We start from the raw sequence: 72,089 nt of genomic DNA, 5'->3' as shown, positions 1-72,089 counted from the left end.
CTTTGTTTTGTTCTTTATTTTTGATTGAAAAATGACCGATCAACTTTTGGCGCCGTTGCCGGGGACTTTGGCGTGGTTGTTTAATTTGATAGTAGTTTTTATTTTAATTTATAATTTAGGATTTTAGTTTATTTTTATTCTTGGTTTACTACTCTCTCTTGCTGGTGTCTACTTGTGCAGGGTTTTCTCATGTCTTCACAGCCAGTAAATAGCTCCAAGCGCTATAGAAAAAAATTGCAAAAGGCAACCTGCTAAAAAAATCTAACAAGCCCATCTCGACTGCTTGCGCAATATTGTCCACCACCTAATAAGTAAAGCATTGTCGTTATCGCTCTATGAGTTTTTCTATTGCATTTTTGCAATATATTGTCTCTCTTGTGCACAAGTACCACTTTAACTTATTTGGTGTCAGTTTATGTTTAGGCGTTGGTCTTGTCTTCCTGATTTAACTCTACTACCTTGAGATTAAGCACGCAGTTCGGATCCTCTAACAAAGTTATGAGTCCAATAGAATTGTTGACCTTGCTCCACTAATGGATCCAATGGAGGATCAGGCTCAAACCGTACAAGTAAGGGAGCACTTCCCTCCCACAGCATATGCTTCACCAACTTGCATTACGCCGCCCATTATGAAATCAAGCCCAGCACCATTAAGATGCTCCCACCTTTTCACGAACTTGGTCATGATGACCCATACCGCCATTTAGATGAGTTTCTGGAGATTTGCTCCATTGTGAAACTCTAACAATTCATAGACGAGGCCCTTAAGGTTGAGGTTATTCCCTTTTTCATTTAAGGATAAGACCAAATATTGGTTGAATTCGTTAGAACCAAATTCCATCACAACCTGGGCCCAACTACAATAGAAATTTCTAAAGAAATATTTTCCCACAGGTAAGACTAATCAAATCAGGCAAGCCATCACTAATATTTCCTAACTTGATGGTGAGCAATTTCATGAGACATGGGAACGATTTAAAGACCTACTTAGGGAATGTGCCCATCATCAAGTATCCAAGTGGCAATTAGTCCAGACTTTCTATGATGGTTTAACTGATCACAACCGCCAAACAATAGATGCCTCTTGTGGTGGGACATTCATGTCCAAGAGTGATGATAATGCATGGACATTATTTACAAACCTTTTTGAGAATTCTCTCCAACATGCATTTATATCTAGATTTGAGAGACAACCCTCTTCTAGCACCCCAAAGCGAGGGGGTGTCTATGAAGTCGGGCACACTATTGATGTCTCTAAACAAGTAGTCGCCCTATCCCATAAACTTGACCAACTTCTTTCAGTAGGGTAATTTTCTGCACAACCCTCACAACCTCAATATTAGGAGGCTTTGTTCTCACACCACTCACCATGTTACTGAATGTCCTATGGCTTCACAGTTTCCTGAGTTAGTTGAAGACCACGTTCTTGTAACTCAAGGTTTCACCAAACTGCGTAATCATCCATATTCTAATACCTATAACCCTGGGTGGCATAATCATTCCAACTTCTCTTGGAGACCACCAACTCAGGGCAATTTTTTTGTCTCACCACCACCCCCTAGGCAGAATTTCAATAATTTTGCTAACCCACCTCCTTACCGACCACCTCCACAACAACCATCTTACCAACAACCACCTCTCCGACCTCCACGATAGTCTTCTTTTGAGGAGAAGGTACTGCAAGTCCTCTAAGGACTTGAGGGTGTGCCTTCACTCTCATTCACAGTCCATCTCCAAGCTCGAGACCCAACTTGGTTAATTAGCTAACACACTCACACAGAGGGAGGAAGGTAAGCTCCCTAGCCAACTAGTAACTAATCCCAAGGGTTAGTATAGGGTAGAGAGTTCCAATACGAGTGGTCCATACCACGAGCAAGTTTAGGCTGTGATAACTCTTAGGAATAGGAGCAAGTTAGATACTCGTTGTAGCTTGCTTTTCATGCTCCTTTCGGATACGACTAGCCCTACAGTTCAGACTCTTGTGGTTCTGAATTTGATTTCTCTAGCGCAATGTGAAACAGTGAAAACACAAAAAGAGTCCAAATCCAGCAATTTTTTTAGAAAATCGATGTTTGAATCAAATGCCAAAAATGGACTGCTTTTCCAGATTTTAGAGTCGCAACTTAAATATTTTTGAGAAATTTAGGAAACCCGAGACTCATGCCAAAGGCCACTTATCCGTCATCACCAAAGTGTCTCAGCTCGAGAACTTAGGTATGAGAGGGGAAGGTCATAAATTGAGCACCGTACTCACCTGATCAAAGATCGGCCTCTACTAATCATGATGTAGTTTTTATTTACATTATATGTTCTTGTTCTGATTTATTAGGCTATCTTACTATGTGACGCACACAAGTATAAACTAATTTGCAAAAATTGGACTATTTGATTTTGTGTTTGTTTGAAAATTGTTTTGAATATGTATCACTTGAAAAGTGATCTCATATGTATAGTCATCAAATATCTCAATTTAAGCAATTAGCCTTCATCTACAGGCAATCAAAATAGGTATATCACTCAAACACTTAGTCTCATGGAAAATATGCTTGATATAACAACAATCACACACATGCGGTATGCTAAAGCAATAATTGCTCACCTCGTACTCCAAGGCAAGCCAAAGAAACAAAAGAGTTTGGAAAAATGCATGATCCTAACTAATGCAATATGACTAATGCAACACAAACATTTATGACTAATGGGCTCGGCTACTAACATGATATTTGAAGCAATTTGATAGCATGAGGTTGTGGCTTGACTTTTCGTGCTCCTTTCGAATACGACTAACCCCATAATTCGGACTCTCGTGGTTCTGAATCTGATATCACAAAGTGCAACGTGAAAAAGTGAAAACACAAAAGAGTCCAAATCCGGTAATTCTTTTGAAAAATCAATGTTTGAATCAAATGCCAAAAAATGGACTGCTTTGCCAAAATTCAGAGTCACCACCTAAATATTTTTGGAAAATTTAGGAAACCTGAGACTCGTTCCAAAGGCCATTAGTCTGTCATCACCAAAGTGTCTTGGCTTGAGAACTTAGGTACGAGAGAGGAAGGTCATGAATTGAGCACCCCACTCGACTGATCAAAGATTGACTTCTACTAATCATGATGTGATTCTTATTTACATTATATACTCTTGTTCTGATTATTAGACTAACATTGCTATGTGTTGCACACAAGTATAGACTAATTTGCAAAAGTTGGAACGCTTTGATTTCATGTTTGTTTGAAAAGTGTTTTTAAATACGTGTCAGTTAAAAAAAGTGAGTTTGTATGTACACTAATCAATTTATTCCAATTCAAGCAATTTGCCTTCATCCACAGGCATTCAAGCGGATATATCAATTAAGCACTTAGCCTCATAATATTGACGCTTATCATGGCAACAATCACACGCATGCGATATGCTAAAGATAAAAAATTGCTCACCTAATACTTCGAATCAAAACAAAGCAAAATGATTAGAAAATATGCATGCTCCCAACTAATGTAGTATGACTAAATGCAATGCACGCATTATGTAATTTATAGGCTCGACTATGAGCATGACATATGATTCCATTCAAGACATGCGATAAAACACGTATTCAAGCAATGAATTTGAACATTGATATTGAGTTAGTATGATGAGCCGAACCTTGGATGCATGCAAGACAATGGATGCGAATCATAAGAATGCTAACTTGAAAAATGATGTTCTATACTAATCATCGTAAGAAAATAAGTAAAAGGGAGAAAGACGTGGGATTGGAAGACATACAAGTTATTATATGATGGCCCTCACATAAGAAGGTCCGAATCAAAGTCCGAAAGTCCGAATTAAACTAATTATTACAAAACTGAATGAATAAATAAACAAAGAATTAACTAGCTAGCTACTCTATTATAACAAGGATAATAATGAGAAATAAACTAGCTATCTAAGTTAATTAGCTATAACAATTACAAATAAACAATAATAATAATTAAAACAATAATTACAAAAAGACTAATTGTAACAATAATAATAAATTAATTACAACAGTACTCGGAGCATTAATTTACAACATTGATGTAAGCAAGGATGCATAAGGGTTGCATGTACAGTGTCCAAGAACTTCTCTGTCTGCCTAGGCCTGCTCTATTTCACCTTTAGCCACTGCCCTCTATTTCTGCAAAACACACTGCTGACCAAACATTGATGTATAGCTGGGCCCCAATGAAGCCTGGCTGGGCCTAAATAAGGCCGGTCGTGTCTTAATTTTAAGCAAAATCATATGTTGTGCTCTGAAGTGAAAACAGTGTAGACAGAGTTATTCTGAACTCAATTTGTCCCTCTCACACTTCTCTGTCATGGGAAAGCCTCAAGAAAAGGTTGGAATCATTTCCAAAACCATCAATGAGAAATTTGTTTGCTTGATGATTTCGGCCACAATTTGGATTAAATTCAATGAATGCAATGAATAACAACCATTCCTTCCTTTTATCGTGGGATAAGCTCAAAAGGGAGTAAAGACGCTTCAAGAGTCATCAAAACACCATGATTTGACGTGTGACGACTCTCGACACAATAGACTCGGCATAAAGTTCGGCCGAGTCCAAGCAATATAACTCATTTTCTTTATGTGGGTTGGTTCATTTTAAGCCAAATTCATTAGTCTTTGCCATTCTTTAACCCATTTATCGAAGATGATTGTTACGTCCACTAAAGATAATGTCCACTAAATGAGAAACATGCCAAACGGGAAGTGATTCTCAACATGAAAAAGAGACTATGCCGTTGACAATGAACCTCCGTAAAATTAAGCCATTAAACATAGATCTCTAGTTCATGTTTTGAATAACTATTAACCGATTGAAATAACTCTCAAATGAAAGACACGAATGGTAAGTTGATTATTAAAATGAGGCTCTTAAACAAGGAAATTAGACAAGGGAAAGCTAAGAACTATATGCAACAAGCTATGTATAAGGACTTATGAGACAACAAGCAAACTAATCAAAGCATGAATTAATTAAAGTACCTAGGACAGCCCTAAAACAGCCTCTAATAGGTGAAAAATAGTGGCTCAAAGTGCATGAAAAGAGCCTAAAAAGCTAAACAACAATGCAAGAAAATAAGGCTAGTAAGCAAGAATAAGGAGGGGTGGCTAACCCCTCATTAGCCTCTTTTAAACTCTGAAAATCAATTTAGAAAGGAAATGAAAAGGCTGTAAAACAAGGATTTGAGCTATAGGTGAAGATGTAAGAAAGAATGTTAACTCTCTCTACCCTTTGGCAGCTCTCCAAACCCACGCTTAGACACTTGAAGGAAGATCAAAATAATACAAAAACACAAGAACTTGATAGTAAATGATAGAAAAGAGGGTGAGAGAAGAGATAGTAAGATTATACCTCTCAAGAAAGGTAAGCTCTTTGTTGTGAATCAAACCAAGTCCAAACACACTTTCAAACTTGAATTGTGATGCTCAAGGCTCAACCAAGCTAAGGTGTGAAGGTTTATATGGTGTATGGATATAGGTTCAGGTGGTAAGCTTGCTTAAAGTTTGATTGCACAAGAAGAAGGAGCTCTCAAGAAGGTGTATAAGGTTTTTAAAAATTCTTCAACACTCAAAACAGAGATACAACTTCGTTTTTATAGAACTTGAGCAAGAGGGATCATAAATATCTTCAAAAATGGACAGCTGGCGGGCTCCCGCCTAGAACAGTGTTTCTCGCTACTAAGGCACGGCCGGTCATCAATAGCCACGGTTGGGCCTCAAAGGGATCCCTTGTCTCTCTACTTCAGACTTAGGACAGGGTAACACAATGTGTAAAAATGGATTTTTAGCGTATAATCAATGGGAATATGGAAGGTTTGGGATTGTTTCGGAGCTTAAACATAGCCCCTTGGTTAAGACCTCGAACTATGCACAACACCACTTTCTTCATGGAGTGTACTGGACAAAGTGCTCGAGCCTCACGGGCGGTCAAAAATGGGGTGTCTACAGTTGTCCCTCTTTCACAGAACTCGAAGTCATAAAGTGACGTGAGTGAATGTCAAAGCCCACAGACGACCCATTTGATGATGCTGCAAGGCTTGGGCAAGAAATCAAGATATAAATGCAAAGATTGAACTCAAGAGTAAAGCACAAATGAAATGCAACAAATAACTCATGATCATGCAATGAAACAATGCAATAAAACATTTGAATGTAAATGAAGCAATGAAACAACGCTATAATCTAAATAAGAACACAATATTTGAATGAAAATGCAAATCAAAGTAAAACAACCTTCCTGTGTCTCACACAGAAAAGAAAGCACAAACCAAATTACGCCTCACGTAGAAAGAATATAAGAAAATGCAGACCTAACTATGCCTCACGTAGGAAAAGTGAAGGGCGATGTAACCATCAAGCGCACTCGAGGTTTCAACCGAGATCCTAACATGTCTCACGCAATAGGAGAAAGGGTGGTGTGAACAAACAGGCGCACCTAATGTTTTTTTACCCGAGTGAAACAATCCTAACGTATCGCACGCGAGAGGGGAAAGATTGGTGTGAACGAACAGGAGCACTTGTCATTTTTAATCGAGCACTCCTAATGCGTCACACGTGAGAGAAGGAAAGATTGGTGTGAACGAACATGCGCGCTGTAGACACCCCAGTTTTGACCGTCCTCAAGACTTGGACGTCACCGTTTGAACACTCGGTGATCATCCATGTTTGTGTTCGTCTTGAGTTCCCGGAGGTCTCGGCTACGTGCCTTGCCTCAAGATCTCTCGACTCGACTATTTTGTGTGTGGTTTTGCACCAAACACTTTTGTCTTTGCTTTGGAGGGCAGGGAATGGCTTGTTGGCCATCCCCACACCTCACTGGCCATGGCTTGAGGCCACCGGCCATTGTTTTGTTGCCATCGGCCAAATGTTTGGCCGGTCGGCACTCTTTATGGTCGGTCGACCATTTATTTGGTCAATTTGTCATTTTTGGCTAGTCGATCACTGTGCATCTGCTTTTGGCAGATTTTGTGCCAGCTGTGCTAGCTGGCACCCACTTTGCACCCCCTCCATAAACGTGTATGGAGGGATTTCACTCTTGCTTAGCTTGTTTTGTAAGCTTTGCAAGAGTGAATCTCTATAAAGGGAGGCCTCCTCCTCCCTCCTCAAGGGTTACAAAAAAGTTCCAGAGAGCTCTGAGATTAGGGTTTGCATAGTGTATCTATCTATCTCTATATCTCCCTCTCTTTTTGCCTTTGTGTGTGTATAAGTGTGTTTGTGTCTTACTTTTGTGCATAAACACCTAGTGCTACACCTTGTCTAGGTTTCTAAGGTGCCAAAGGTTTGTTTTTCAAAGTTTTGAGCTGGTTTTGGCCTAAGGAAAGTAGCTGGAGTGCTGTTCTTGAAGGGGTCTACAAGGGTAAGAACTTTACCTTTAAATACCCCATTTTTGCATAGTCTTCTTGCCTACCTTGCATCTATTTTTGAGCTTAGTATATAACATATAAAAGTCTTGTTTTTACTTGCTTAAAATAGTTGTTTAAGGTTGCTTTGAGCTTTGGGGTTGTTTCACCCCTCTTAGGCCTTGTTTGCCCCGCATTTTGTGCTATTTTGGTGAGCTCCGGGACCACCTTGTTTGGGCCTCCTCACCATTGAAATCTTGAGGGATTTCAGTGGTGGGGATGGTGCTTTAAGGTCCTAAGAAGGAGAGGGCCATCCCCTCTCCTTGTTGTCTTCAAAAGTTGTCATTTTAGCCTCATGTGTGAGCACCATTGTTAAGTTCATGTTGGCCATGTCTTAGCTAGTATTTGTGCCTATTTTGCCATGATATAGCACTGTTTTAAGTTGGTTTAGACACACCATGCATGCTTAGCATACTTGTCTTGTAATGCCATGAATTTGCCGTAACATGCTTTGTACTTTGAGCCTTGTTCTAGCATGATTTTGGCCAAGCCTTGTGAAGCTTTTATGCATGTTTTAGTATGCTTTAGCTCTGTTTTTAATTGCTTTGGCCATGCTTGACATGCTTTGTATAGCCACCTTGCATTTTGGCTTGCTAGCCTCGGGTGTGTGAGTGTTGAGCATACATTGCTTGGCTCGTTTCAGTGGTTTGGCACCACTTATAGCATCATTTCTGTCCCCGTGGTATGCTTGTATGCTTGCATTTGATACTCCTTTAATGCTTTAAAAGGTTGTAGTCTTGTGCTCCATGTTTGGCCTCTTTTGTATGCCTCCATGTGTAAGCCACTTAGATGCTATCTAGGTGTGTCCTTAGCTTTGTTTAGGTCTGCCTTGGGACTATTCTAAGTCCTCTCAGCCTTGTGAGGCTTGGTTGGCATGGCCATGGTTTAAGCCCCTTGGCTTACCTTGAGTTTTGGACATCGTTGAATGCTTAGCTTGTCTTGTTTACTTGGTTTGGCACCTTTTATAACATGATTTCAAAGCTTATCAAGCATGCTATTTTTCCATGTTAAGCGTGCTTAAAGGTCCCCTCTTTGTGCCTAAGTGTTGGGCCATGTTTACATGCATGTTTGTATGTGCATTTGCCCTTCATTACCTTGGCATTTGGCCACTATTTTGGACCTAGTAGAGAGCTGTCCATCTTGGTGTAAGTCTCTCCCTTGCATGTTGTCGCATGCATGCCTTATGTGTTGTTGCATGTTTGGCCTATCGCATGTTATGGCATGCTTGAAACACTTTGCATTTGGCACGCATTTCTTTGGTCAAGTCGCTTAACATGTTATACGTCTTGCATACTTGCATGTTTTAATTGCATCTTGTATGCTTGTCATTAGCATAGTTGTTCCATGCCTTGCATGCTTGTTTGCTTAGGTTGAGTGCCTAGTGCACATTGCTTGCTTGCATGCTCATGTTGCATACTTAGCTAACATGCTTAGGTTGCATTTGGCATGCATGCCTTGCCTCATGATTGAGTGATAGAGGTTGGGCATTATGTGTTTATTTGGTTTACATTTCATTTGAAATCAAAATGCACAACTTGGCATCTTGGGCCATCACGCATTGAAATGCGCGATTGGTGGTCCGAGGGCCGAAGACCATCCTCCTTTGAGTCATGAACATGATAAGGAGGGTGTTGGTGCAACATTTGCTTGAAATGCATTGCCATACCATGTTTGCCCTCTACTGCTATCAAAACAGGATTATGCAGGCATACATGGTCGGCTGACCATCTCAATTGCCGACCGACCAAATATTTATGGCCGAGAACTCAATAGATGGTCGATGACCACTTCTCCATGGCCGGTGGTGTTCCCCCTTGGTCGGTGATGCTCCACAGTGTTCAGAGAGTGTTGCTTGGGACTTGTGCAGTTTTCAGAAGAGCAGAGCAGGGTAAACAGAGGCAACTTGTGCATGGCGGTGGGCTTCCGAGCGAAGCCAATCCGAGCATGCATGCATCCCTCTTCCCGAGGCCCTTTACTGCTTTTAGTAGCTTAATTGATTCATTAATTAGTTAAGTGCTGTATAATTTAATTAATTAGCTTGTAGGTTAATTAATTTGTATATTCTTTTGGACCCTCCGAGCGAGGGCGAATGTGTAATAAGTGTGGGTGCGTGTGTGCATGTCTTCCAACCCCCATTTCTTTCTCCCTTTTACTTACCTGCTTTTGATGGTTAGTATTAGGTCATATTTAATTTAGCATACCTTATGCTATGCATGCGTGCATCCATTCATTTGTCTTGCATGCACCGGGCTCGGCGCATCATGCTAACTGCATAATATTTCAAATCTAACTTGAATACATGTTACTTGTTGCATTCCATACGCCATCCTAGGATTGGCCGAGCCTATTCTAGATTGCATTTTGTATGCGATGCATTAGCCACTTAACATGGACTTGGATCATACATTCGATTGGTAACGAGTTTCCTATTTTGGCTCGGAGTACGCTATAAGTATTTATGCTTTAGCATCTCGCATGAGTGTGAATGTTAACATGACAGCATACTTACCATGTGTATATGTGCTTATGTGATATATCTGCTTGAATGCCTGTGGGTGAAGGTTGGATTGCTTGAATTGGAACAATTCATTTAAGTCCGTGTTTTAGCCTACTCGTGAGTAGCAAATTTCAAACCATTTTCCAAACAAACGGATATGCGATGCTTTGTTCCAAATTAGGCGATTTAGCCTATAGTTTTGTGTTGTGCACACCACATAGTAAGATTAGCTAATTAGTCGGAATAAGAATGCATAATGTTTTCAAAATAAGATATCATGGTTAGTAGAGGCCGATCTTCGGATCGGGCAAGAGGGGGTGCTCATAGCTGACCTTCCCCAATCGTACCTAAGTTCCCGAGCCGAGGCAACTCTGGTGATGATGGACACATGGCCTTAGGCAAACAAGTCAGGGTTTCCTAAATTCCTCCAAAATAAATATTTAGGTGGCGACTCTATATCTGGCAAAGCAGTCCATGTTTGGCACTTCTTTACAAAAATCTGTTTTCCAAAACGATTTGCCGGATTTGGACTCTTTGGTTCAGATTAAGAACCGTGACAATTTGAGTCCGAACTGTAGTAAGCCCAAATGAACAAATCAGGATTTCCCTCCCGAGACGTTCGGGGACGTCTACAGTTTCTGGCGACTCTGCTGGGGAGTTTAGAGAGCTTGACCCGAACTCATGATATCTTGTTTTGATTACACTCATGTGTTTCTTTGCGTTGCATGTGCATTGGTGCGCCTAGGACACCGTGTTTGCCGTCTGCTATTCCTGAACGGTTTGTCGGAGGCTTACTTTGTTAAAGCGTGCCATAAGGCTGACCGGTTATGGGCTCTGCCACGATGGGAAAACAAACCCCGGTTGTTGCCGGGCACCCTTTTTTAACCATTCGACCTAGTGCATATCGGAATCCATAGTGACTATTCCAAACTAGGACAAGTTGCTTACCCGATTATAGGTTGTTTGAAACCGCTGCGTGCGTAGTGAAACCCTAGCTCCTGACAAAATAGGACAGGGAAACCCTACCCCAATATAGGGGTGTTTTGGCTCTACTTTACTTGCTATGTGCTTTTAGAGTGTATCTCTACAGGAATGCACATGTCAGTTTGCAAGTTTAAATACCAGGCTTGAGGGCATCAGTATCAGTGTTTTGGGGAATCAGTTATATCTGCGGGTATCAGATTCAGTTTTTTGGGCAGTGATTTTTGGGGAACAATGATCAGTAGTAGAGTACAGTTATTCAGCTACACCTGTGTCTGTTCCGTTTGGGGCTAAAATGCTGCATGTTTTCCCTTTTAGTTCAGAGATTTGGGGTCAGAGATTTGGTGTTCTTCTTTGCTGAGGCAAGACAGACGTCTAATCCATCAGTCACCGTTCAGTCCAGCAGACTAATGATGACGCAAAGTTCAGAAGAAATTGTGCTTATGGCGGCCGCATTAGACCAAGGAATCATCTTGCTGGAGGAGACCAATGTCGATGTACCGCATCCGCCCAAGTCGCTTGTTGCGCACCCGATCTGGACACCCCAGTTATATCAAGCTCATGAGCCCACCACGTTTGAGTTGATGGGAATGATTGGTGACCTTCAGAGGTCTGTGGCTGACCTCACCTATGGAATGTCGGCTCCGCCACCAAATGCACCATATGCCGGGAATTTCATACCACAAGAGCCCCCGCTACTGGGACGAATTGTGATCGAGCTCAGCCAGCCTGAGGCCGTCCCAAGCTATGGCAATGACATGTCAACAACAACCGGGTTCCGCTCTGATATAGTAACCCAAACCCTCGATCAGGCTGAGGCTAAAGGTAAGAATAAAGTGGGAACAGATGCTGATCCCGTTGAACAACTATTGTGGGCAGTCGAGGCTTTGAAAGCTGGGGGGATGAATAAGCAGCAAGTATTCGCAGTCATGACTAAAGCTGTGGACGTTCCTTTCCCCACTCCAACCGAGGGCAGTTCAAGCCAGGCAGAAAATCGGGATAGGCCCCGTCATGCCAGAACAGTTCCTTCCGCTCCCAACCCTGCATCGGGAAAAGATCAGAAAGCCAAGGCAGTGCCTGCCGACCCTTTCGCTAGTGCGTCTAGCAAGAACCCTCAGACTTCGAAGTATCTGCCCCGAGGGCACAGAGTCTTTCATGCCCTCTACATGCCTTTGTCTAGGGCGTTTCAAATTTTAGCTAAAAAGGGGCATCTTAAGCCCCTCGAACCTCGACCTCTCCTGAAGAATCTCCCTCTTACACATGATGCTATCTTGTACTGCGCAGACCACCAGCAAACTGGTCACAACACCGACGGTTGTTTCCGCCTTCGCCATGAAGTGCACGATTTGATCGACAATAAGGTCATCCTCCCACCTACCTCGGCAAAGTCTGTCACCACTGAGTTGTTGGACTTCGAGGATACTGCAAGTATGTGATCAGGGGTTGGACCACCTGCGGGCGGCGCTCGGTGTATTTCAGATGTGGCGTTTGGCACGCACTGTCGGGAGCATTGCGAATGCAATTTTGTAATTTCTGGCTTGGGTGTTGAGTCAGTTCTTTGTTTTGTTTTATCAAGAACGTCCACATACTTTGTCAACTTTAAAACGCTAACTCGGTCAAACACATCTAGGTCAACTCCTTCTTCAATTTTTTTAGCCTTTTTGTAGTTAGTGTCTACCATGTGTGGTGCATATCGGGCTAGTTTAGTAAATTTTGCCTCATATTCTGCCACAGTCATCTCACCTTGTTTTAGCTATACCAATTCGAATACCTTTCTATCTCGAATGCATTAGGGAAAATATTTTTCAAAGAAAAGTTCTTTAAATCTATCCCATATCATACCCTCATTATCATTTCATACTAACATCCACCATCTCCTAGCTTCTTCTGTAAGTGTGAATGTTTCCAACAAAACTTATTGTGCCTCAGTACACGGAAATACTTCAAATATTTTCTCAGTTTCTAAAACCCAAGCCTCGACTTTTAACAGTTCAATACCCCCCACAAATTCCAGTAGCTTCATCTTATTATATTTTTGTGTCAGTGTTATCATATCATAATTAGCTGATTCAGGTACATGTATTTGCCTTTTCTATTGTTGTTGTCTCATAGATTCGGTTAAGGCTTCGACCATTCTTTCTAGCCGGTTAATTCTAGCATCAACAGATTCAGATTCGTCTACATTCCTTGTCCTTTCCATTTGTCTATACATAAATAGGGAAATAATTAGCATAGGGAAAGTCCTCATTGATTTCATTTTTCATTTCATATTAGACACATTTATACTTTCATTTCAATTCAGATACGGTCACATAGGTCACATGATCTTTTACTTTCATACGTTCATGTTCACATAGATTTCACATTCGATATTGAAGTCAAATTTTCCATTCTCACTCATAGTTTCTATTTTTGTTTTCCATAGGTAACAGAGTACTAATCAACATAGGCACATGTTTCCTTTTATAGTGTTCCCGCAGGCACATGTTTCCTTTTATAGTGTTCCCGCAATTTCACACATTCACTTATGCTAAAATTATCTTTCTTTAATATCCAAATGCATATGAATCCAATCCTGAAGTCTTTCTAGACTCTCTATAGCTCGTATAGACTTGTGTGTGTGGTATAACTCGTGCTCTGATACCACTCTGTCACAACCCAAACCTGCCCCTATAGGTTTAACATTGTAACCGGCCAGTAATCCTTGGATTGTCGAAGGCCTCTGAACTAATTAACAGAATTAAGGGGCTAGCGGAAGCAAATACATAAATATAATTGTCCAATGAGCTATGCAGACTCATATGAAATAGAATATTTAAAACTTTATATACATATCCAAAAGTCGGTCTTGCATTGTACCCACACACATAATAGCATCTTAAGTACAGCCAACAAAAACAAAGAAAGTCTTATATACAGAAACAATCGGAGCATATAACACACGACATTTCAGCAACCTCCACGTGAGGCACAATGGTTGGCTGACAACAGAACACAAATCCAGATAGAAGTCTTCATGCCTGATCTCCAGAACGCTCACCTATACATATATATATATATATATATACACAGTGAACTATAGCCCAGTGAATAACATTAAGGTAAAGGGGTTAGTGAACGAATTCCGAACATTTCATAATCATAAAACAGATTGTAACATAATCATTCTCATATCTAAACATAATAGTGGTACATCCCATAGAACACATCACATATCGTCTTCCGACTAGAGTAATTGGTTCCGGATACTGATTAAACACATATCACCACAACAAAGTGGCTAACGAGATCGCATAATCACATATATGTCATGAACCCGCACTAACATGCCGTCTCCCATGACTTGGGACTATCTATGGATGCCATAATAGATTTCAAATATAGGACATTCGTTTATGTAAACAAATATTATTTCAGAAATCATAACTTATTAAATCACATTTGGAACATAATTCATATGAACATATCTTTACAATAACATTACTCACAATGGGCTTCCAGAAACGGTCAATCGATCGTCGAACGTTGACCTACAAACACAAAAGTACATAACACAAACATATCTTATCATTACACGTGTTCACATGGTTGTTGTGGCTTAGCTCTCTTACTTTAACTTCTTATTGTAGACACCCCATTTTTTTACCGTCTTCAAGGCTTGGTTGTGATTGCAGGTACATCCAACAACTAGTTTGATTGCTCATCGAGTACTCGACTGTCGCGGCAGAACGTCACAGGTTTGAGCTTTCCAAACCCTGTATCCTTTCTGTCCTTTTTTTTGGACCATGTATTGGCCCTTCCAATTTGATTCTCTTGGTGCACTGCTAGCCCCATTTTGGCCCTGCCAGCCATGCATTTGTTACTGCCGGCCATTGATGAAGCCTGCCGGCCATCAATGAGCCACTGCCGGCCACTGCTGATGGCCGGCAGAACCCTTGTCTCAGCAAGTTTCACGCCAGATCTTTTGAGCCAGCTGGTTTTCACTCATTTCCCCTCCATACACGTGTATGGAGGGATGAAGCTCTTGCCAAGCTTGTTCAACAAACTTTGCATTGCTCCTCTTCTATATAAGTACAGGCCCTCTCTCCTTAGCAGAAGTTTAGCCATTTTAGAGAAGAAAGACCTCTCTCTCTATATATTTCTCATTCTCTCTCTATATATTGCATAAAATAGTGTTCTAAAGTCCATTTTCCTTGCACTTTTACACTACAACACATAGAGATACACCACCATCTTTGAGCTGAGGTTCTTGGGAGTGTTACTTGAGCTCTGGAACTTGGTTTTTGGCCCCTGAAGTTGCTGGATTCAAAGTCAATCTTCAAGGGTGAGTATATTCCCCCATTTTAGCATTTATTTGTACCTCATTTTGGCCATCCTTGCATATTGTTTTAGGCCTTGCTTTCAACTAAAAAAGGTTCTGTATTTGAGTGCTTTTGATGATTGTTTAAGGTCTTCTTGGTGTTAAGGGTGCATAACCCTCTTGTTTGCCTTGTTTGGCCTTGTTTTGTACCATGCTTTAAGGCCTTCGAGGTAGTCTTGGTTTGGACTTTTAGCCACTGAAATCCAATGGATTTTTAGTGGAAGGCATGTGGTTTTGAGGCCTAAAACCAGAGGGGGGTGACCCCCTCTCTTTTTGTTTTGTTTGCTTGAGTTTTTGGCCTATCAAAGGAGCATGTATCCCTATACTTTTGAGGCATGGTTCAAGGCCTTTTTTGTGACTTTTAGGACCTACCTTGACTTTGTCCATGGTTGGTTTGGTCATCTTTTGCATGCTTCTTATATGTGTAGTGTAATCCCATTTGTGGCTCATCAAAGTAGCATGTTTGCCTAGCTTATGTTGAGTCCCTTTCAGCATGTTTTTGGTGATGTTTTTTCATGACATAACTCTGTCTAAAGTTGGTTTGGTCATCCTTTGCATGCTCCATATACTTGTAGAACAAATCTTGCTTACTAGTATTATGTGCATGTTGATTTGACTCATCATTCTAGTATATTTTGGCTTTGCTCCAGCATGATTTTATTCTTATTTTGGGCTTTTCTAGGACTGTTTTGGGCTGCCATGGTCATATCACTCATGTTTTGTATAGTTATAGTGTAAATGTTTTGGCTAGCCTTGGGTTTTCAGGCCCCTACTATACCATACATGTGATGTTTGCATGCTTTGCCATCATTTCAAATGTTATTTCAATCCATGAAATTTGGTCATACACCTGCATTTGACATGCTTTAAATGCCTTGAAGAGTTTGTGTTTTCTGCCTCATGAATAGATCATTGTGCATGCCATTAAGCCTAGGCCTTTGGGTCATCATATCAGTGCATTTTGGGTCTTGTTATACCATGATGTAACTCTGTTTTACGCTGTCCAAGTCATGCCATGTTTGGTTTTAATAGGTGTAATGTAATACCCTTTTTCTAGCCTTGCATGCTCCATGTTTTTTGCCTTTGTTCTAGCTTGTATTGGCTAGGTTCAAGCATGTTTTTAGTCTCACCTTGACCTGCCTAGGGACTGTTTTAGGTGCCCTTAGTCCTTCGGGGCTTGCCTTGCATGGCCATGGTTTAAGTCCCTTTGTTGGCTTCATACTTTGAGCTTTCTTGCATGCTATGTTTGACTTGTTTGGGTGGTTTGGCATCACCCCTTGCATGATTTCAGAGATTACCTCATTGCCACATTATCATGATTATCACTCTTTGCTCATGTTTGAGAGTTGTGTCATTGTGCTTTAATTCTTGGGCTAATGTATTGTGCATGCATACCTTGCTTTTGTGCCCTCATTCCAACACTTTTGGCCACTGATTTGGGGCATGACTGAGGTCTACCCCCCTTTTGGTTTAAGTCTATTTGACATGTCCACTTGCATGTTGCTTGTATGCTTATTTCACATTGCATTGAGTATGCCATATAGTTGCATGTTTGCTTGCTTGAGTCGCATTGTGTATGCCATGCTTGTGTTGCATTGTTGTTTGAATTAAAGTGTTAATCCGAGCACGAGGAACGAGGGGCGCTTCATACTTCAAGTGATGAAACGTGTCTCAATTCTCGGTTGCCGACACTCTTGATGATCCATGATAGAGTTCTAGGCACTTATGTGTTTTTCTTGCGCATTCATTTCTCATTGATTTGCACAAGTTGGATCTTTGGCCATCATGCATCGGAATGCGTGATTGATGGTCGTGGATCCAATTATGCCTCTCCCTTGATGTTTCGAGGTGATATGGGGTGGCATAGTGCGTACATACCCTTGGGAGACCCTCTCTTTTCTCTATTTTGTGCTCTGCTGCAGCTTGGTGTCCCAGCACATCAGTGGCCGGCAGTGCCTTGCAGATGGTCGGAAGTCCTTCATTTTTGGCTGGCAGTGCGCACTCTTTGGCCGGCAAGATGGTCGGCAGTGGCTCCCCATGGCCGGCAGGCCACTGGTGTATTCCCCAGACTGGTTTTGGTAAGGTTCAGCAGGAATTCCTTGAGGATACTCTGCAAACAGAGCCTCAAAAGAGCATCCGTAAAGCTTTCGGGACAAGAACCGAGCATGCACCCCCTTCTCCCCCAACCAGAGTTGGAACAGCATTATTTACTGTTTTCCTTAATTGTTAGTTAGCATTTGGTTTTGTAATTTAATTAGTTAATTTGTTAATTAATTAATTTTTGTAATAATTAGTTGTAGCTAGTTATTCATTTGGTTATGTAATAATTAATTAGCTTGTCAGTTAGTTAATTAGTTGGCATGTATTATTTATTCGGACCCTCCGTCGAGAGGGCACAATTGTTGTAATACGTGTGCGTGCGTGTGTGCATGTCTTCCAATCCCACGTCTTTCTCCCTTGTACTTAACCGCTTACAATGGTTAGTTCTAGGGCATATTTTCAATTAGCATCCTTATGCTTTGCATGCGCGCATCCATTCATCTATATTGCATGCACCGGGCTCGACGCATCATACTAACTGCATCATATTTCGATTCCAATTTGAATACATGATTATCAATTGATGCATCTCACATGCCATTTTAGAATAGCCGAGCCTATTTCTAGTTGCATTTTGCATGTGTTGCATTAGTCATCTTAACATGAACTAGGATCATGCATTGATTACTAACTAGTTTCTGTTTTGGCTCGGAGTACACTGTGAGTGTTTACGCTTTAGCATACTGCATGCGTGTGAGTGTTGCCATGATAGCATGCTTGCCATGAGGCTATTTGCTTAATTGATATAACTGCCTGAATGCCTGTGGGTGAAGGTTGGATTACTTGAATTGGAACAATTCATCAAATCCGCATTTTAGCCTACTTACGAGTAGCAAACTTTAAACCATTTTCCAAACAAACGGATATGCAATGCTTTGTCCAAATTAGGCGATCTAGTCTATACTTGTTTTGCAGTGCGCATCACATAGTAAATCTAGCTAATTAACCGGAATAAGAACACATGTGTTTTCAAAAACAAGATATCATGTTTAGTACAGACCGATCTTTGATCAGGCGAGCAGGGGTGCTCTTAGATGACTTCCCCAATCGTACCCAAGTTCCCAAGCCGAGGCAACTTTGGTGATGATGGACACGTGGCCTTAGGTACGAGTCAGGGTTTTCTAAATTTCTCAAAAATAAAATATTTAGGTGGCGACTCTGTATCTGACAAAGCAGTCCATCTTTGGCACTTCTTTATAAAAATCAGTTTTCCAAAACGATTTGCCGGATTTGGACTCTTTGGTGATTTATCGGTCTCACATCACACATTGTGAGATTAGATTCAGAACTGTGACATTGAGTCCGAACTGTAGTAGCTCAGAACAAAATGAGATTCGCGCCTTCGCAAGAAGCACGGATATCGGAGAGTTCCCGGGAGCGCGTCTACACTTATTCATTCCATGCCACATAACTTGTTCATATTGCCCATATACTCGGATTCGACACTTATTTTCTAATTCACTTTACATACATCGATTCTTAGCTCATGACTCTTCAATAACTCATAATCCATGTCTACGTATGCTCAGAAATGGATGGAAATGAAATGCAGAACAACTTGTCAAAATGCACTAAAAATGGCCTGGTCGCTCGAGCGCAACATTGGTCGCTCGAGTGCACCGGCCTGTCTGAAAAAGTACTGGTTAGTCTCAATCTACACTCGAGTCAAAATGCTCTAAAAATGGACTGGTCGCTCGAGCGCAACATTGGTCGCTCGAGTGCACCAGCCTGTCTGAAAAAGTACTGGTTAGTCTCAATCTACGCTCGAGCCACAACTCCCATGCTCGAGTGGTTCAACAAGATACAAAGGGTTCGCTCGAGCGCGACTTCGTTCGCTCGAGCAGAGCGCTTATGGCTACAAAAATGCTGAGAGCTCGCATTCTTCGCTCAAGCGCAGGTTTCCTCGCTCAAGCGGACTACAGAATTCTGGGTTTTCAAAAACAGAGTTTTGAGCTTCCAAATGCAATTTCAAAGGTAAACTCGTGCAAGGCTTGTCTTTAAAGGTTGAAAACTTTTATAAAACATGAACACATGATCCTTTATAAACCTGTTAGCTTGAAACTCGTGATTTTAGCCAAAACTGAGCTCAACTTTCATGCATGTAAACCTTTCAAGCTCTTTTCTCCAAAACTCATGAAGTTAACAAAATTTGAGTTCATAAACTCCATGCATGTAAGGAATTATTTTCCAAAACATGAAACCAAGGTTCAAACATGATAATTCAAGCATGTATGTGTCAATTGTCCAAAATTTCTACATGAATGATCAAAATCAAACTTGATATAGCAAAACCCAACATGTTTAGGCATGTGTGTAGAATTTTCTTCTTAATTCTTTCCTAAGACTCCTCAAACATGGAAATTTACTTACAAAACTTGTTGACATATGCATGCATGTACATTTCATACACCAAACCCAACACAATTGATAAAACTCATGATCAAAGTGATGATTAAACACTTATATATACATGCACGTTAGAATTATAATCAAATTCTTCATCTTCTTAACAAACATATGTGAAATACATGCAAATGATCATAATAACTCCATGAATTCATCTCTACAATAAATAATCTTCATGAATTAATAGCCAAAGGCTTACCTAGAGTCTTGAATCACTCTTGTTCTAGCTCAATTTTGATGGATTCTAGCCAAGATCTTCAATTCTCCTTCAATCTCTTCTTATCTCTCTCTAGAATTGCACTCTCTCTCTCTCTAAAATAAAATCTCAGAATTTGCACTCAAAGAATGAGAGAAATGAGCTCAAGTGAGCTTAATGTGTTGAATATATAGTTGTGATGCCATAATACATTAATTAGAACATAAGGCTTGCCAAACGCAACTTAATGAATCAAACTGAATCAGTCTTTAATAAAAATTGCTATAGTGTTCTAAACATTCCAAATAACGCATCCATGTAATCAATTTCGATTTCGGATGCTGATGAGGCTTTCAATTTTCTTATCAAAGCATATTTCACAACAAATATTACTACAAGTAATAGGTAGAAAGCCAAATAACACACGAAATACACAATAAACATATTATTTATTTTATTCTCCGTATTAGCATCTTTAATTATGGATTAGTAGCTAATTATGGATTAGGGTTGTTACACGTCCATATCAGATTTTACACTCCATTTGAGTAATGGGTTAGCGGAGAGCCATTTGTGGGCGATCTGTAACCATCCAGCAACTTGTCTTTATTTTACTTTTAATAAAGTTGTGAAGTTAAGACTTAAAGTTCTATGCTGCATTATTGTATATTGTCTTGTAAACGCTAAGGGTCTTGTGGCGCATTATTATATGTTGCCATGTAAACCCTCCATTTCACGTGCTTATAGATGAGTAGCTTTGTTGGAGTGTAACTAAGTCACATAAAGTTTTGTTAGCAAAGGTGACGTGAATAGAGTTTTGGAACTCTATAAGATAGAGAATTCTAAGTATGGCGGTTTATGCAGCCTAGTTTAGAATGGAAATAAATTTCCAATATCCTAGGGACAGTGGGAGCGACGTGCCTACTAGTGGATTACTCCATTAGAGAAGAATACTCTACATTCTTAGTTGTGTGGTAGTGAATGTGAAAATTCTCCATGTCATCACTAGGTGATTGAGAGAGAAACATTCATGATTGCTCCACAAGATAATAAAGAGGCTAGAATAATGCCAAAGGCTCTCTAGTCCCTAGTTTTTATAAAGTGGATCAATGTTGTGCATTTTAAGACAAAGTCTTTGAGGATTAACCATTTCTAGAAGTTGGTTGATTTTCCGCTATGAAACAAGACTGTTCTAAAGTTATGCGCAATTCGGATAGTCATAAAGCTCGCTAGATATCGAAAAGTCACACCATTGAGGAAGGTGTAGACCATGAGAAGACTTCCTTTTAGGAAGTGAGGTAACTTCAACTTAGGCTATGATTGACATAAGTTCAGAACTTTACTTTGTGGACATTGTGACCCAACTTCTCGTCGAAGAATTGGATAAGTAGATCTGTAGGGATTTACTTTTTGTTTTTATGGCAAAAAGTTTGGAGCGCAAAAAGACTGCTAGTTCCAATAAATCTTTTACGACCTACAACAATTATCCAAATAGTGGTTCTTAGATTTCATCGAGCCATGATAGGCCAACGATGATCGATGAAGACCATTGAGGCATGATTAATGGTCCAATAGAAGTTTTTCCTTAATTAGTCATTATGAGCCCGGAATTTATAAGGTTGTCGCCACCTAGGGTTGGTAGTCGTCTGTTTTAGACATGATGGACATGGGTGATGTAATTTGTATGCTCGGATGTACGATCCTTAGGGATTGTTGTGGGAGAATTCTCGGTTTGTCTTTGATAACTTACATAAGGAATATCCTAGAATGATTATAGATGCGAAATTGCAAACCCATAGACTTACCTATCAGTAAAAGCTAGAGCCTCAGCAATTAAGTAAATCCTCAGATTGTCTCTAGAGAAACAGATGACCTATATTTCTTGATCTTTTGTTGTGGGAGCCTGAAGTATGCTATGTGGCGTATACAACATGATAAGTGTTATCTTTTGTAAATGGTTAACTGAGTAGTTTAGATATTGACCTTGCTCATTAAATAGTGGATAGGATACTCTACTAGTAGTGTATAAATTTGCCCCCATGCGCATCTTGAATGAACTCAAATTGGTTACCAATATCTTTAGAGAGCTAATTGCGCAAGAGGTAGTGATCTTGAACCACATACTGGATTCTGTTGTATATGTTTATCACAATAGGAGTTGATAGGGCTTATGTTTGGAATCTAGAATTACGCAAACTGTGGTTGTGTTTTTTCAATCGATTACTTATTTTTATGAGATTATAGGATATTTATGCTATTATGATTTGTGTCATAATGATTAGTAGATGATGATGTCAGCAAGCAAGATTGACTCACTCACATGAGCAATCGCCCTTGGCACATGGGAGCGAGCAAGGATAAGACTAGTGGTTTATTTTATTTGGAACCAAGAGAGGCTTAAATATCCACTATATATGCCGCCTTGGTTGCAACCAAGCTGAGGTTATGTTAAAGACCAAATATGGATGTTAGTACCCATTTTTCATGTTGTGCCTGTTATGATTAGCCAGATGCAAGATCTCATTTGACTCTTGGAATGCGAGCAAATACAGAATTCGGGTTAGGTGCTAGAAAGTGACTAGACTAAGATCTGTACGGTGTATCAAGTATGATGTCACTCTTTGGAAGAGTTACTCCACTGCAGCATGTATTCATACTACCTGTGCTTTGTAATCTAGTAATGATGTGAGAGAATGGATCATGTTTCCCCACCGTGTGAGTTTTACGTATCATTATTGATATGACTTTCACTGATGTACCCTTTTGTGACCTTTGACTATGTCATAAAGTAACGGGTTAATGTTCTGCTACTTTGGTATGTTACCTACGGTCATGTATGATTCATCCTTAAGGGACGTCACTAGGAAAACGGCCAATCCTAAACTAAATAGCATGAGGACGAAGAGAAGATCATCTAGTATTACACCATTGCTGTATATTCACTGCCAACGACTCACATCACTCTATATGAGAGACAGATTGAGTGTGAATATATTGCAAGAATTGAAAGGGACAAACATGCTCTTTTGAGGGATTAGAGATACTTTTTTGGACCAGTGTAATTAGATAGGTCTATGGTATGTGAGACACTATTTTTATTTTCGGGTTGTTGTCTTTATTCTGGCTCTTTTTGAGTTTCTAGTATAGAGCTTCCATATGCAGGTGTTCTCAGTGGTCGCATAATCCATTGGCTAGTATGATCATATTTGATGGATAAATTGAGATAAATGAAGCTCGGTGTCATGCCAGCGCATGTTCGAGTGGGAGATGTTGGAAATTGGATCAGGTTTAGAACCCATACCGGTTAGGTCGTCCATGGTGGCATGACCCAAGACCCATACGGAGAGACCCAATCAAAGGGGACTTGGATTAACTTATCCTGGCAATAAGAGTGTATAACTCACTATCTTATCTCTTAAGGAGATAGAGTTATGGGTGGTTATAACTCTTCCATATAATATAAGTATTATAATTGAGAGAGTAGGATTTTTACCATATGGGTAATCTACTAGTCTCTTGCTCTTAGTCTCTTTCTTTTTTCTCTCTCTATGAAAACATAGAACCATGCCTTTGTACTATGAAGAGTGTGGGTAGTTCTCTAGTAGTTCTACCCCACGGCTAGAAATTGTTCGAAGACATCAATGGAGGCATATGATTCTCTCACATGATCCATGGATTTAGTTTGAGTATAAAAGGTATGCCCGAATCCATTTTATTTTTGTTGTCTATTATTTCTCATTTTTTTCTACAAATACCATACCCATAACAAAAACAAGATAGATCGAGGACAAAATGAAAATTACAATTCAAATAAGGATGTAAAAGTACAAATTGCCATGAAAAAATTACTTGCTTATTATTTCTTCACACATGCTACACACATATCCTCAAAGAGAGCAACAAAATAACATAATTACACATCATTAAATAAACCGGATACTTCTCTCGGACCTTGGATTCCCTTTCCCAAATAGCCTCTTCTACCTCGTGGTGATGCCACAACACTTTGACTAAAGAAATGGTTTTGCCCCTAAAAACTTACTCTCTGTAGTCTAAGATCTCCACGGGTCTCTCTTCATATTAGACATTCTCGTCCACCTTCAAGCTTGTCCAATCTAGGACATGGGAAGGATCAGGTTCATACTTATAAAGGACATGGGAAGGATCGGGTTCATACTTACGAGGCATAGAAATGCGGAATACATCATGTACCCCAGAAAGTTATGGTGGTAAGGCAAGACAATAGGCCACTTCTCCTACCCCTTCTAGAATATCAAAAGGACAAATGAACCTAGGTGACAATTTTCCACTTCAACCAAATTTCATCAAACCCTTCCTAGGTGATATTTTCAAAAACACATGGTCACCAACTTCAAGGATAGAGATCTTCTTCTCCGGTTGGCATAACTTTTTGTCGACTTTGAGCTGTAGTCAACCTCTTTTGAATGATAGCCATTTTCTCGGTGGTCTAACGAACCAACTCGAGGCCAAACAAGGGTGAGTCCCCCACCTTGGTCCAACACACTGGTGATCTATGCAGAAGCCCAGATAGCACTTTGAAAGGTATCATCCCGACATTAGCTTGATAACTATTAATATAGGCAAACTTTGCTAGAGGCAAGTGCATCTCCCAAGAACCCTTGAAGTCCAAAACACAAGCTCTCAACATGTCTTCTAGGATTTGGATAGTGCGCTCGAATTGACCATCAGTTTGAGGGTGATAAGCGATGTTAAAAGTCAATTGGGTACCCATAACACTTTGTAAACTCCGCCATAATCGTGTGGTGAAACGAGGGTTTCTATTTGAGACAATGCTCACTGAAACCCCGTGAAGCCAGACAATCTCTCTAACATAAAGTTCAGCTAAGTAGTCAACTGAATCCCCCATACACATAGCAAGAAAATGGGCCAACTTAGTTAGTCAGTCCACAGTGACCCAAATCGCATCATTACTCTTCTGAGTTCTAGGAAGACCAGAAACAAAATCCATAGTGATATATGCTCTCACTACTGCTCGACTATAAATAAGGGTTGCAACAACTTGTTAGCAAGTTAGGCACCTAGACACAAACAAGGCCATGTCTCGCTTTATATCCCTCCACCAAAATTGACAACTAAGGTCACGGTACATTTTTGTGCCCTCTAGATGCACCGCACGACATGAGTTATGGAATTCCCAAAGTATTTCGTCTCTACAAGGCTCTGGCACAAAAAGATGGTCTATATACTGAACACTCGAATCAGAATGCACCTTTAAACCCTTCCCCTCCTTCCCTTGAAAGATCTTCCATTTGATTACCTTCACTCCCTGATCATTTTTGTGACGATCCCATCACGTAGTATATTTATATTCATTTAATTTTGAAAGTTAATTGTGTATTTGATGTGAATTTGTGTGCATATCTGTGCATTGGTGAATTATATGTTGTGATCTATACTTTAAATTTGAAATTGAAGGTCTTAATAACTATAGAAATCAAAATTGATAAGTTTAATTAGAATGGCATAATTTTTAGAGCTTATTGGGAAGTATAATTAAAATTTGATTCAGTTCAAAAAAATTAAGTCGTTATTAATTAACTTAAGTTGTAATTAGTAAGCATAACTCTTAATTAGCATCTTAAGCTAATCACTTATATATATAAATATATGAAGAAATGAGTTGAATATTTATTAGAGAGCTCAAAATTCTGCTGAGATACATTTTAGAGAGAGAGGGAGCTTAATTCTAGAGAGAGAGAGAGAGAGAAGGCTTGATCTTGTAGATTTTGCAAGGAAATTGAAGAATTGAGTAGAGGAACTCAAGAATTTGCTAGTATAAGCTTAATTGAAGACTTTAGGTAAGTGTTTGATTCTCTATTCATGAATTTAAGTCACCTAGTATGTGAATTCAAGAAGATAAGGAAGTTAAACACAAGAATTGAGTTAAGGATGATGAATTTGAAGTTAATTCATACATATATGCATATATATGTGAAGAATCATCATTTTAATCATGAGTTTTGTTACCTACGTTGAACTTAGGAGTTGTAGCATACATGCATCCATGAATTATGTTGTTTTGAAGTTCAATTCCATAGTTTGAAAATTATAAAAGAAAATTTTGAACCAAGTTCATATATGCATGAAGCTTTAAGCTTCAATTTTGCAAAATCATGAAGTTTTGAGCATGGAGTTTGAAATTGGTTTTGTGTTCAAGTTTTTGGAGATGAATTTATGGTTTAGAATGTGTCATGCAAGAGTTTTTGACTTTGGAATCAAGTTTGGAGCATTTTTCTTCATGTTTGAAAACCTAGAATTTGATCGCAGCACTTGAGCGGTGAAGTTACGGCTCGAACAATGAAGTTACCACTCAACCGCACATTTCATGAATCCAGTATTTTTGTAGAGGCATTACACATCGCTCGAGCGACCAAGTGACTACTTGAGCGACCTCATCTTTATTTGTACCTCAGCTCGAGTGACTATCAAGCCTAGAATTTGACCATCCAATACTTTTGCAGACCATGTGATCCGCTCGAGCGACCATTAGTGTGCTCGAGTGAAGTATCCTATTTCAGCAAGTTTTGAAAAGTCATATTATGTTCATATCATTGTTCTCATTTCCTTCTGAACATCCGTAGGCATGAATTAAGCCTCCTGAATGAAGTAATAAGTAAGAATTTGACATAAGCAAATTGAATAAGTTAAGAATGGTTTGCTTAAGCAATGTGCTTCAATATGTGTATATGTTTATCTATTGTGTAGGTTGATCCACGGAAGTAATCACTGTGAGTAATATCTTCTTAATATGCTATTTTCTAATTGTTTCAACTTTGTAAGCTTTTCCGAACTTGTTCTTTGAAAGTATGAATGAGCCTTCTATATGTCCAATCAACATGAGATCTATAAACATGATTAACGAAATATGAATGTTTAAGATGGACCCAAGGTCGTTCCAAATATCTAATAAGTTTGAATATATGTTCAGTGTTGACCAAATGGTCATTATACAACTATAATTGATTGGACCCAAGGTCGTTCTACTAAGTATGATCTATTCTATTTTGAATTTCTATGCTATGTTGGACCAGAGGTCGTTCTGTCAAGTTTTGGACTGGAGGTCATTTTATTATCATAAGAATTTGCGTATGAGAATAATTATATTTATATATATCACAACTCATTCATGTAACATCTTTACTCTGATGTTATTCACTGGGTTTTAGCTCATTCCATTATATATATGTAGGTGAACAGCGGGATGTCCAGCCCTAGTAAACCATGAGGAAGATTACCCAAGTCTTGTGAAGTCAGCCTTGAAGCGCCTCTCAGATAAGGCTTTTGTCTTTTTGTTTTGTTGGTCATGTTGACCATGTTTTATATTTACTCTTTAGGTTTTGTAAGATAATGACTTGTATTGGTGTGTGGCTTCTGGATGTGTAATATCTATCTGTATCTGTTTGGATATGAGTTACTAACATGTAAAAGTTTTTGTTTATTCCATATATGCACAGCTCATTGGACAGTTTTATTATTCTACTTCCACTTATGGCTCCATATATATAATTATGTTTTGAATTTCTATCTGTGGCCGTAGGTAATCTCATGATTACTGGCTGGTTATAATCCAAACCTCTAGGGGTGAGTTTGGGTCATGACAATTTCATTATGCTTCTATAACCCGTGTGACAAGTATTGGTTGTGCAAGGACTGTAAACAAGGTGGCATGCTCAGCAGACTCACCAAAATGCAAGTCAAATTCACCCAAATCACCCAATATTTCCCACTATCTAACGGCAAGACTAGCGATGGTACTCACGGATTTCCTACTCAAGGCATTGACTACATTAGCCTTTTCCGGATGATAGTGCAATTCAAAATCACAATCTTTCATGAATATCATCCAACTTATCTGATATAGGTTCAAATCTTTTTGAGAAAATAGGTACTTAAAGCTTTTATGATCCGAGAACATGTCAAACTTCTCCCCATACAGATAGTGCCTCCAAAGTTTCAAGGCAAAAATCACCCCGGCTAACTATAAGTTTTGAGCTGGGTAATTCCTCTCCTGAGTCTTCAATTGATGTGAGCCATATGCTACAACCTTACCGTACTGCATCAAAACATATCCCAAACCTTCTCTAGAAGCATCAAAATAGACAATGTAACCCAACCCTCTCTCCGAAATGATTAGAATAAGTGCAATAGTTAATCTAGCCTTTAGCTCCAAGGAAGATTTCTCACATGACTTGCTCCAAACAAACTTTATCCCTTTTCTGGTCAACCTAGTCAGTGGGGATGCTAGGGTAGAGAAGTTCTTCACAAACTGCCTATAATAACCGGTGAGACCCAAAAAGCTACGAATCTCAAAGGCATTCTTAGGTCACTCCTAATTCTGCATGACCTCCATTTTTTAGAATTCCACGGTAACCCCATCCTCAGAAATGACAAGACCCCAAAACTTCACCTCGGAAAGCCAAAATTTGAACTTCTTATATTTAGTGTATAATCGGTGCTTCCGAAGCAACTGTAGGACAATACGGAGCTACTCTTCACTGCCCTCCATAGAAGGCGAGTAAATTAGGATTCATCCTATAGACCGCCCGAACTATCTCCGCGCGCGAGGGTGCAAATTGGGTTCATAGCTACTACAGTTCGGACTCCTGTCACAATTCTGAATCTAGTCTCACAATATAAGACTAATAAATCACCAAAGAGTCCAAATCCAGCAATTGGTTTTGAAAAAGCGCCAAACATGGACTGCTTTGCCAGATTTTAGAGTCGCCACCTAAATATTTTATTTTGAGAAATTTAGGAAACCCTGACTCGGACCTAAGGCCACGTGTCTGTCATCACCAAAGTTGCCTTGGCTCGGGAACTTGCGTACGAGGGGGCTCGGGAACTTGCGTACGAGGGGGGAAGGTCATGAAATGAGCACCCCCGCTCGCCCGATCAAAGGATCGGCCTCTACTAAACATGATATGTTATTTTGAAAACACATGTATTCTTATTTCGGTTTATTAGCTAACCTTACTATGTGATGCGCACAGCATACAAGTATAGACTCAATCACGCGGATTGGAACAAAAAAACTCATGTTTGTTTTTTAAAGTGGTTTGAAAGTGCTACTCGCAAGTAGGCTAAAGCATGGATTTGCCACCCTCAAGTGGGCTTAGAAAAACATGATTTTGCCACTTCAAGTGGGCTTAAAACTCACAATCATCGAGTTATTCCAATTCAGGCAATCAAGCCTTCATCCACAGGCATTTATGCAGTTAATCAAATAAACACATAACCTCATGGCAAGCATGCTAAACATGGCAATCACTTACACTCATGCAAGGATGCTAAAGCGTAAACACTTACAATGTACTCCGAGCCAAAACAGCAGCTAGTTAGAAATCATGCATATCCTAACTATGTCAACAATGCCTAATGCAACACATGCAAAATGCAACTAAAATAGGCTTGGCTATCTAAAATGGCATATGAATGCAACACTTGATAACGTGCTTTGAAACACGTATTCAAGAAAGTGTATTGAAATACAATGCAGTTTGAATGATACGCCGAGCCCGATGCATGCAAGACGAATGAATGATGCACGCATACAAGCATAAGGTATGCTAATTAAAATATGCCCTAATCTAACCACTGAAAGTGGGTAAATAAAAGGGAGAAAGAAATGGGGTAGGAAGACATGCATACACACACGCACGCTTATTACAACATATGCCCTCTCGACGGAGGGTCCAAATGAAATAAAAGCTAACTAGCTATGCTAATTAAGCTAACTATTACAAATCACAACTAATTAACTAACTAGTTAACTAATTACAAACACAAATGAATAGCTAAGCGCATTAACTATTTAAGTACAGAGCCAACAAGCTAACTAGCTAAGTAAAGCAGTTAAAAGGCCTTGAGGACGTGGGATGCATGCATGTTCGGTCGGCTTCCTCCCGAAATCCCATCGTCTTGCCACCAGTTGCCTCTATTTGCATTCACTTTGGTTCCTGAACACTAAACCAATTCCCAGACTGCTTCTGCTCTAGAACCAGAATCACTTTGAACCATTTTCAAGTTGGTGGACTATTGGCCACCAGGGGAGGCTGTAGGCCACTTAAGGAGGCTGTACGCCACTTAAATTGGCTGGTCGGCCACTTCCTCTGGCCGGTCAGCCAGTTGCTTCTACATACTCCAGTTTTGCTGCAAACAGAGTACAAAAGGGGCAAGGCAAGGCATTTGCAGGGTATGTGTGTACAACCACCCTCCTTATCGTTTCTCAAACTCAAAGGAGTGCGGTACTCGACTCTCGAGCCACCAACCGAGCATTGCAATGCACGATGGCCGAGAAGCCGAGTTTGTACAAGTCAATGAATGCATAAATAACACACAAGACTCAAGAGGCCTCCACCCTATCATGCACAATCAAGGGGGACAGCGACTAAGAAATGAGGCACGTTTCATCACTTCAATTATGAAACGCCCCTCGTTTCTTGTGTTTGGATTAATGTCCAATCCAAATACATGCAATGCATCACAAACATGTTATCTTGGCATGTTTTACTGGGTCCAATTATGTTTACACATTTTAAGCTTACCAATTAATCCTTTAATTGATTTGTCCAAATGTGATTGTCCTCTAATGGAAAAGATGGTCTAAACCACAAGTATCTTAAGCATGAAAGAAGCCTCATGCTTTTGGTTAGTAGAAGGCCTCAAGAGAAGGCTAAAACCACTAGGCATGAGAGCCTCAATTCCATGCTCAAGCCAACAAGGGGCCTAAGACCTCTTTCAAAACAAATGAAGGAGTAAACAATGGAGTGCAATGGCATGTATTTCAGCACTAAAATGAGATGCTATAGACTTTGAAATCATGCAAACAAACCATGGGATGCATGCTAAGGGCCAAGAGCATTAAAGCTAGCAAAGAGCAATACACAAGAGGCATGCAATATCAAGCTTAAACAACCAAACCAGCCCAAAATAGAGCTATAACATGGCAAATTAGTGGCAAAAACATGCTCAAACTAAGGCTCAAAAGAGTAGAAAATCATGCTCCTTTGGTAGCTCACAAATAAGGCACAAAGGCACAACTCTCAAAAGCTCTCAAGGAGTGAAAGAAGTGAGAACATGACACATGTATATGCTCTGAAATTACATGCTAAATGATGCCAAAACATGCAGCCATCACAAATATAGCATGCTAAGGTGCTCAAAACTCAAGACTAGCTAAGGCACTTGCACCATAGCCATACATAGCAATGCTCAAATGACCAAGATCACTCAAAATAGTCCTAAAGCATGTCAAAAAAAAAATACCAAAACATGCATGGAGTATAGCTAACACATGCTAGAATAAAAGGTCAAAACACCAAGTACTCTAGGCTAATGGGTGAGATTGCACTACAAGTACCAAAACCAAGGAAGCAGTGACTCCACCAACCAAAATTAGAGTTGTAACGTGGCAAAATAAGACCAAAAACATGCTGAGATAGTTGCCCAAAAGCTTAGGCAAGCATGCATACAAATTAGCCCATGATCAAGACATAACGCACAACTCTCCAAAAGCATTGAAAGAGTGAAACATGTGAGAGTATTACTACACTACATATACTGAAAATCATGTGAGAAATGAAGCCAAAGCATGCAAACAACTCAGGTAAAGCATGCTAGAGACTTTGAAACTCAAAGCTAGTGAGCAAGATTGCACTATGGCTATACAAAGCAAGTCCCAATTGATCAAGACCACTCAAAACAGAGTTCAAGCATGCTAAAATATGAGCAAAAACATGCTGGAGTGAAGCCAAAATAAGCTAGAATAATAGGCCAAAATTGCAAGCATATTAATCTAGTAAGCAAAATTTACACTACAAGTGTAAGAAGCATGCAAGAAGTGGCCAAGCCAACCACAAACAGAGCTAAAAACATGTTTAAAAAGTCATAAAAACATGCTTAGATCAAGTCAAGGTATGGTAGAAAAACATGCTCAAGTATGAGGCCATCAACACAAGTAACCAAGACACAAGGAGAAGGGATGACCCCTTCCTATCTGTGGCCTCAAAACTACCTTTCCACCACTGAAATTCCTCTGGAATTCAGTGGTTAAAAGGCCAAGAGAAGGTGATCTCAAAGGCCTTAAAAGATGGCACAAAGCAAAGCAAAACAAGGCACAAAAGGGGGGTAGACCACCCCCAACACCAAAGAGGCCGCAAAAAACTATTTTAAGCACTTAGAAACGAAGGTTTTTACATTTGAAAGCTAAGCCAAAAGAAGCATGCAAAGATGGCTAAGTGAGCAACTAAAACAAAGCTCTAAAAAGGGTAAAGACTTACCCTTGAAGCACAGCAACAAAAGCAGCACTTCTGAGCCAAAAACCAGGTTTTAGGCTCCCAGCAAGACCTCCAAGTATCTCAGCAACAAGGTAGAGTGTTTGGGTAAGAGGGTTGTAAGCAAAAATGTGAAGAACACTCACTTTTGAGCACAATGTAACACAATATAGAGAGAGAGGAAGAGAATTCTAGAGAGAGAGTAAAATTTTTTACTCTCAAAATTCTAAACCCTGGAAAGGGAGAGAGAGCTCCCCTTATATAGAACAATGCAAGCACAAGCTTGCTTGACAAGCTTAGAGCTTGTTTGAATCCCTCCATGCACGTATATGGAGGATGCATTTTGTGCCTAACAGCTGACACAACTGGCACCAAAAATATCTGCAAAAACAGAAAAATGGCCATAGGCCACGTCAACTGGCCTACCGGCCACTTAAAGTGGCCTACAGGAGGAAAAAGTGGCCTACAGCCACCAAAAGTGGCCGACAGGCCCTCCCCTCCCTCTAGGCAAGGAGTAACAAGGTATGGTCCAAAAACAAACCAAAAGGAAGAGAGCTAAGAGGCCACAAGACAAGGCATTCAGCCAAAAGCCCCGAAAACTAGCCTATGGGCCACTACAAGTGGCCTACAAGAGGAAAAAGTAGCCTACAGGGCTTTCTCTCCCTCCAGGCAAAGGCACCAAGGCATGGTCCAAAAACAAATCAAAAAGAAGAGAGTTAAGAGGTCCCGAGACAAGGCGCTCAACCGAAAGCCCCGGAAACTCGAAATGAGCACAAACATGCGCGATCACCGCGTGCACAAACGATGACGTCTAAGTCTTAAGGTTGGTCAAAAATAGGGTGTCTACACATCCACAAAAACTAAAACGAATTTGTCGAGATACTCTCGAAAGACTCGATTCATCAAGTCCATGAAAGTGGCAAGGGCATTGGTCAAGCCAAAAGGCATTATAAGAAACTCATAGTGATCATATCGAGTGTAAAAGGACATTTCTAGAATATCCTCCTCCTTCACTCGCAACTGATGATAACCCGACCTTAAATCTATTTTTGAGAAACATCGGGAACCTTTAAGTTGGTCAAAGAGGTCATCTATTCTAGGTAACGGATACTTGTTCTTAACTGTGACTCTATTCAACTTGTGGTAATCTATACATAGTCTCAATGAACCATCCTTCTTTTTCGCAAAGAGAGTCGACGTTTTCCATGGCAAAGTACTAGGGTGTATAAAGCCCTTGTCTAACAACTCTTGTAACTGCTCATTCAAAACAAGTAGTTCATCTGGTGTGAATCTATAAAGTGACATAGAAATGGGTGTCATACCAGGTACTAGGTATATAGAAAACTGAACCTCACGGTAAGGTGGTAATTCGATGAGATCCTTAGGGAAGACATCTGGATACTCACAAATCACTCTAGGACATGCACCCCGAACCATTCTACACTCTTCAGCCATAAAGGTCGCAAGGAGGAAACTAAGTTTGCCTCAATCACGTAGGTCATGCAATGGCGACAACAATATATCGGGTCGATCTGCTAAAAAACAGAAACAATCTCCATTCAATGTGCACACGGTAACTCTCTTATGGTGGCAATCTATAACGGCACGATAGGAAGACAACCAATCCATGCCAAGATGACATCAAAACCCGATATATCTGTTACTATGAAATCGAAAAGAATTTGGCTATCAATGACTTCAATCTCATAACCACGACATCCTTGATTCATGATGACTTTACCCTCAACCAGTGACTCTACCATGAGCGGTGACTCTAGTTGATCAATCTCTAATCCCAAAATAGATGCAAATGCAGATGCTATGAATGAATGAGATGCTCCAGTATCTATCAACACATTAGCTTAACTATTGAAAACAAGATATGTACCTCTCACTACATATCCGCATTTTACGGCTCGGTTGTGGCAGAGCCTACAGAAGGCTAAGGTTGACTTTTAGCACCACCTATCATCCGCAGACTGACAGACAGTCAAAGCATACTATTCAGATCCTTAAAGATATACTTCGAAGTTATGTCCTTGACTTTAAGGGGCCATAGGAGAGGCACTTGTCTTTAGTGGAATTTGCCTATAACAATAGTTTTTAGTCGAGTATTAGTATGGCACCGGTATAGCCGACCGTGTAGATCTCTTATGTGTTGGGATGAGGTGGGTGATGCACCTATGATAGGTCCAGAGTTAGTTCGGGAAACGACGGAGAAAGTTGCACTTATCCGTAAGAGGTTGGTTATGGCTCAAAGTCATCAGAAGAGCTATGCTGATCATAGGAGGAGACCATTATCCTTTGAGATAGGAGATCATGTTTTCTTAAACATATCACCTAGACAGGGTTTGATGAGGTTTAGAAATAGCAAGAAGTTGTCTCCTAGGTTTATTGGGCCTTTTGAGATCCTAAAACGGATTGGAGAGGTAGCTTATCGTTTGGCCTTGCCGCCACAACTTTCTGAGGTTCATGACGTGTTTCATTTCTGTATGCTTTGAAAGTATGAGCCAGATCCTTCATACGTGTTGGATTGGACTGAGTTAGTGGTTGATAAGGATGCCTCATATAAGGAGAGACCCGTTAGAGTCTTAGATACTCGAGACCAAGTCTTGCGAGGAAAAACAATTCCTTTGGTGAAGGTGTTGTGGCGATACCACGGGGTTGAGGAGGCCACTTGGGAGTGTGAGGCGGAAGACCATGAGAAGTATCCAACCTATTTATTGATGTTTGAACATGTATTGAGAACTTTGTTATGTTACCATGATGTAAACATTGTATATGTTTTGGAAATGTGAATTGTATATTCAGTAATGAGCATATGTTTATCTTATTAATGAGAATAGATGACCTGTGGATGGGTCATGCTGTTCAATTTAGATTACTATCCTGGTTATAATTGGTTTGAACATGATTTTGATGTTTAATTTTAAATTTCGGGGACGAAATTCCTTAAGGGGTGGAGGTTATAGCGATTCTAGTTTAGACCCAAGCCATTTGATGTTTTGGATCTGGGTTTTTATTGTCTTCTACAGTTGTTCATGTCTTGCCTTCCCTTACTTCCTCATTAAGTTTGGTCATTGGAGTGTATTGGTTGTGTTTGGAACACGTCGGGAGTTAGTTTTTCAAAATTGTTATTGCCCAGATTTTGGCCTCTACACTCGAGCGTAACTTCTTGCACTCGAGCGGTCTTTGTGAACTCTCAGTACTTTTGCAGGCCTGCAAAACTACTAGAAGTGTGCATTTTTCACTCGCACGGTATTTCCTACACTCGAGCGGTGTTGCACTCGAACAGTCCTTCTTGTGCTTGAGCGATAGTCCTCTGTCTATAAAACTTCTAAAAGTTTGTATTTTATGCTCGAGCGATGATTTCGTATAGTCGAGTGGTCTCATCTTTTGTGTCTGGACACTCGAGCGACACTTCTTGCGCTCAAGCGGTCTGCGCGTATATCAGTCCGTAAAAGTCACTTTTTACATCACTTTTTCTTCTCTCTCTCTCTCCCTCTAAACATTTTGAAACACTAAGTTGAGACTTTCTCTCTCTAAAACTCACCTTCTCTCTACAAATACACCTAGATCCGTCAAGTCCTTCACATGTGTCCTTTTGTTAAAAAGGTAGAGCACGTCGTGGGCTTCCTTTTGATCTAAACAAAGTTGGGTTTTGGCGTCTTTGAAGTTTCTCCATTCTCTCTCTTGTCTTCTAAGCTTGAGGTAAGGATATCTCCACACTTATTGAGATTTTGGAAGATTTGGAACAAATCTAAAGTTTTGGGTAAAAATCAAAGAGGAGTTTGTCAAGTGGATCCTTGAAAATGATTTTGTTGTGGAAAATAATGTTGAATTGGGAATAAATGGTTGATTTTGATATTTGGGATTGATTTTGGAAAAAAAAAAAAAAAGTTTTTCCCTAAATGACTCAAATGTTGGTTTTATATAAATAATGAGATTGAGATTGAAATTATGAAATTGAAATCATGTTTCTGAGGATGGTGGAGTTGGATATGTATTATTACTCACCTCATGAAATTTTAGAGAGTTTATCTTTTTTGAAAATTGTTTATCTGTTTAGAAATATCTATTTTGAACTATTGGTGGAGAATAGTTATGATTGTTGTAGAAATTGCATCTGAATTAGGGGAATTTGAAACTATTTTTCTCATTCATTTGCATTGAGCATTAGCTCACACCTATACATTGGAAATGTTACCGTTTTGGGAAAATGGATGAATCTGGGAATGAGTTGTTGTTACATCAAATAAGTTGGACTGTGTGTCCAAGGTGAAAGTTTCGAAAACCACGCGTATACATGGGTGCCAATCCGACAGATGAAATATCCGTAAAATGGCAATAATAGTACTTGTATAGCCTACGTTTACATGGGTAACGATTTACGGTTTTAGGCAAACGAATTTTCTGTCAAAGGTTGTATTGGTTTTGAGATTCCCAAAGTGTGATTCACTGTCTTATTTTCTATTGTGAATGAAATGATTTATGAAATTATGATATTAACTTGGCATTGCATAGTTTTGGAAAAAGATATCAAATGTTTTGGCATGAGCATTGCACATGCATCCATCTTATAGCTTTGTTGGATTATTTTTACTGGGTTGTGGCTCATCCCACATAGGAAAAACATTTCAGATGCTAATGATATGTCTCTGCCAAGGTAATAGCTTGGGAGGACTTAGAGCAAGAGCTTCTTTTATGTATTTAATATATTTATTTTTGTTCAAGCTAAGGGCTTTAATTTTATTGGACATAAGTTCACTTTTGTTGTAACCAAGCGCTATCTTGGAAAGTTGTAAGCCTTTAGGGCGTTCATTTATCTGTTTTACCTTTGTATCTTACCTGTTATTGTAACATTTGCTTTCGATTCAAGTATAGACTTATGAATGTATATCTGCATATGTTACCCTTTTGTACATGTAATTGGGATAAATGAAAGATAATTATTTCATCATATGTTGTTATATAAGTAATATTGTAAATGATTTATAGCAATTATTTCAGGGCGTTATAAAATTTGTAAGGGTATAAAGAGATAGCTTTGTGGTATAAGTATAATTTCCCTATATATACATGTATGTATGCATTTTATTTACATAACATATCCTTTAGGCTGTGTTTAGTTGAAAGATTTAGGGAGGGATTTAAAAAGAGAAATAAAAAAAGTATATGAAATTAAGTAAAATAATAATATATTTTATTCATATTTTACCTATCTTTTCTTTTTCCTTTCTAAATTCCTTCTTAAATTTCGCAACCAAAGACAACGTTAACATACCTTCACTACCGTATGTACCCATGCATGCACTCACTCTATACACTAACACTTGCCACAAAATTAGGTCATACTTTATCACTTTCTGTCATATAATATTTGAACATTCATTTTTAGCCATCCTACTAGAGATGTTTTAAAAATCAACTGAATTTAAGAATGGAAATGGCAAAAAAGATTTTAGTTAAATAAGATCAATACATTGTGTTCAGAGCGTTTAAATAAATTGATAAAAGGAGTAACAAGTGTTGTTCTATAAAAAAATATGACATTAAGAAATCCTGATCGGTGTATCCATTTCTTTGTGTTTTCTTAAATTATCATTGAAGTATTATTAGAATAAGTGTGTAATGAGTTCTTAATCAGAAAATGTAAATCCCTAAATTCTGATTTTAGCTAAAAATGTCAATCTCTGCTTTTTGCTTGTGGAGTTCCTCCTCCCCCCTTCCTAAACTTGTTAGCCCTTGAGAAGCTCATGCCAGGACTCAGTACCAAAATCATTCTATAATAAAAATTCCAAAAATTTCTGAACATATATAAATTTATGCAAAAAAAACTTGACAAGAATGATATGGCATTATTATTATTGTAAATAAACTCATCTTCAATAGTATTTTGTTTTAAAATGAAATTTTTTGGATAAATTCGGTTTCTAACAATTACAGGAATCTCCCATGTAATCTCAATAATTACAAAAGCATCCTTACTTTTGAAACTATTATTAAGATTTTCCCACCGTTAATCTTTTGTTAATTTATTTTTGTTACAGAATATAATAACATCACGCTAACGTCATGTATTATGAGTAAACAATTCCAAGATTGCTCTTATATATTCAAATAGTAAATTTCACTCATTTCCCCTGAGGTTTTACAAAAAAATTAATAAAGACTCATTCATTATTTCAACAATGTTAAACAAAATTATAAAATTCTATACAATATTTCAAAAAATTCTTAATTGTTAAGACGACCATATATATAGTAGAATAACCAAACATTACCTTATCCAAATATATATATATATATATATATAAAAGAGCTAATAAATTGATCACCATTAAATCTTATACTAGATTAAATACTCATGTATTTGAAAATTGCGTATAAAAGATGTTTTATTTTTTAAAAAGACCACCAAATTTATAAATAATTATTTTGAGAAATTATAGTTTGAATAAAAATTTAAAAATACATATTGGTATTTGATTATTTATATTTTTCCGTATGAAAAATACATATTTGGAGAAATTGCCCATATCTTTCCATTTTCTTTATTTTATTTCTTTCATTTTTCTTTCTATTTATTTTCACATTCATTTTTTCATAGTAACACTACAGCAAATAGCAACACATTATTATTATTATTATTATTATTATTATTATTATTATTATTATTATTATTTGTTCTCATCTCTATATTTTTTTCTCAATTTTTTTCATCATTTTTTTTCTTTCATCAATGTTAGCTAGCATCACCAATACCATAGCAACTTACAAAACATGAATTTTTCTTTTGTTTTGTAAACATATTTGTGTATTAAATTTTTTTAAGAAAACTAAACAAAATGACATTTCATATTTATAATAAAAAAAATTGACTTATAAAAATTACCAAATGTTACCTCTCAAATATATAATAAAAAAAACTATCATTTTATCTTTTCACAATCCTATATTATTCTCAAATTTTAATTATCATTAAAAAAATAAGTCAATATTTCTCACGTTAATAATAAAATTTTAAAAAATAATTATAAAAGTGAAAAAATATCTAGTCACGTTACAATAAACTAAAATTAGATGATTGGGAATGAATGGTAAAGAAATTATTTGACAATAATAAACTATTCAAATTTGTCATTTCTTCTTACATCTAATTAAAATAGAATTTTACTTGAAGAAATAAATTATTTGAAAATAATAAAATACTCAAATAATTTGTTATTTATTACATCTAAAATCTATATCTCCATCTTTGTTTCTTGCATTTAAATTATTTTTATTAAATTAAGGCTAGGTTTGACATCTCTTAAAAAAGTCAAAAAGTTAAAAAGTCACTATCCTATTTAAGTCACATCATTTTATTTAAGTCACATCACCTCTTTACCACATCACTTCAAATTCAATCTATATTTCATAAAAATTCAAAAAGTACACTTATTTAAAACATTCCAAGCAATCCCTAAATCTCAAAATTAATTCAAATTAGAAGCATGGATATTTTTTTCTTAATTTCATTAATGGTTGATTTTTTATTATTATTATTTTTTTTAACTTATAAAAGTTCAAAACTTATAGTGGAAAACAAAAAATACAAAGTCAAAGAAAAAAAAAAGAAATTGTGAGTAATAAAATGATAATTTAATATATAAATAAATTACAATTAAAACGTTTTAAGTGTAAAGAATATTATGACCCTGTTTGGTACAGCTTATTTCAAACTTATTTCAGCTTTTAGCTTAATTTAAACTATTTTGATGTGTTTAGTTCAACTTAATAATATAGCTTATAGTTTTTTGTAAGTCAAAAATCAACTTATTCTTTGAGTAGAGGAAGAGAAGCTTAATTTATAATTCAAAAATTAACTTATGTTCACAGTTATAAGGTATAAGATGTTAAGCTATAAGTTATAATCACTTGCCCACAGCTCTATCAAACGGGGCCTATAGTCATTTGCACAACCAAGTTAACACCATTTGGCTTAAACTATCAGGATGGAAAAATCTTGATAAAGTCAAAAAAAAGTAACATAAATTTCTATAATTATTAAAACTACAAGAGAAGTCCCTATAATTGTCAAAAACCTCAGGGAAGTGCGTGTAATTTACCCAAAATAAATTCATTTTGCCACGTCGTTATGTATGAAAATCATATATGAATTTTTTATTTGTATAACATTGCTCTAAAAATCCGAAAAACAACAAAAAGGACTTTAGTTTTACTAATTTTATTGTCTATGAAAAAGGGGCTCTCTATCAATACAACTTCTGTGCATAGAATGAGACGACTATTCTCAACAAACTCAGCTCGACAAAAAATGGAATCAGCAATGAGGACTGTTCTGTTCAACACCACAGCAGACAACAATTTTACATCATATAATAAGCCTACATTATATCATCACTGATCAACAACAAATGAAGATTTTCAAAAAGTAAAAGAAAAATTTAAAGATATTGATAATGTTGTACCTGACAATATTACAAGAGGGAACAAAGAAAAACAAAAATCTATTTTCTATAACCACAAGCCTTCGGCCAACCTCTCAAAGCAAACTCCACATTCTGCTGTAGCTCTTTACACAGCAATGGAGAGTGATTTTCCACCATATATGTCGGGAATACTAGCTTCATGTGCATGACCTTCGCATTTCTATTATTTTACTCCCATCTAGTTTTTGTGCATATCCAAACATGAAAAGATCTCTGCCTAGCAGTCTTTAAGATCTCTGTTTCATCTGCACGAATAATTAGTAGAGATTACACGTTAAGTGCATTAAAGATGATTTCTGAGAGAAAACCATTAAGGAAATGTGATCAATTGGGTCCAATTGGTTTGCATATCTAATCTGCTGTTTGACAAAAAACACCAATTGGTCCCTTTTTTTTTTCTCTTTTTTTCCCTGCTGTAGTTCTATAATAAAGTGGCAAAAGGAGGCTTACTCAGTTAATGAGGGATCTGGAGAAGAATGAATGAGACAGAATACAAACACACAGAAATTGCAACCCCCGCGAGAAAATTATGAAGCAACTGCTTGTTATCTCTTGTGGGTAAAAAAACTGACTTCAGGGAATTTGTTAGTTCAAAGAGCCGAAGTGATATCTGCATTGGTAACCCAAATAACACCAGAATGTGAAAATTTGAAGTTACTGTGTGCTCTTTAACTCTACTCATGTAAACCACCCTTATAACAAAATAACAGGCATGAAGAAAAGATTTGCTCACCAATACATAAACAGCAGTTGTGAGCATGAAGTTGAGCATAGGATATTCCGGAATAAAAGAAAGAAGCCACTTGGGTTGTCCATTAGGCACGTCCGACCTGACACACATGTTGAAAAGGACTCCTTGTCAGCTCCAAATATATATATTAATGTCTACTTGTCATAAAAATAATCAGATGGGGCAAAAACAAATTTTTCTTCTAATATTTTTGACAAAGGAATGTGCGAAATTAAATATGGAAATGAATAATTTTGGTATTCAAGGAGTTATTCCAAACAAATATGCCATTTTACAGAATAGAAAATAAAATGGGTTTTCCTTGTTCATGCATATATCAGGAAAGCAATACATTAAAAAGGTATCCACAAGTAATGAACAGATAATGAAGCTGGCTTTAAGCTTAAATGACATGAAAGAATTTCATTTAATTAAAAACATGGACTCTGAATAAAAAAGACTAAAATGGGAAACAATGAAATTTAAACACCTCAGCCAGATATGGAATTGGGAAATATAGGTCTCCAAGGTAATCTTGCCAAGCCACCTAGAAGCACAGACAATTAGCAAAAAGCACAAAATTAAAACTGAACATGAGATAACACTGTAAAGAGGTGCATCATTGTAAAATGGTTCAATCAAACAAATCAAAGAGAACTTACGCAAAAAGAGTCAATGAGAAATTCCGAAGTTCCTGAGTGAAATTGCGCAAGCAAATGTAAACACTGAAATCATAATAAAGCAGAGATGAGAGTAAGATACTGCAATGAAGCAAAAACTTATGACATGACCCACTATGCTGGACTTCTTTATACTAACAAATCTATGGAGAAAAAATAATAACAATAATGCTGATAACACTAATAATATATAATGTCAGAATAAAATCAACTTAATAGGAGTTCGAATACACACGTTATCGGGATCCATGATGTGTAGGGATGGAACTTGTTGTATGTAACCTTGTCCAACTTGTAAATATATTCATACCAGAGATAGCCAACCTGAAAAGAAGAGTGCATAAAAATAGGAACATAGAGTCCAGAAATACAAGAAAGCTCATTTGAAACCCAAGAAGATGATAGAGATACTCCAATCACAACAAAATGCAACTCACAAATACAGAAACTGCAACAATGGACGTTTTGATTGTGCGTCTACGCTTGGCTTCAGATTCCTCTAATTTCTCCATCAACTTCTCAACCTAAAACATAATAAATTTTAAACTTCAGAAGTTGGCACACAAGAGCAGCAACCATAAAATCACCAAACCTTTCAAGTAATTACACTGGGGTGAAAATAGGCATATATCATTCCAATGATCCATATGTAGCGATCAAGTCCAGATCTGAAATGCCATTCATGCAATAGAGGAAGATCTGGTTTTGCAGGATCAGTGTACTCTGCCATTGTAAATAACTTAGATGATTAGACCTGCAAGTATAAATATACTCTGCAAAGTTGAAAACCCAGCTCAATTGCACTTTTGCAGCAGGGTTCAACTTGAAACAAGTCAACTCTATAGAAAAAAATAGTAACACTATTAACGTTTATGAAATTGTTTGATATCAAACAATACATCAGAAAATATCAACTTTAATTTTCCGGCGGCAAAATTGAAACTAAAGAAGAAGACAACAAAAGCGCATATACAAGGTGTACAAAGAACTATACGAGGCCCACTAAAGATGAAACATAAAGGCTCCGTTTGGTAAGCCTCTCAAATTGTAGTTCCACCCATTAATTTGAGTGTGTTGTTTGTTTTGAGTTTTCAAATCATAATTCTACACCCATTTCTCAAAACACAATTCAAAACATAATCATTATTTTTCAAAACTCATAACCAAACACATAATTCAAAACTCTTTTCAAAATTTAATTCAAATCAATATTTTCATTTTGTTAATATTTTAAATATTTTAATATTTAAATATGTTACGATTTTTTTTAATTTTTTGAATATTTTTAAATATTTTAATTTCAAAATATTACGATTTGAATTTTTTAAATTTAAAATATTTTATAAAAATAAATTCAAACTCCATTTTATAAAAATATTTTTAAATATTTTAATTTTTTTGTTATGTATTTAGTTACGATTTGAGTGTAGAGTTGTGTTTGATTATGAGTTTTAAAAATAATTTCTTAAGTGAGTTTTATTTTATGTGTTTGGTTACGATTTGAGTGTAGAGTTGTTTTTAAATTTAAAATATTAACATTTTAAATTATTTAAATTTTTTTAATATTTAAATTATTTAAATTTTTACGATTTAAATTTTTTGAATATTTATTTTAATTTTTTACTTATTAAATTTTTTAGATTATTTAATTTTTTTGAATATTTATTTTGAAAAAAAATTATTTCCTTTGTAGTATTTTGAATTAAAAAATTGATTAATATTATTTTCTGTTAATAATAAATTTTTTTAATTGAATTTTAAAAAGAGTTTGGTTATGATTGTTGATCAGAATTTTCAATAGTGTAAAAGTAGTGTGTTTTGTTATGAGTTATAACAATTTGAATTAAGTTTTTAAAACTCTTTTCAAAACTCATAACCAAACAAATTTTTTTACTTCACATGTCAAATCAAACTTTCAAAACTCAATTCCACACTCAATTCAAAACTCGATTCGACACTCTATTCAAAAACCATAACCAAACAAATTTTCTACACTCAAATCATAATTCCACAACTCACAAACTCAAAATACAATTCATACTCTCAAATTATATTTATAAAACTCTACCAAACATAACCAAAAAATTTTAAAAAAATTAAAAAAACCGATCAATATCTGATCCAGCACTAGTTTACTAAGTAAGCAGACCCAGACCCATTTGAGCATAATTAACATTGTAGTTTTAAACTAGTAGCATATAGTTTGATGGAATAGTGTCGGAGGTCAGTTACTAACCTAGCAGGAACGTTAAAGGGCTCCACAAGAAGTAAAAAATTCCAGGAATTTCCCAAACTGCAATAACCAGGAGAACGCATGACAGTATCTTCAAAGCCATCACTGATCTTATCTCATTATACTTGCTGAAAATACCAAGGGCTCCATACACTAGAAGCGTGAAAAGCGTGTGCATTGGGCAGATGTAATACAACATATAGTTGTTGTTAAGAACAATACAACAAAATGCCACGAAGAAATTTAGTCGCCACATCATCTGCATAGAAAGGCCAAAAAAGATCCAAAGGCATCCTATATTGTTACAAAAAATTTAAAAAGTGAAAATTAAGGAAAATGGTAATATGAACAAAATAATAAACGGTGTCACCTGAGCAAACCTTGCAACGCTAAAATCCTTCCGGATGTAATAATAGGAGAAGTTTCCAAATCCAGTCATCCAAACATATGCAGCAATAAAAACACGTATTGCATTGTATATTTCCGTTGCAGCAAAGTAGTGATACATAAGAAAGAGGACCTGTTGAAAACACAGCAGCAAAATTTATTAAATGTTAGAAACTACTTGGAATAAGATAAACTACTTGAAACTACTTGAAAGGTACTTGCCTGCATCCATCCTTTCCACTCTTCTGTTTGATGCCGATTAAGGTAAAGTAAGGATTTTCCAGAAAATGCTGATTTGTCATTATGCTTCTTGAGAGATGTCATCGCCGAGACTATGATAAGAAGAATGTAAAGAAAGAGGAAGAGATCCCGATTGTATTTCTGCTCATGCACAAAAAAATAAAATAAAACAAAAAAAAAAAAAAAATTATCAAATTCAAATAAGACAGATTCCAGCCCTTGCATTCATCAAACTGGGACTGGTAAGCAAGGAAATTGACACTAAGTCATAAAATTAGCCGCTTAAGCAGTGGTAAATATTTTTTGGAAAGCAAGGTTTGTTATTGTATTCTGTTGAAATTAGATATGGTATTAAGATATATATTCAACATACTAACTCTTGAATAATAATGTTAAGACATGTCTATTCTTTTCTGTTTTCTCATCATTCTCATTGTTTCCCTTTCCTATCTTATTAGCTCTGTTTCTTATGAGGGATAGATAGGGCTTTACATCCTCTTTTTAAATTTATATCAAACTCTTATTAATGCATCTGTTGTGTCCTATCAAAAATAATAGCAAACCCTTTTCATTTATTCTGAAAATTGAGAATGATTAGAAAAAGGAAGGAAGAAATTACAAGGTTTCAAACGTTCACATTTGTCCCTAAATAGCAGCACCATGCCATGCATGAATACCAATAAGAATTTATTAATTAAAGATGGTCCACACGCCATTCATCTCTCAATGAACATGTAATTAACACGCGCAAAATATAAAGACTTAAAGCAAGTATTAAAATTTTTTAAAATAGTAGGAAATGTTGGAGGTGTGTCCGACAGGTGTTGGGAAGTGTCGGATAAGTGTTGTGTCGTGTCGGACACTGACACAACATGCCATCAATAAACCTACTACTTTGAACAGAGGCCTCGTTTGGGAAGTGGCTATTTTAGTAGGCTATTTGGCTATTTGGCTATTTTAGTGGCTATTTTAGTTTTTGTGTTTGGGAAGATGAGATGATTTTTTAGTTGAGTTATTGTATTGAAAAGTGTGTTGAAATGATGTTTAAATTTAAAATGACAAATTTATCCCTAAAAATATATTTTTTTAAATTGATATCAAGGGGTAAAATGGTAATTTAATTATTGATGGGACAAAGGTTGTAGCTGACAGTGTAGGCACAGCCAACACTGCCGGCTGTGCAGAATTTTTTTTTTTTTTTTTTTTTTTTTTGGGAAAAGGTTGCAACAGTGTTGCTTTTAGGCTAATTTGTCAAAATAGGCTATAATAGCCTTATTTGGTGCTTCCCAAACAGCACCAGAGAAATTTCCGTTATTTTAAACCAAACACAAAAGGATTCGATCTTCTAATTTTCCTTTAAAAAGAATGATCTATACAAGGATTGTTTAATGTATGACACATCAAAGACACAAAAGTGAATGCGTTATCCACTTAATTGAACATCTACTTTACACCAGTATTTAGTTTGAGGATTTTTTTGCTTGACAATTAAAAGCGCATAAATAAACACGTCATAACCATCGCTGATCATATACAAATATTCAACTTGGTAATATATGGAATTGGCATGGACCCTTATTGAAAGGACTCATGCCTATGTCAAACATAAAACTCCTCTGGCATGCCTATGGACATGCTGGACATGTCTTAAAGTGCCCATATTTTACATATAAATGACATCCAAAAGGCCATAAATAAAGGTCAACCAGACAGTGAACAACTTAAACATAAGAAGAATGTAGTTGAAAAAGAAGAAAAATAATTATGAAACAACCACAATATGTAGAGTTTTTTTTCTTTTAAAACTTTCTTTCTTTCTTGCTTTCTTTCTTCCTTCCTTCCCCCACCCAAACCCCCAACCCCCCCAATTTTGACACTCTTATGCATATATGGAGGAGCTAATACAAGGATTTACAAGTTTACTGGCAATGACTTCTTGTCAAACTAGACCTGGAATAAACTACTTGTAAATTTGAAAACATTAACAGGACAGTACACCATATCAAACCCTACTATAGTTTTTGAACATAAGAGTGCAGATTCAGGCAGATCACCTATACTTTACACCCAATTGTGGTTACCCTAGTCAGAAGAGAAAAACCTGTGTGAGCCCCATAGAATAGAGTTTGACAAATGATACGTGCTTATGGGTTAGCTTACTGGAGAACTTCATTAATTTAATGATAAAACAGGCCAAAACATTCCCACAACTCTATCACTATTTGTTAACCATTACAAATAATTTATCCAGTTACTGCAAAAACTAAAAAAGATTGTTATACATGTATCTTCACTTTCGATCGATAAAAGAAATCCATGGGCCAATTCTTCAAAGGTGTGCTAACACGCGTCAACATGGACATGTGAGCTGACACATGTCATGTAATAACCCGACCCTCGTACATGCTTTCTGATATATTTTCGGACCCTATTTTGTGTTTTTGAATGCTTATTGTGAAATCCTATGAGGAATTAAGGTTAAGTGAGTGAACCCCATGTGTAAGGATGCCTATCTGTTTAATAAGAAAAGTATTTGTTGCAACTATAAAGTTTGAATCAGAAATTGGAAGCCTTAGAGGCTTAAGTATCTGAAATTGAGTTTATATATGTGATCAGCATAATTTTTAGATAATATTAAGCGTTTCTGTGAAATTTCAATTTCAGATGTTTAAACGATTGATTTTCGTCTTTATTCCCTCTTTGTATATGTATGTCTATAGAAGCCTCATTGAACTCAAGACTTAGGAACTTTCTTATAAAATATTCCCTAGGTGAAAAGTGAAGAGAGGATAAGAACAAGGAAGATTTGAGAGCGATTGAAGCTAAGGTAAGTTTAATTTCCCTAGTCTAATCCTCTTTCTCAATTAGAAATAGGCAGCTCTTAATGTTGTCTAATCTAGAGTGGAATGAAAGTCTTGGATGTGTGTGTTGAAGACTTGGTATGATAATCCTATCATTTGTGTATTTTGAATCCAATTCAAGTTATCTAGTGAGAGCATCATCTTGTCTCTTTACTTATCAAATTGGTATTCATGCTTATGCCATGTTTTTGTATATCTATGTTATGTGTGTGTAAAGTTAAGGGCCTCAAGAATGAAATTGTGTTGATGAGCTTCAACTTTTGTTCAAACTAATTGAGTTGTATTCATGGGTTTAATTCAAGTTAGATTATGGTATGTTGTACCTTTAATTACATGTTTTTAAACCATGATTTAGCCCTCAAAAGTTTCAACTTAGAGCCTTACAAACACTCCCAAAGAACAAGATTTTGTTGCAATTTTCGGACCCAAACAGGTAAATCGCCCCACGTGCGGGAGTCACTGCCGCACGTGCGGCAAATGCTGAATTTTGAGGGTTTGGTTCTACTTAAAAGGCACGTGCGGGGGAATTTTGCCGCACGTGTAGGGAGTTTGCCGCACGTGCGGCCCATGCTGAAAAACATGGGTTGCTCCGTTTTGCGTGTAGAACCCTCTAATATTGTCAGAATATATATTTGATGCCTTTTCGATATTTATAAATTCCTTCGAAGTAAAGCGAAACAGAAAGTAATTTGATAAGAAAGATGAACTAAATTGTAAGTTTTGAATGTGTGCAGGGCACACTCCGGGAGGAACAAGCACGTCATCACAACACTGTGAGTAGTTGTACCATTATATGCTTCACATGTAGCTAATGATTGTCATGAGCATTGTGTTCACGCACGATATGCAACTATGTTAATGTTTCAAAGTATGTAAGAAAGAAAAGGGAAAGATGAAATACGTCCATTCTATAAAACTCTTAAATCAAGTTGTTCTGTTATTATGATATGAAACAAAGTGCTATACGGAACTAAGTGCTACGATGTGAGTCACCTCTAGAGTCCGTGTGAGACACCTCTTGAGTTCATACAAGCATGTTCAGGGGCTTAATGCCAACTTATTCAAGAGCTTAATGCCAAATGATTTAAGGGCTTAATGCCAACTTATTCAAGGGCCTCGTGCCACCATGTTCAAGGGCTTAACGCCACCATGTCTAAGGGCTTTGTGCCACTACATTTAAGGGCTTAGGGCCATCATGTTTCAAGATATTATGTTTCAAGCCATTACGTTCAAGAATGGGCCCAAGGCCGTTATGAAATTAGTACAGACTCATACTAACTATGTGTGCATCTTCTTACGCTTTGGTGTATTATATTTCAAGTTAAGCGTCGTTTTATTTATGTATTCCTACTCACTGGGCCTGGCTCACTCTGTGTTATGTCCGTTTCTGTAGGTCACCAACCAGGTGGTCAATCCTAAACCAGGACGCCCGTCCTCTTTTGTCAACTCTTGTGTGTCCAGGCACTAGACGAGGTCATTTATTTTTGGCAAGTTTTGCTAAGATGAGGCTTGTGTTTTGATTGTCCATCTAGGGTTGATTGTACATAACTTCTACATTTTTGTATACGCCCAACCATGGGGCTGGGACTGTTTATATGTATATATAACAGCTGCTCAGGGACATATTACTGGACTTTATCTGCCTATGCTGATGTATGTAATGTATGTGATCCTGGCATATTAGAAATAGCTCAATGGAATTTGTTTGTATCAGCGTTATGTTATTATTTAATGCTTCCGATAAGGCCCCGTATGTTAAGTATACCAGGTTAAATATCCGTTTTTAAGTAGGTCATGCCCAAACTTTTAGGGGCGGGTTTGGGGCGTGACATGTCAACACTTCTTTGAATATGTACAACAGTGTCCCTTTTATTTCATGTTCTGATTGGATGGCAATAATAACAGTTTGGGTGCATCATGCACCCAATCATTCCTCAAAAGATGTTATTCACATAACGACAAAGGCACATTCAGCCAAGAGGCCCACAACACGAATATTCTTATTGGCCCTCAAATTTGTTCATATCTAAAAGGAAAACTCTATCTGTACATAAAATTTTAACAAAAATGATGTGGCAATGCTATTGTTGCAAATAAACTCATCTTCATGGTTGTTTTGTTTTAAAGTGAATGGCCCTCATTGAGCCACATCGTTCTATATGAAAATTCTGTTTGAATTTTCTGTTTGTATATCACTATAAAATTACACCTCCCAAACTACTATGCTCATTTATATTTGTAGCCGAGCTAATACTCACTTCACAAATATACCCTAATTTAAAAATAACATGTAAAATTAAAAAGTTCCATAAAAACATTAAAATTTACAAAGTTCATACAGAAATTATGTAAGGTATAGTTATAAAATATAAAATATACAAAGAAAAACATATGTTGATTTTTAGGGATGCCCTGTTAGACACCTTGTGCCCTTATCAACGCTAGAAACTTGTGTTTGTATCCACAAATCATAATTTGAATTAATTAAAGCAAGAGGTAAGGTCAATTGTTTAGCAATATTTCCAATTTGATGTTGGCATAGACTAACAAAAGTTCTGGTTCATTGTGTGTTTCCTCCACATATTTATGAGTATGAATTCCAAAACAAGAAAGGTAAAGCAAGATTGGATTTGTGACCTTCTTGTTGATGTACAAAATGTTAATAATGTCAAACTATAAAGCTTAAGGGGATGAGGCAATGGGGGTGTCCATGTCCACATAACTCAGATAAGGATTGTTCATTTCATATTTTTTTTCCCTCAATAACTGGTCAAAATAGATGAAGCAAAATTCTTTGAACTGATCAACTTTGACCTTTGATTTAGGCCTTCTTGATGACATGTCATATTGCAATAACAAGTAAATTTGCAATATGTATGCTTATAGAATTTTGTTTCACATAGAAAATGTAAAATTATTTTCCATTAACCTAGTCCAAGTAAGATATGAATTTGCACATGGACAAGGCCACATAAATTATCTAAATCCCATAAAAAAAAACAACTGAGAAATTCTGTGTTTAATTCACATTCCATTCCAAGTTCATATGTTTGCATCTCCTATTGTGGAAATGACTATTTAAAGACATAGATAAGTGTTGTGTGTTGAATGGATGCTTCAGAATGTTAACTTCAGCATAGCGAACATAATCATTATGGTTTATCATTTGTAATAGAGGTATAAGTCAAGACTAGGAACCTGATAGTCATAATTAAATAAGGATTAAAACATAATGCAAACAAATTATAATAACAATAAAAGTACCTTTGTAGATTCTGCCAATAGATCTGTGCGGTCACATATGTAGAAATACACCAGAATTGACCCAAACTCAGCCCTATAACAGATATTGTCATTGCATATAAGAAGAAATAAACATTAGACAAGTATTTCTCATCATGACCAACACTATAAAACAGTATGACTTACATTGCTCTGAAAGTCGATCGGTTTTCTAGCAAAAAAGAGTCTTCCAAGGTTAAAAACCTAGATAATAAAGCGGTATGAAGGTAAGAAAGACTACAATACAAGCAACTAGAGTGGGATGTCTACTGAAAGATTGTATACAAACAGCAAGCTTGCCTAATTAAGTTTGCTTTAATGGAGGAAGTATAAAACTTCGCCGAAGCTGATTTTGTGAGCCCTCCTTCCAGCAAAACAGCTCGATCATCTTCCTTGACAGTCTCATTTCCCAATTCCACCAAATTATTGTCTGAATGACTGCTGGCCAGAATAGTCAAGAAATCAGCATTGAGATATACAACATTTCTTTCCTTACTAATAAAAAAAACAAATCTTCACTTATCCCCATAAAAAAAAAAAAAAAAAAAAAATCTTAAACTCTCAAACTCTACTGAAAAATATATAGATTGGACAAGAATGATTGGAAAAACAAGAAATGGTGATATATTTTATCAAATAAGATTTAATAGAGAAAATTATTTAGATGGTGCCATATGCATGGCAAGTTCCAGTGACTGCAAGGATACTTCCAATCTAATAATTGACGACAAATTCTGGTTAAAGGACACTAATTAAAATATATAGAAGCTCATCATCTCTTACTATAACCAAGGAGATAATATCAAAAGGCATAAATAACATTAGGCCAGCATCTCATATAACTTTCTCCATCTTGTGGACTTTAGAGAAATACATTATAGTACAAAACATAAAAGTTCTCCATAAAGCATACAAGTCTATCATCCATTTAGTGATGATAGACTAGCCCTCCTACCTTTTCTCACAAGAACCTTACAAAATTACAGGTTAGTATTTTGTTCTTATTTCAGCTTCATATATTGAAGATTATGATTTTCTCATTACATCATACATATGCTAGATAAATTCACAACCAATACCACTCATTAGTGCCCATCAAATTCCTCATTATTAAGACACATCAATTGTCATAAGGAGTTCTGTCCACCAGTATTTAGTCTAAGTAATTAAATTTACATTTCAAACCTTTCTTTTTATATAGCCAACTCCCTCCCTCCCTCCCTCTCCATTGTTTTTGGGGGCAAAATAGAAACTTGATCAAAATATTTAACCACAGTGCTCATGTATATCCCCACTCCTTAGAAGACAAATAAAATAAAATAAAAGAGTTAAAAAAAATAAAAATAAAAATAAAAATAAAAAAGAAGAAGAAGGAAGTGAAAGCTCATTCAAATATTTTAACCACTGTGCATGAGGTAAGCGCTCTAAAGTCTTGCACCTATTTGCATGCAGAAATGAAATAATAAAGAGATATCATAAGTTTACATATCCCACTGCAAACCAAGATGATAAGAGAATCATCACAATCATGCGGTTTTACTATAAAAAGAAAAGGCAATATATATTTGCAATTTATTAAACTACCTAATACACATGCATGTTAATGCGGTGTTTGGATCTTGGATTTGTGAAGAAAAAATATAAGGGAAGGGGTTTGTGAAGAAAATTTAACTTCTCTTTCATTCACTTTTTGTAAAAATTTATGTATTTATTGATTGATTGATCTTTGGATGTTGTATCAATTACAAATGTGAGGGACTCCTTATATAGGAGATAGGTGTAGTGGATGGTGGTAGTGGTGTAGTGGGTTAGGTTTAGTGGAGTAGGTGAGGTGGTAGTGGTGTAGTGGGTTAGGTTTAGTGGAGTAGGTGAGGTGGTAGTGGTGGTAGGTGATGGTAAATTCTAACAGCCCCCCGCAAACTCAAGGAGGATAGAAACTAACCAACTTGAGTTTGAAGAGAGGAACAAAACAAGAAAATACATAAAAATAAAAAAGGATAGGAGACACTGTATGGTCGTGTCAGACCTTTGGTGAAGACACTGAATGGTGGTGTCATAACGTTGTAGAGGACACTGTATGGTGGTGTCATAACGTTGTAGAGGGCACTGTATGGGGGTGTCATAACGTTGTAGAAGACACTGTATGGGGGTGTCAGACCGATGTAGAAGACAGTTTATGGGGTCATGTCGGACCGTTGTAGAAGACAGTTTATGGGGTCATGTCGGACCGTTGTAGCAGACAATGTTGTGACAGTTGTTGTGACAGTTTACGGAGTCTTGCTGGACCCTTGTAGAAACTAACCGGAATCAATGTCGGGACAGTTTACAAAGTCTTGTCGGACCCATGAAGGAGCTAACCGGAATCAATGTCGGGACAGTTTACAGAGTCTTGTCGGACCCATGAAGGAGCTAACCGGAATCAATGTCGGGACAGTTTACAGAGTCTTGTCGGACCCTTAGAAAAGCTAACCGGAATCAAATGTCGGGACAGTTTACAGAGTCTTGTCGGACCCGTGTAAAAAGTTGCACCCTCAAAAGGTGTGCCCAATTTTGTCAAAAGGCGTGCCCTATTCATCAAAAGGTGTGCCGGACATGATGGCGAGGCACGTGGGCGCCTTGGCTTGCGCGCCCGTTTTGTCGGCTGGTGGCAAGAGGCGCGCGATGCGCGTGGCTGCCTCGGCTATAAGACGGAGGCTGAGGCTGAAGCTGAGGCAGAGTCTGAGACAAAAAACCTGCGAGAGATATTCTGAGACACTCTGTTTTCTGAGAGAGATTTCTGAGAGAGATACTCTGTAACACTCTGTTGCCCAAAAAAATGGCTTCGTCCTCGTCTTCCCGTGGACTGCTCACCCTCTTTCCCGACCTCAACGAGTCAACAAGAGAGAGAACTGGTGCGGTGGCACTGGAACCTCAACCAAGCGCCCCGGAGTTTACTCCGTTGAACTTTCCGATGCGGTCTGTGGAGCAAAGAATGGCAGTGCAGTCGGATGTGGAGGCCAATCAGTATACTTTGAAGGCATGTGTGGAAAGCATGACGGCGGTCACAAATTTGTCGAACCGGCTGCAGAGTAGAACAAATGAGGTGCAGCATTTAAACTCCCAGCTGGCTCTGCTCCAACGCATGTATAAGGATGCGCGAGCAGAGATAAGCGTGCTAAGGGCAGAAAACAAGGAGCTGAAGCGGAAGGCCACCGTGATGTTCCGATTTGGAGGGCCACCATATGCTGCAGGGGAGGAGCAGGGTGTAGTGATCATGCCCAGTGGAGTGGGAAACACGGAGGCAACATCGACAAGGGCCGCCCAGGACGGAGGCAAGAAGAAGAGACCGGCGGCAGAGTAGAGAAGGGATGTCGGTGTGTGGCCGTCTGCAGAAAAGAAAACAAAGGCGTTGTTTTTGTTTGTGTTTGTGTTTGTGTTTGTGTTTTTTTTTTTGTTTTTTTTTTTTTTTTTTGTGTAAAATTGTGATCGGGGGTGAACCCGGAGATGAATAAAATATGGGTTGGTGTGCAAATTTGTAATTTATTTATTTATTTATTTATTTATTTATTTATTTTGTTTTTTTTTTTTTATGTGGAAAGAAGAAAAAGAAAAAAATTATATATATAAATATATTTAAAAAAAGTGGAAAATGTGATGATGGTGTTGGGTGGAAAAGATGTTAAAATATGTTAAAATGGAAAATATGTTAAAATAAGAATAGTGAATGGGTGAGTTCAATGCATGTGCTGATGTATTAATTTATGTTATGTGTTGGAAAGTGAAAGGAAGTGCATGTCCGTGAGTGGAGAGAGGAAGTGGGTTAGCTGGGTGTCATGTGCAACGCATAAAAATGAAGACCACTTTGATTAAAAAACAAAACAGCAAATAATAACTTGTAAGTAGAGTTTATCAATGCTGCGTGATGGGGGAATGTCTCAACCAATTCCAATTGGTGCTTTGGCTATTGCCCTTGCAAATGCTTCTCCTGCTAACCAGAGGACGATGCTGGGTGAAAATCTGTATCCATTTGTGGAACAGCTGGAGCCTAAGATGGCAGCGAAGGTTACGGGCATGCTTCTGGGGATGGATCAGACTGAGGTTTTGCATTTGCTGGAGTCGCCTGAAGCTCTGAAAGCCAAGGTTGGCGGAGGCGATTCAGAGAATGATCGGAGAAAGAGTTCGCCGATCTGCAGATCCACCCGCCGCCGAACCTACTTCGCCGAAACCTTCCCTTCTCCTCTCAATGACAGACAGATCCGACATAAAGATCTTAGGTTTCTTCTATCTTTGTGTGTGTTGAATTCTGTTGGATTTGAGCAGATCTGTTGTATGATAATGATAAACAAATATTTGGTGTGGTGGTATATATATATATATATTTAAGATTGAATGGTGATGAATCAAAGAAGAAAAAGGAGGGGTTTAGTAGCAGCGGAGTCAGGGTGTGTGTAGAGGTCCGGCGGGCGGCCAAGGCGAGGCTGCCGCCCGCCGGTGAAGCAGAATGACTAGGTTCTTAACCTTGCTCTGATACCATGTAAAAATTTATGTATTTATTGATTGATTGATCTTTGGATGTTGTATCAATTACAAATGTGAGGGACTCCTTATATAGGAGATAGGTGTAGTGGATGGTGGTAGTGGTGTAGTGGGTTAGGTTTAGTGGAGTAGGTGAGGTGGTAGTGGTGTAGTGGGTTAGGTTTAGTGGAGTAGGTGAGGTGGTAGTGGTGGTAGGTGATGGTAAATTCTAACACTTTTCTTCCCTTTTCTATCTCCTCCATAAATCCAAGATAGAAACACAATCTAAATGTCAGTCCACTAGCACGCAGATGATCAAATGGTTAGCTTGATCTCAAGATACGTGAGAAAGTGATTTGTTAAAGATTACCACAAAATAAAAAGTATACTCTACACAATAATTCCATAGCTTTAATGTTGAAGAAAGAGCCATACACTTTAGAAGGAGATGCAGACTTCTTGTATTCCAAGAACTCGGAATATATCCATGCGACAAAAATGGGTATAAATCCAAGCAAAAAGGACACCTGAGGCATGATAAGGAAAGGCTCCATTAAATAGGTTAGGCAAAACTATTCAAAAGAGACAAGCACATATCATATATTAGCAAGAAAAAGCAAAAGGAAATAAATAGAACAGAAGTTGCAGCACCAAACCAGCTGCAGGTGGGGATTAAATTAGCAGTAAGAGACTAAGAGCAAGAACATATACATAGTCTGAAACTGATTAACTAGAAAAGCTTACCCCAATACAAGAAAAACAATATAGTAAATAATAAACATCAAATGCACTTTGTTTCCTGAGATATTGTTCAAGTTCTAAAAGCCCAATTTAACCATTCTACATCTCCACATGGTATCTGCTTGCACCTATGAAGCACGGACACTTTAAAAAAAGTGGTGTGTCCATGTCGTACACTTCCTGACAAATGTCGGACACTCGTTCAAACATGTTCTATTATTTTTTTTTAAAAACACCTACATGGTAAGATGCAGGTCGATTGCTTATGAGACATACATGAAACACACTATAAGTTTGAACAACTTAAATTTACACCTATTAATCCTCTATCTTTAAATTTTAGAATTTAGTGTTAAGTTGCATTTTCAATTATTTTTTTAATAAAATATTTATATATATATATAACATCTAATAAAATTATAAAACTATATATTTTGCACATGTCTCCTGTGTGGTACGTCCTTCATTTTTTTTAAATTGTTGTCTTAGCATGTCTGTGTCATGTCTCCATACTTCTTAGGGTTGCACACAGCCATACGAACCATAATAGAAGCTGCAACATTCACCTAATGCAAGCCATAAATGCTTACTGCTAAATCCAAACTAAATTCATGAAGAAATGTTCATAGTAGTGCCATCATCCCAAGAAAAATAAAAGGGTAATAATGTTTTGAAGGAAGTTCAAGTCAGCAGAATGGAGCAACATTTTCCAAGTCCAGGGGCTGGCATTAGGGACGATGCTGTAGTTCCATCATCAGCTGTGATTAACTTTCCATAAAGAGATTTGTGTGCCTCGCGTTAGCATCATTGAACTTATTTCACATCATAGAAGAAGCAGAAAGTAAATTTAGACAAGGAATTTAGGGTTAGTTTGGCATGTACTAAATAAGCCAAAAAGTCAAAAAGTCACTATCTTATTTAAGTCACATCATCTTATTTAAATCACATCACCTCTCTAACACATTACATCAAACCCAACCCAAACCCACCAATAAGTCAAAAAGTACACTTTTTTAAGACATCCCAAACCAACCCTTAATGGCTAGTATTAAGAAATTTAATATTATTAGGATTTAGGACTAAAACTATAATTCACTATTTGTAGGTCAGAAGCTGAATTTGATTTTTTAAGTTGCTGCATTCAACATAAGCCACTTGACGCACCACAGTGTTGCCGGCAAGGGTAATTCAATTGATTCACTCACTCAAACAAGTCACTGAACTAAAAAGTCCCAATAAGAAATTTAAGAGAATGGATTTCTTATTCAACTTCATTTTTTTAGTTTTCATAGCTTCTAAATGTTGTGAACGCACATATATATACACCCTAGGCGTGTATGTACCCATTTTAATGAAATAAAGGCAAAATTACTACATTACGTCACTGATCTGAAACTATATTGTATAACATAATGGAAGGCTCATCAGATCAATAACTTTATGAAATTCTTGTGTAATTCATAACAATGGAATATCCCAATTCAACAGTTAATCAGCAGTTACTACAAAGATCTATAGCAGAATTAAAATTATTGATGACGACAATCAGTGACCCAACCAACATGTAATTCTCATCCAGCATTCAATCAAAATCAGTACAGAAAACAATTGTAAGAACAAACTGAGAATAGAACCATACCTGTCCAGGTGTTATAGGCCTAGGCTCCACCATTTCGCAACGAAATCGATTGAAAAACTGTAAGAAAAAATCCAATCAGTGAAGAAAGAGAGAGAGAGTGGAAATGGAGATTGGAATGGAGGAAGATGGCATCGATCGATCTAGAGAGAGAGTACCTGAAATTGTACAGAGTGATGCCGTGTCTCTCACTCTCTGTCTAGAACGTCGTCGTCATAAATACAGAAGAGCAAACCCTAGCATCATCGAAGAAGCAGAGATCTGAAGCAACAGGCACAAGTCGTGGTCGTCGTTTGCTTCAAGAATCAATCAAACGTCGGAACAGCCATCCCTCTCACTCTCTCTCTACCATTCTCCCCTCTCTCTGTCTCTCTCTATATATATCTATATATCTATATTTATATATGTTATTGGTATATCTCTCTACGCGTTTCGCAAACCAAGCGCTAGATGGTGGTTGTGGTTTGTTGATCAATTGTTTTCGTTACAAGAGAAATGGAGAGAGAGAGAGAGAGAGAGAGAGAGAGAGAGAGATTGGGTTTAGTAATGTGTTTCCTTTGAATGGAGTTGGTTACTACATGATGAGTGATCTTCATATATGTTATGTGAGAGGTTTATTGGTTGGTTTGGATATCGCTACCTGGTGTTTTAATAATGTCGTAATTAATGAATAAAATAAATTTTGTGAATTTATGTTAAATAATTGAAAAACAGCAATGTTAGGAATCATAAAAAGTCTTTCATGAAAATGATCATGAAAAATTTGTAACATTTGAATTACATTTACAATAAAGCACCACATACTAATCAAGGTAATCTAAGGGTCACAAATTTTTCATGATCATTTTTATGAAAAAATTTTCATAATCCTTAACATTTTTCATTGAAAAATATAAGAATAGTGATAAATTATGATTAGTGAAAGGTATGATCAAGTAATATTTTAAATTAATCAATAATTTTTTATGTTATGTATACATATATAATTATATGTTTTTAAACACAAGATTAGTTGATTAGTTGATTGTCTTTTTTATTAAAAACAAGGTTGGTTGATTAATTGATTGTCCTTTTATTAAAAACAAGATTAGTTGATTAGTTGATTGTCCTTTATTAAATTGTTAATTCAACTTTGTCAAAGTCCAAATGAAGCAAACACCTAACTATCTTTAAAAAAAAAAAAATTAAGCAATCACCTTAACTTGTCCATTTGGTCTTTCTATTTTTGCTTGTTTGCTTTCTTATGTTATGGTAAATGAAAGTGCTTAATACAAGCTGTCCAAACTCTATTGAATGTGTGTGATTAGTGCTAAAAACATTTTTTTAGAAAATCATTTTATACATTTGGTTATCACATGACGATGACAACAAAGTTAGAGATGCAAGTGGTGAGCATAGCAAAGGTGATGGTAGGCATAATGGTAATATGGTGAAAATTATTAGGTTGCGTTTGGTAGAGATTTTTAACTATGATTTGAGAGTATGAGTTGTATTTTAAATTTGTAAGTTTGAAAATTATGATTTTAGTGTGAAAAATTTGTTTAGTGAAAGAGTTTTGAAAATAGTTTTGAAAAGAATTTTGAGTTGAGTGGAAAATTTTTAATGTGACATTTGATATTTGATATAAAAACTTACAACTCATAACCAAACAGACAACTCAAAATTATATTAAAGCACATAAAAAAAATTTAAAAATTTGAAAAATATTTTTTTCGAATATATAAAAATTAACATATCAATTGCAAAAAAAAATTTACATTGTTCCAGTCAACCGGCCGGACAACTGGTGAGATGTCCTGTTGGACATCCGATGAAACGACCGGTTAGGCCAAATTTCGAAAAAAAAAAATTTCAAAAATCACGCTTTACAGAGAGTTTTCTGCAGAGTTTTGTATTTATTGTGGAAAACTAGTTCTAAAACTTTATCCAAACATGATGTTCCAATGTGGAGGTAGAATCAGGATTTGAAAATCCTTCCAAACAGAGCCTTAAGGTATGTTTGGTTTGAGTTTTAGAGATGAGTTTTAGAAGAAAAAAATTTCTAAAAAATCGTTTGGTTTGAGATTTTTCTCAAAAAATTTTCAAAATCACTTTATCTCTCTTACACATCAATCAATCATTTTTTCTCTCTCATCTCTCCTTCTCAATCACTTTTTCTCTCGCACTCATCTACTCAATTACAACAAACTATCAAATCATCACAAACTCCCAAATTCCAAAACTACTTTCAAAATATACAACCAAACAAACCAAAAAAATTTCTAAAACAGCTCTCCCAAAAACAAAGCAAACAAGCCCTTAGATTTTGTTAATACAGTCACTTGTTACGAAATACAAAATAATTATATATTTTTTTATAAATTACTATATAAAAATTGGAGGTAGATTCTCTCTAATCTATAATATGGACTAGAGTTGCTATCTAAATTTGTAGAGCCTACTATGGGTCATATTTTGATAATTGAATCATTCATTTTGTCAAATACTTCATATATATTATTTACACAAGAAATTAGTTCAATTTATCACTTTTCTAATGACAAATGTTATAAATTGAATATGTTACGATTATCAAATCAACTTAAGTTTTTTAATAAATGACATATGCAAAAATATTTAATAAAATAAACAATTCAAATTATCAAAACGAGATATATTCACGGTCCTAAACAACATCCATTTATTAGTTCAAATTATGAACCGGAGGAATCCACCTCCATAAAAATTATATAATTATTTTAAAGTTTACTAATGCTCTGTACATGCTCATTATTGTTTAGCTTAGCTTTTGCTTATACTTTAGGCCTCACTTATTTTCCATCATTATCAAATAAAAATAATTTTGCTTACACTTAAACCTCACTTATTTTCATCATTATCAAATAAAAATAATTGTGTTCACTTATTTTCTTTTATTGACTGTTTCAAAGTTTTAGATTTCAGTAGGTAAAATAAATAAATAAAATGGTTACATATATGAGTAAATTATACTTTCCCCATTTCCCCATTAAGTTTTATGATGTTGCTTTGGCTCTTAAAAGTGTGTTTTGTTTTATTGACTTTTTTAAAATATTAAATTTGAGTAGGTAAAAAAAGATTTAAAAAAAAAAGGTTACGTATATGAGTAAATTATACTTCTCGATTTCCCCATTAAGTTTTATGGTGGTGATTTGGGAACCTCAAAAAAAAGTTGCGTTTTGCAGCTCAAAAACACAATCCATAGCAAGCTGAAAATGCAAGCGGATCATTTGGGAAGACCATAATACGCAGGTTGTAAAATTACAAGACTACCCATGTTTACAACTTGAGGGTAAATTTTTTAATTTGGGTATTATGATGTGACATTATAAATAAATATTAACCGAAAAAATCAAAAAATAATCTTTTACCAACTTCTCAAATCGCTTTCTAAAAAAGTCAAAAAAAATTTTGATAAAAGGCCAAAAATCAATTTTTTACTGACTTTCCAAAACAACCCATGATCTTGTTTTTGGCTCTTAAAAGTCCCCCCCAAAAAAAAAATTAAAAAAAAAAAAAAATTAGCCATTATTCAAAACTAACAATTGTTTGATTTTGGACAGAAAATATTACATGAGCAGCCACTTGGCACTACATGGTAGACTGATAAATTGTATTGTATCCTCCTTAAATTTCATAGTTTCCTACTTAAAAGTATATTTTTTCTCATTTTAACCCTTAATGTTTGTAACATTTTTTCAATTTACTTCAAAAACTAATTTCTATCCAATTTTAACTCCTAAAATCCAAACCCAACAAATTCATACACAAACTTTCGCTACTCCTACAGTCTCTTCCCAATCCCAATCCCAATCCCAATCCCTACTACCTCATTCCCTTCCACACCTCTCATCTATCCCCTTCATCCATCATCTCATCCTGTACTAAGACCATCGTTCATGTACACCCAAACACTTCTCTATTTAATTGAGTTTTTATAATTTGCTTTCTAGAACATTTTCATAAATTAGTTTGGTAAAAGCTAAAAAATACCAATTATTTTTAAAAATATATTTTTTGGTATTTATTTTTGTCAAATTATTTCTAATTATTTAAAAAAAAAAGTGAAAAATTAACCAAATTTTAATATAATTTACTACTGTTGGCTTTTTGGCTTTTCGAAGGGTATTTTTGTGAATGTGAGCGTGCCAGCAAGGATCAATCAGTCCTTACAGAAATTGTGATTGCCAACCAATTATCAGACGATTGTGTTTTAGTTCTTTTCAGCCTCAATGAAGAGGACTTTTACTGGTGGCTTGACTTAGGAGAAATTAAGAGAAATAACAGTGATATGAAGAACAATTGAAGTATTTCATAAAAATGAACACTTACAATAGTCCGAACTCAGCCTCGGAGAGGTTTACAACAGCAATCTACTTGAATTTACTTGAAGCTACTCCTATGAATCGAAGTGCAGTGCGGGTATTTAAAGTGCAGGTATTTAAAGAACAGGTATTTAAAGACTGGAAATGTAAAAGACTGGAAAAGAAAATATATGAAGTAAATGACTGATTTGTATGATCTGAGTCCGTCCCTTTTTCTGGGGGCTGTCCTGCTATTTATACTCGTCAGTGATGACCTTCGAACTGCACTTCGAACCGTCGAATTGCTCCTCCATGATCGCTGATCATGCTTCCTCACAAGTAGCTCCATTACGCCATTACTGGCAGTTGAGCTTCCCTCTTGTACTTGGATTTGAATATGAGTAACCGTTGAAGACACGTCATCTTGCATCCCGTTATTTGATCTAGTGTTACTCAGATCATGTGAGGACCAATATTTATTGCCACGTGTACGATCAGGATTAAAGGCTTGAATAACCTTCCTTTATTACCCTTACTATGCCACGTGTCGAACTGTAACTAGCTTTTACAAAATATGTAGCCAACATTACCCCCCGCACTAATATACCCAATACTTGGTGATATTAGTGGATTGCAGTTTTCCCGTGCTTCTAGAACGTGTATGGAGTCCATATTCTGGAAACACAACCGTCATTCATTTGGAGATCATCTGCATTAACTCATCGAACATCCCAATACCTTAGTATTCGAACAGGCTATGGCTGCATCAACTTCCCTTTCTATTGATCAAGCATATGAAGAGCCTTTGAGTGATGTTGTTCCCCCTCGAAAGAACCTCCACGCATTAATTAGCCACCTTTACCCGCCCTTCTATATTCAGGTAATGGAGGCTTTTGCAGATTATAAACCTTTGGACTATGAACACATTGCCTTTAATCCCTTGGTTTACAAACTTACAGATACAAAGAGTTCTTCCCCTAAGCTCCCTTTGTATTCTGACCGAACTACCCTCGAGCCTTTGCTTCGACAAGTTGTAAATATGGAGCTAGGAAACTCTTCTTCACAGACCTCTGCATGGGATGAAACTGTGACCTCTTCATCCTCTGGGGCTTCTGGCTGGACAAGCTGGTCAACTCCTGAGACTTATGATTTAAGGGAGCGAATCAATCACCATTTTGTTGAGTTTACTGACCCCTTGGAGTTTCCCTCCTACGCTCGAAGCTCAGTGGTCTACCCTTACGTGCCCATTGACCTTCGACGTAGCTTGGAGGAGAATCTGCTTGTGGCTTGGTATACTTCTTCCATGCCTACGAAGATAATGCACCCTGCCCAGCGTCCAGAAGAAGCACAAGGGTACACCCCTTCATTTTTAGCCAAAAAGGCGAAGATTTGTTCTTCTGATTGGCTTGACTACATTAATGCCTTTGTTCCATCTGCTCCCGTGCCATCTCCCATAATAGAAGCATCCACACCTTCTTCTGCATCTGCATCCTCTGAGATAGAAACACCTGCTCCTTCCCCTTCGTCTTCTGAAGCAGAACCATCTTCTCCTTCTCCTTCTCCCATCCTTTCCTGGACAGAGAAACTAAGACTTGCCCTTCCCATGGACAAAGTCTTTCCACCTTACCAACCTCCGTCACCCCCTTCTCCAGCCGAGCGAAAGCAAGCTCAACTTTTGCTCGCGGCTTTCTCCCACCTGCCCTTCAATGTTCTTGAGGATGACATTCCTCTTAAGAACTTTCAATGGGCTTGTGATATCCTCACTAGGGGTCATGTCCTCAACCCTCTTGCTCAAGCAGAGCTCCATTTGTTTTTGGACCAACTCCCAGTGCTCCTCTATTGGCATCAGAATTCTAAGATCACCATCCAAAATCTGGATCAACTTTCATCTCTCCGAATTCATGCCCAATATGAAGCAGAGAATTTTATCGAAGAGTTCGATGACTTCAGGAATAAAGATTCTGCGTACTGGGATGATTTGGTTATAGATGAATTGGAACAAAAATCGAGGGAAGAGGCTTTCGAAGCAAAGGCTGAAGAACTCTATTACGAAGTGAGAGCTCATCAGCTTATGCAATCAACTTTAGAAGAAATAGAAGAAATAATAAAGAAAGAACAGAAATTTATTGACCATTGCTGGACAAAATTTCATGACCTTGTTATTTATTCTATTCCTTATTTTTATGAGCTTGAATTTGTACCCAGATAGAGTTACTTAATGTAATCATCTTGGCTTTAATACAAACAAAGTCTTTCTGTACTTAACACTGTTTGACTCTGTTTCCTTTCATCTCTAAAAGCTAACTCATAACTTCGAATTGAACAATCTCATCCTTCGAATCAACTGTTTAATGAAGTACTAAAAGAACCAATCATGTCTTTTTCCAATTCATGGAGTAAAATTGACAATTCTGGCAGATATTATTTTAGTACTTCGATTTCAATGACTTTACTTTTTCAACACTAACTGTAACCAATATATGGTCATGGTTGATATAGCAAATCAATTTTAAACTGATCTCTTTTGGCTTCGAAGGGCAACCTATGGCAATTCCCTCCTGCTCATACAGAAACCAATGATTGGTCTTGGATGTTTCGAACAGTGCCCCTCTTCCTTAAAGAGTCCTAGGGTTTGCTTCGAATGTTGTCATTTTGACTGATAACCTTCAAACGGGTCTTTGGATTTTTGAAGTAGACTAATACTTTGAGCATTCAGGCATTTTTAAGCATGTAGTATGCTCTGAACAGCGCTTCTCATACTCAGAGAATACTAGGGTTTGCTTCGAAGGTCGTTACTTTGATTTATAACTCCTAAACAGACCCATAATCAAGCAATTTAGCACCTTTAAGCATATACTAGGCTTCGAAGCTGACTTATGTATTTCGAAGCCGTTGTTATTTCATTTCGAAGCTGGCCCCAATCCCCGGAATAAGCTCTTCCCTCCAAAACTATCAATTTGGAAGAAATTCCTCGTATTCGTACTTTTAGTACTTAACGACTTACGGGGTATAATTTCGGACACAAAGGTTTTAAAACCCTCTCGTTTTGTGTTCCGAAATCTCTTGCCTTTTACAAACCCTTCTCTCTACTGGTTCCTCTTTGCTTTGGTCTTCATCTTCTGAAGAGTGTATCATCAATGGCTTCTTCTTCACAAAAGGTGCCAGCCCCAGAGCGCGTAGGCTCATCTTTAGCTTTGAAAAGGCTTATTGACGCAGAATGTGAGAAGTACAAGGCTGGAGAGAAAAGCGCCATCGATGGGCGTATCTTCGTCCCTCGTCATCATGAGCAGCAGAACTACGTGCTCGGACCAATTTTCAAGGAAGTCCTTACTGAGCTCCCAACCTTTTATCCGCGTCTGGTGGACCAATGTCTCCTTTATGAAGGTGGCCTTGACTGGAAGAACTGGAAAAGCAATCGTCCTCATCGATGCTGGCCCACGATAAGACCGGAATGGCAAGAATGGTATGATCGGATCATTCCTGCTAAGACACTGGATCTCCAGGAGCTCTGCCTCCTCGATGCCCTTCGACTATCTAGGGTAACTATCTCTGAGGACCCTTTCCTAGTTCCTACTGCTTTGTGCTTTTGGAACCCCGTCTTCAATTTCTTTCAATTCAGATGTGGGATGATGGCCCCCACTGTTCTTGATATTTGCCATCTATTAGGAGTATCTCCCATTGGTACCCCCATAACACCAGATTTTCCTGACTTAGCAGTCCCTTTCTCCCTCCCCTCTCTTAATTCATCTTACAGTGATTTTGTTAGAGCTGAGAACAAAAGAGTGGGTCCAGTAACTGATAGGGAATTCTTTTCCTTTTTATTATATTGGCTTTGCAAATTTTTATTCTGCACCTCCTCCCAAAGAATCATGCCTGAATTTGCTCCTATTGCCAAAGCCTTGGTTTTGCAGAAAAGAGTGGCCTTAGCCCCATACATTCTGGGTCATGTATACAGAGTTTGTTCCCTCTTTTGTGAGAAACCTTTAGATGCTAGTCAAGGGGGACCATTTTGGATCCTTCAGCTTTGGCTCTTTGCCTATTTTACTGAACTACAATCCAAATGCCTTAAATTTTCTGGGCTACACTCTCTCACTCATGGCATAAAACTAGCCAATGCTTCACTTTATCCAGCTACTTTTTCCTTTTATTTCTCCTTCTTTCATCAACTACCAGCTGCTCTTCCTGATCACCGTTTCCGTCCCTTCGAAGCTAGCATAGGTCCAGCCTGGTTGAATCACTTCCTTAGTGACAGGCTCTGTGCCTTGCCTATTCACAAAGATATGTGGGCTTCCCTACTGATCCCTAGAGAACTGTTTATTGGGACCACCAACCCCAGAGCCTATAAATGCATAGCTGAGCCTTATTGTCCTGCTCAATTTGCTAGACAATTTGGCCTCACACAAGGAGTTCCAATACCTCTCTGCAGCAACACCAACCTAACTCTGACCAAGAGAGATTTGAAGGTTCGAAAGTCAAGGCTAGAAGAGGCAACCTTCAAGTTTATGGATGATCTGGCCACTTTTGAGTATATCCCTTTCATACCTCACGGCTCCTTTTTGAAGAGATATCAGAGTTGGTGGGTGAGTAATATGGAAGTTTATTTAGTTGAAGGTAATCAGAAACAAAAGAAACAGAGACTGCTTGAACCTTTGATGAGAAGAAAAAAGGCGATTGATTTGCCCCAAGAAGAGATAACCATTAGGAAAGTAGAGGAGGAGATTATTTTTAAGGGATCCGAACCTCAGGCTAAAGGAGCTGAGAAAACAATTGAGGGGCAGACAAAGCCAATTCAAAGAAAAAGGAGAAGAAAGATTACTGTCTCTCCTTCTGAGTTTGATATCTCCCCTTCCAGCTTTGATGAGGATTCTGATTCGGAGACAATTGCCCAAGCCATAGGAAAGAGAAGAAAAATGACTGCTTCAACTACTGCTTTGGTTGAAGATCCCCTTCATGAGACAGCCGCCAAGGCCGTGGAACAAGAACATTCCAAAGCCATAGTCGTCTTTGAAAGGGCTGAGAAAAGACGGCAACAACAAATTTTAAGAGAGAGAGCTGCTGCTGCCAATGCATTGCAAAGGGAACTAGCCAGAAAACAACGGTCTGCTGGACACTATTCTCTCCGCAGTTCTCCCATCAGTACCAGTGCCTCTGGAACAAGTAATTTCTTTCATACCTCTGCTGTTTTTTACTTTGTCGGCTTGTGGTATTGAAGTTTAACATTGTTCTGCATTTCTTTCTTTTGCAGTGACAACTACTGCACTCACCTTTCCAATGAGGCCTTCCTCAATTTCGGTTGAGGTCGATCAAATGCAGAGTGTCAGGGTTGTTTGAATCGTACTACCATTTCCAAAGCCTATATTTGGCGTACCTTCTTTAAGTCCCAGTATTCCTGCCTCTCTCTTTCTTGGATTAAAGCCATACCTCCCTTTTTTGGCTCGTGACCTACCTCAGACTACTTTTCCTTCGAGCCTTGCTCCGTCCTTGACAGAAATTCCAACGGCTGCTCCATTCCCAATGGCAGTTGATTCTTCCACAGAGGAGGACACTGGAAGCTCTTCAATTCATGGCTCATCACCAATGCCCATTTCCAGCCCCTCTTCTCTTGATTTGCTGGTGACCAAGACCATAGAGGCTGCCAAAGATGCTCCACCCGTTTCTCCCATCCCTATGCAGCCCTTTGCGTCTTCCACCACAGCACTCTCTATGCCCTTCATGTCAAGGGATGAGGTAGACATCTTTGAAGGAAGACTAGCTAGTCTCTTTGACATACCTTCTACCTCTCCCACCTCTACTGCTGAAGCTGAGCCATTAGCCTTGGCTGACTCCCTATTGCAAATCTTCGAGAGTTCTCCTTCCTCCAGCAACAAGCCTTTTGTACCTTCAGTAGATTTGGACACATGCTTGCAACTGTTGACTTCCTTTTCAAGGATCCCCTTTGAGGCTCTACAAAGGCCTATCATCAGGAATGGGTTCCTTCAATGCTGTAATATTGCTGAGCAGTCTGCCATGAGTGTCTCAAGTCATCTATCTCAGGCTGCAGCTACTATTGATTTTTATCTCAACATTTGCCATGCTGCTAAGGCTGCGGATGATAAGCTGGCTAAGGACCAGAGTTTTGTTTCTCAAGTGCATACCGAGGTATCATCTCTGAAAGAACAACACTCTTCTGCCTCCCACTTTCGAGTCCAACTTCTGGAGAAGAAAGCTCAGCTCGAAGAGGAGTTAGCCGCGGTAAACCAAGACTTGGTTCGAACTGATAAGAAACTGCACATCACCAATCAAGGGCTGGCTAATCGAAAAGAAGACATGGCTGCGGCTATTCAATTATTTCCTTCCCTTAGCAATAGGAAAGCTATTGTACAAAAACAACTAAAGCATTGTAATGATTTTTGGGCCAATTTGTGGCACAATGTACTTAATTCTTTATGAAAGCACAATATTTTGAATATTACTTGAACAAGCTTGTGTTTTTGCATATGGTGTTCACTCTATCCCTTGTGTTTCCCAAATGGTTGGAAAATAAGGTTTTAAATATCTGCCATTAATCTTTTTGAGATGTACATAACCATTCAAATTTCTTAAATGGTATGCTCCAAAAGGCAGAACCCTATGAATTTGATATGGTCCTTCCCAGTTAGGTGACCATTTGCCAAACTTATGGCTTTTAATCCCAATTGGGAGTATTGTCTTCCATACCAAATCACCTTCATCAAAGCCAATGTGTTTGACTTTCTTATTATAATTCTCGGCTGCTTTCTTCTTTTGGAAAAGAATGCTATTTAATGCCAAAATTCTGGCTTCATCTATGCCTTCTAATTCTAAGCACATACTCTGATGGTATTGTTCAGGATTCAATTGATCTTGACATCTTACTCTCAAAGATTTAACATTAATCTCTACTGGTAAGACTGCATCATGTCCATACACCAAAGCATAGGGAGTGACTCCTGTGCTTGACCTCGGTGAAGTCCTATATGCCCACAAAACATCCAATAATAGGTTATGCCAATCCCTAGGATTGTCATCCACAACCTTTTGTATTCCTTTTTTCAAGGACTTATTGGATGACTCAGCTTGACCATTAGCTTGTGCATAGTAGGGTGTGGAATTAACAAGACTAATCCCAAATTCTGCCACAAAAGACTTCACCATCTTTCCATCAAACACAGTTCCATTATCAACTGTTATGGTTTACGGGATGCCAAATCTATGGATCAAATCTTTAATAAAACCAATAACCTCTGTTTGGTCTACAGCCTTGTATGGCTTAGCTTTGACCCATTTAGTGAAGTAGTCAGTGGCCACTGGAATGAAACAATGATGTTTCGAAGAAGGTGGGTGTATTTTTCCCATCATATCCATGGCCCATCCTCTAAATGGCCAAGGCTTCACTACTGCATGTAGGTCAGTTATGGGCACGTGCCTTATTGTGCCATGCTTTTGACATGCCTGACACCCCTTTGCATATTCTATGCAGTCTTTAAGGATGGTTGGCCAATAATAGGAATGCCTTCGAAGCAACCATCTCATTTTTACACCAGGTTGATGAGCACCACAGATGCCTTCATGAACCTCAGCCATGGCTGTTAATGCTTCTTTCGGGCCTAGACATTCTAACAATAAGCCATCTCCCCCTCTTTTGTAGAGAGCATTACCATATATCATATATTGCATAGACTGCAATTTAACTTTTCTACTGGCCTTCGAAGATGGACCAGCCAAGTACTGCATTATTGGATGCCTCCAGTCTTGTTCTTGTAAGTCATTATGATTGACTTCCAAGATTACATTCCTTTTATTCAAAGGTTGTATTAATCTCTGATATGTTGTTTGGCTTATGTCCCTTTGGGTATTATCCCTTCTCTTGAAGTTCGAAGCTTTTTGAGCCACATCATTGGCTCTATTGTTCAAGAATCTTGGAACATGGGTTACATTTGCTATTTGAAACTGAGAAAGCAAATGTAATGCAACAACATAATATGGCAGGATACTTATGCTTTGACATTTGAAAATTCCTTTCACTTGGTTAACCACCAATTGAGAATCTCCAAATATGTCAACTGCATGTACTTGTAATCCAATAAGAATCTCTAGTCCCATAATTAAGGCTTCATATTCAGCCTGGTTATTGGAACAGGTAGCTTCATCCACTCTAAAACCATGGGTAGTTTCTGTCCCCTGTGGAGACTTGATTACAATACCAATTCCAATTAACCCATTTGCTTTCGACCCATCGAACCACATTTGCCATGGCTCAACACTGGTCATACCAAGTTCCATTATCTCCTGGCTCTCTGTTTGAGATGGATGATCTGCCAAGAAATTGGCTAAAACCTGCCCTTTTACTGCCCTTTGAGGGACATATTCTAGATGAAATTCTGATAAGGCAAGTATCCATTTGCCAATTCTTCCCCTCAACATTGGTCTAGATAACATATATTTAACCAAATCTGTGGTTGCAATTACCAAGACAGTTGTAGGCAAAAGATAATATCTTAATTTTATTGCAGCAAAATACAAAGCAAGACACAGCTTTTCAACAGCTGAATACTTACATTAACAAGAATTTAAAAACCTACTAAGGTAATAAATAGCTTGCTCCTTGCCTTCTTCATTGTCTTGAGCTAAGAAAGCTCCCAATGAATCCTCTGCTGCAGCTATGTATAACTTCAAGGGCTTGTTCCCCTTTGGTGGCATCAACACTGGAGGTTTAGCCAAGTAGGCCTTGATACCTTCGAAAGCAATTTGATGCTCTGCTGTCCATACAAATTCCTCTTCATCTTTCAGCCTTAACAAGGAAGAAAATACTTTAGTTTTCCCTGCAGTGTTAGAAATGAACCTTCGAAGAAAGTTAACCTGCCCAAGGAACCTTTGTAATTCTTTCTTACTTGATGGGGGTTTGGCTTCAATGATTGCTTTGGCTTTATTCTGATCAATCTGTATTCCTTTCTTGTGAACAACATAGCCCAAGAAATTTCCAGATGATACACCAAAAGCACATTTAAGAGGATTAAGCTTTAATTTGAACTTCCTCATCCTTTCAAAAGCTGCTTCTAAGTGAAACAGGTGCTCTTCCATGGATTGGGATTTAACCACAATGTCATCAATATAACATTCCAGATATCCTCCAATAAGATCATGAAAGATAGTGTTCATGGCTCTTTGATATGTAGCTCCAGCATTCTTTAGACCAAATGGCATTTTAACCCATTCAAAGGTGTCAATATTCCCAGGACATCTGAATGCTGTCTTGTGGATATCTTCTTCTGCAATGCAGATTTGGTTATAGCCGGAATGCCCATCCATCATTGACAAGACTTGGTGACCTGCTGAACTGTCCACCAGCAAGTCCACTATAGGCATAGGGTACTCATCTTTGGGAGTTGCCAGATTTAAATTTCTGAAATCGATACATACCCTCATTTTGCCATTCTTCTTGACTACAGGCACAATATTAGATAGCCACTCCACATACCTGGCTGTTCTAATAAAACCTGCCTTGAGGAGTCTAAGGATCTCTTCCTTGACCTTCTGAATTACTTCTGGACTCATCCTTCTTGGTTTCTGCTTATATGGCCTGAAGTTAGGCTTCATAGGGAGCCTGTGTTCCACTAATGACCTGTCCAATCCTGGTAGTTCATTATAAGACCATGCAAAGCAATCTTTGTATTTCTTCAGAACAACCAAAAGCTGGTTTCTGTCCAGAGCATTC

General features: G+C 37.6%; 1 protein-coding gene across 2 annotated transcripts; it reads right to left on the bottom strand.

The window, feature by feature from the left end:
- Positions 1 to 40,599: 40,599 nt before the first annotated feature.
- On the bottom strand, positions 40,600 to 58,720 carry LOC114255796 (protein REDUCED WALL ACETYLATION 3). Of its 2 annotated transcripts, none has more exons than XM_028195338.2 (17): positions 58,214 to 58,720; positions 58,059 to 58,115; positions 56,114 to 56,205; positions 51,485 to 51,622; positions 51,332 to 51,388; positions 51,167 to 51,239; positions 45,024 to 45,182; positions 44,785 to 44,934; positions 44,418 to 44,673; positions 42,789 to 42,904; positions 42,619 to 42,705; positions 42,417 to 42,505; positions 42,164 to 42,226; positions 41,992 to 42,048; positions 41,505 to 41,601; positions 41,222 to 41,381; positions 40,600 to 41,016 (listed from the first exon to the last, which is right to left on the bottom strand). In XM_028195338.2, the coding sequence occupies exons 2-16, from the start codon at positions 58,089 to 58,091 to the stop codon at positions 41,226 to 41,228; spliced, it is 1,623 nt and encodes a 540-aa protein (XP_028051139.1). In that variant the 5' UTR covers positions 58,092 to 58,115; positions 58,214 to 58,720; the 3' UTR covers positions 40,600 to 41,016; positions 41,222 to 41,225. The 2 variants fall into 2 exon arrangements, with proteins under 2 accessions (XP_028051139.1, XP_082743505.1); XM_082887379.1 differs by having other exon boundaries at positions 45,024 to 45,185; positions 58,214 to 58,678.
- Between the last annotated feature and the right edge of the window lie 13,369 nt (positions 58,721 to 72,089).

The sequence above is a fragment of the Camellia sinensis genome, chromosome 9 (genome assembly GCF_055761805.1).
Source record: "Camellia sinensis isolate YWXY chromosome 9, ASM5576180v1, whole genome shotgun sequence".
In the NCBI taxonomy this organism is placed as follows: Eukaryota; Viridiplantae; Streptophyta; class Magnoliopsida; order Ericales; family Theaceae; genus Camellia; species Camellia sinensis.
The sequence above is the reverse complement of the archived record's forward strand: the minus strand, read 5'-3'. Positions and strand labels throughout refer to the sequence as shown.

Excerpts from the sequence above, each read along its gene's own strand:
- LOC114255796 (XM_082887379.1), bottom strand. The coding sequence starts at position 58,091 with ATGGTGGAGCCTAGGCCTATAACACCTGGACAG. Across the intron at positions 51,389-51,484 it reads ATTAAAGCAAACTTAATTAG|GTTTTTAACCTTGGAAGACT; the intron begins GCAAGCTTGCTG and ends TTTATTATCTAG. Across the intron at positions 42,706-42,788 it reads ATGCCTATTTTCACCCCAGT|GTTGAGAAGTTGATGGAGAA; the intron begins GTAATTACTTGA and ends ATTATGTTTTAG.